This window comes from Gobio gobio, assembly GCF_949357685.1.
Source record: "Gobio gobio genome assembly, chromosome: 24".
Classification (NCBI taxonomy): domain Eukaryota; kingdom Metazoa; phylum Chordata; class Actinopteri; order Cypriniformes; family Gobionidae; genus Gobio; species Gobio gobio.
In genome coordinates, this window is record NC_137120.1 from 33569716 (window position 1) to 33641804 (window position 72089).

Sequence of the window (72089 nt, forward strand, 5' to 3'; positions counted from 1 at the left end):
TTATTTGACACCACTTTCAGCCAATCATTTGATTGACCAGAGATCTTACAGCATTATATGCTATAATGCTGCATCCCAATAAAGATTCTAGAGCGGGGTTTTTTAGGGCGATTCAGCGCAACTCCAAAAAGGAGGACAAATGAGTGTCCAGGCTTTTTTACAGGCTTAAAATCCGGACTGTCCGGCCAAAATCCGGACGTATGGCCACCCTATTCTCAATGGTAAGTGTCAATGTAGTTTATGGCACTTCAGGCCGAGTGAACATGCAGAATCGGAGTAAGAATGCCTGAGAAGTGATGTGCTGTAATCTGATTAATCTTGCTGTCTGTCGTCATTTGTTAGTTCAGTGTAACGCGTCACAGACAAATTAATTGGCAAATTTAGTTAGGTGCACACGTGGTAACTGTATCAAAATACCAAGTGAGGAAAAAGCAGGCAAAATGCTTTTTTTGCCTGAAAAAGCAGGCAAAATGCTAATGTTTCGTCTTGACGTCACAACGAAACGCCTTGTTTCAAAAGCGATTCGTTTAATTGAGTCGACACTTACTTTTGAGAGACAATAACTTAATACGGCGCACTTTCAGATTTAAAACTTTGCAGGATGTTTTACTTCACTTAGAACTATGTTTACGCTCTACATGAAAGGTCATTTTCAAAAATCCATAATAGGGGCACTTTAATTTACCTTATAGTTACCTTTACCATATTAGTACTAGTATATATCTTTTGAAAGAGTATCATCCTGGTCTCAGCTTTTGTACCCTTTTTATGAGAATGTATCCTAACCCTGTTTGCACAAATGTAACCCTGTTCAATGCCTCAAAACCATCCTTGATCTTGTGCATTCTCTTGAGATGTAGCAGATGCAATGGTTATCTCTTTGTCAAAGGTAAAAGATCTCAAGGAAGCACTTCAATTGTAAAAAGACTTCCATAGTCCATATATTCCACATTTCTGTACAATACAATATGAAATTATATGAGCTCTAGTACTTATGGACTGCTTTCAGACTGACTTGCGCCACACTTCCTTCACAAGAGTGCCATAAAACGAGGCTAGTTTCTTGTGTGGCGGCGTTAGAGCACTGAATACACTGCGTGGGAGAGAGTGGGTGAGTTTGAGAATTCTGTGTTAAGGCAAGAGGAGAGAGAGAAAGAGAAAAAAAAATGTGCTTATTTCTTTTTCAATCTGTGTTTCACAATGCATGTGTGCCTGGAGAATTGCAGCTAAAGTTCACATGGGGGAGGGAAGGTACCTGCCCCCCATCTCGCAAAACCCACTAGAGTTGGGGAGAGGAAGGGGGGCTCGAAAAAAGGACAGAATGAAAAAAGTGCCATTGAACTCTGACTTGAGATTGTGAAGGGAGAGAAAGAGAGAGGGTGTGAGTCTGAAGAGGGTTAGAGAGAGGGCTTTAGGTGGAGGAGAGGGGGGGGGTGGAGGAGAGAAAGAAGGGAATTAGGAAGGTGAAGGACTGAACCACCCTCATAGCCTTTCCACATGAGCACACCTTATATACACACACACACACTGCCGGGACTCCTGCAATATTTTAAAGGGATAAGGCTCCGAACAAAAGAATTAAAATATAGATCACACAAACGGCCTTCTCATCTCTTGTCCGGCAACAGTGTGGAAACAAATTGGATGAGAGAGAGTGAGTGAGTGAGTGAAGGAGTAAAGCGCTATACTGTCAAGATCGTAAAGATGAGCATCCCACTCGCTATGGTTCAAGACAGCGATAAAATAAAACACTGTGATCAAAGTAACATATCAATATTTAATTAGATCCTGAGCCACTGATTTAAACTTTAAGATGGTCTTGTATTAAGAATATTTGTAGTTCAATCAATTACATATAAATAAAATGTACATAATATAATATTTTTGTATTATAAATAAAAATAAACAATAATATTAAATAATACGGTTACACTTTATTTGAAGGTGTCATTGTTACAATGTAATTACATATTTAAGTACTGAGTAATATTAACAAACAACTAGGGTTTGGATGAGGGTCAGTTGCATGTAATTATGCATAATTTACTGCCATTATATGGTAAGTGTAACATATGTAACAAGGACACATGTGTCAAATAAAGTGTTCTCAATAATGCTATCAAACTGCACAAAATATTGGTCCTTGCTGGGAGAGAATGCGAAATACAGTGCATCCTATGCTAGAACAAGTATCCTTGTTCCTGGGTAAAACATAAACATAAATTTAAGCTTTGAAATGAACATGTAAGCCAATGCCTGGCAGGATACGGCTCTGACTAGAGTCATGTGACATAAGTCTGCTTTACTCCTTACCACCAATGAGCAAGGGCAAACACTGTTGCCATAGTAATCCCTCCTATGTTTGCCATCCAGCATTTTTTGGGGGGAAAAGAAACCCGTTTTGATGTCATGCGAAAGCCAGTTCACCACAATATCTCAACAAAAATGTTCCCTTGATATAAATACTGAATGTGTGGACAGAAAAACAATAATAACTTGACATATGAACAATAACCAGCATCATCTACTCCTAGTTTCTATAACATATGGTTAGTCATTATGAAGGTTTAATTATGAATTGCATATGCTTATGTATAAGCTAATGTTAATACTTGCCCATAAAGGACATAAACTAAGCTCCTATGTAGTGTGCAACAATGGTGGGAGAACCGGTTACATATTTTACTCTTAAACATGCAACCTCATGCAGAAGGGAAGTCAAGGTCAATGCCTCGTCACTCACCTGATCTACTTGATTTCTGTTTTATCACTGCTCTTCTTTTCCTGTAAAAACACAGAATTACACATCTTAGTGAATGTAGCATACAAGTCAAAATACCCCAAAATACAAGCTTGAATTGTGCTGATCTTTCATATTTGTAAGGCTCGTGTACTGATGATCATTCAAAGAGCTACTCAAGTGGACCTATAAATAGGTGAACTAATTTTCAAACACCTTTTTTTTTCACTAGGACATCTTAAAATGTCACCTGAATTCAGGTTCAACGTCACTTTCTTTGTCATACATGAGGATTTGGCATTTACTGCCATTATATGGTAAGTGTAACATATGTAACAAGGACACATGTGTCAAATAAAGTGTTCTCAATAATGCTATCAAACTGCACAAAATATTGGTCCTTGCTGGGAGAGAATGCGAAATACAGTGCATCCTATGCTAGAACAAGTATCCTTGTTCCTGGGTAAAACATAAACATAAATTTAAGCTTTGAAATGAACATGTAAGCCAATGCCTGGCAGGATACGGCTCTGACTAGAGTCATGTGACATAAGTCTGCTTTACTCCTTACCACCAATGAGCAAGGGCAAACACTGTTGCCATAGTAATCCCTCCTATGTTTGCCATCCAGCATTTTTTGGGGGGAAAAGAAACCCGTTTTGATGTCATGCGAAAGCCAGTTCACCACAATATCTCAACAAAAATGTTCCCTTGATATAAATACTGAATGTGTGGACAGAAAAACAATAATAACTTGACATATGAACAATAACCAGCATCATCTACTCCTAGTTTCTATAACATATGGTTAGTCATTATGAAGGTTTAATTATGAATTGCATATGCTTATGTATAAGCTAATGTTAATACTTGCCCATAAAGGACATAAACTAAGCTCCTATGTAGTGTGCAACAATGGTGGGAGAACCGGTTACATATTTTACTCTTAAACATGCAACCTCATGCAGAAGGGAAGTCAAGGTCAATGCCTCGTCACTCACCTGATCTACTTGATTTCTGTTTTATCACTGCTCTTCTTTTCCTGTAAAAACACAGAATTACACATCTTAGTGAATGTAGCATACAAGTCAAAATACCCCAAAATACAAGCTTGAATTGTGCTGATCTTTCATATTTGTAAGGCTCGTGTACTGATGATCATTCAAAGAGCTACTCAAGTGGACCTATAAATAGGTGAACTAATTTTCAAACACCTTTTTTTTTCACTAGGACATCTTAAAATGTCACCTGAATTCAGGTTCAACGTCACTTTCTTTGTCATACATGAGGATTTGGCAGGCAAATAATGCAGGACTCAAAAAATAACACGACATGCTTGAAAATAGATTTAAAAAAGCGTATTATGCAATAGATAAATCTTCTTACATAACCACTAAAAAGCAATGCGGATTTAAAAAATTGTCTGTGATGTCAGCTTTAATAATCTAGGTCCAGGGTTTTCAAGCAGGGGTCCACAGACCCTTGAGGGTCCCTGAAGGCACTCCAGGGCGTTCAGGGAAAGAATACAGCTTATATGATTATTTTTCTTAAATTTTCATTATGTTTCTAACTATTTGACTTAACGTTTACTAATGATCTATTTAGAATTATAATGTATAATCTGAGTGAAGGGTCACAATTTCCATAGCCTATTCATTTCCAAATAGTTCAAGTTTGGCATTAATGAGAAACGATGCGTGACTTATAGGCTATTCTAAGAAACAAAACTTTGTAAATGCTTCTAAAACAGAACGAAAATAATTTAGCACATTACCAGACTAATACACTTAGCCTAAGTAGCTATGTAGCCGTATACATAATAAAAAAAAATAGTTCCTCGCCTCAGTTCCTTCGGTTCAAGACAGTTATATCAAAGCTCGCGCGGAATTAATTTTAAACTGTCTTTTGACGGCTAACGGCTGAAGAGCGCGTGACTTAACTTTAGGGACACCTAAGTAACGTGAAAGAAGTACTTTAGGTCGGCTATTTCTAATCTATATTCATATATAACTTCTGTGAATAGATTAATATGTATTTTCAACATAGGTATAAACTACCTAATAAGAACAAAAAATCGATTCAGTCATCGTTCATTTCGGCTATTCTTTTGTGGCGTCTTAATCTAGTCAGTTGCTCATCTAAACAGGATTTTTGGGCGTCACAGAAGCGTCGCGAGTCACCTGAGGGGTTTTGGCGCGAGGCTGACAACAGTTTGGGCGCGTTCATGAACAAAAGTGCTGACTAGTTTATTTCGTTTTGAAACACAGACTTCGTGTTTTGTGTGAATTAATAAAATATTTCATCAAATACAATAAATAATTAAAATATTTATAAACGGAGGCTTTATTCCGTTATTTGGACATACAACAGTGTTAAAAAAAACAGCGAGTCTGTGATGTATGTACAATATTTTCATACATGCCTACTGTATTGGGCCCGTTTAAATCTGCCAAATGTAAGACTGCAAATAAAAGGATGATTTTCGTTCCCATTTCATTTCTAGGATCAGAGGCCGTTGCTAAGATACCAAACTCAGAATTCATAAGTTCAGCGGAGAAATGATTGACATTTGCTTTTTGAGGTAAAAATGAAAACGGAATAATAATAGATAAAACGTCCCGTTTTATTGTGAGCAACAGTACCTGTTTGAAACCTAATCTATTTGAATGAAATTCAGAGAGCGGGCTGGAAACAAAATGACAAAAATTACAAGGTATCTAGGCTACGTTAAATATAACGTGTTATGTGAGTTCAAAAAAAAATATAGGCTATACAACTTGTCACTAACACCAATTTTAATAATACAAACAGAACTCCTCCAGTACTGTCACTGAAGCTTCCACAAGCAATAGAGATTATACAATATTAAATACTTCAGTCCTAATGTTGGCTAGTTTGTCATGTCCATCTGGTATTTACAAGCTAGACCACAAAAGGATTTCACCCTAAAAAGGGCAGTTTTCCAGAAGAGAGTGGCAAACCAAATACATTTTATTACCACTTTCCAGGCTGTAAATTGGCCCAGATGCATGCATCTTACAAAACTGAGCCAAAACACATTCAAAAGGTTTAATTTATAGCCACATCCTCATACTCGCACCCAAAGAGAATTGAAACACCATTTTAAGGCCTTGTTGCAAAAGTGCATCATTCACATCTCATTCACAAATGCAGTCTCCAAGCATACAATTAATTATGCATATTGTTCATACTAAATCTGACTCTTTAAACATATTCAGAACAAAAACTGCCCCCCCCTCCCCCTCCCTGTTTGCAGCATCTATCCTCACATTTTTAATCTGCAGTAGTGAAACTGGGATGCAGAGTTGGTTACATTTAATTCAGATTAGTATTAGACGTAGACAATAGCAGTGCTGCGCATGCCAGGTGCTAAGACAAGACTCCATCTGCTGGGGCCCCTAACGCAGGACCAGACACATATTAATGTGGGAAAATGTCTGGGGCGCCTCTCAGACAGGCCCTCTCGCTGCACCTCAGACTCTATTTGTGTCATGCATCTATTACACGTCTCTTTCCACCCCCACAAATTTCGACATCTCATGATTTGTGCGAAAGAAAGAAAAAATGTTTATACCGGATCCATATAACAATCATACAAAACCTCTTTTATACTAAAAAAATAATACAACAATACAAGGTTGCTCTTATTAAGGAACTTAAAAGCATCCTTTTTGCACAAAAGAAAAACGGCTTTTACGTGTAAAGATCCATCTTTAGCTGTCATATCACTCACGAACATGCATTTTAGCCTCGCATTTATCATTATCACACCCTTGGATTAAAAATGGCTGTGTGTGAGATGTAGCACTAACCAGTCAGGGACATAAATTGCCAAAAACAACAGCTAGTATATGTACTACAACTGTCATATAGGCCTATAAATACCGGAGTGCATATCAGAGGCCTAGTAGTTTCATAAAAAAGTCTCAAGACACATTTGCGCACTGCAATGATGTCATGAGCAGCCTGTTTAAAATAGCCTTGACACTTATTTTACAGTGTGATTTCGTGAGTGATTTGAGCATTTTGGCACAGCAACCAAATTATGAAGAAAAAAGACTCCCACTCAGCACAATAACCCTCCTGTAAGTCAAATGTAAGGCTGATATCTTCCAAAAACGCATGTTTTCACAGGTGTACAGGTCAGTCTTTTACCTGGTTTTGTAGCCAAAATACTCTCATGGGAACATTGTGTAGTTTGTGTTTTATAATAAGCTACACATATGGATTATTTCCTAGTTAAGGCAGTACAATAAGACACAAAGAGTGTCAAACCACACACCTCTGAGGTTTGACTTTCCCATATTATATGAGGACCACGTGACCCAGAAGATCCGACCAATCGGTTGAAACACCTCGATGAACCGATTCCTGTCATCCCGAATTCATACATCAACATCATCATCTCGTCTATGATGGAATGTTGCCCAGCAGAAGCACACTTGAGAATGAACGCGAAGTCCGCATCCGCCTTATTACACCCAGCCCTTGCGTACTGTCCGCGTACTAACGCGTCCCTATGTAGCCGCGCAGGCAGATTCCACGTTAAATCCATGTCTTCCACATCAGCTTTAGGTATTCCAAGCCTTCCAGACCCACTGAAACGCATTAACGCAGCGCCAGCTTGCATGCCTACCGGATTCGATGCTCTTTGTAGCGGACATCGCCGTCTCCCTCATACCCCGACCATCCATCCACACATCCCTCCGGCTTCCCAGCCTCGTTCCCATCCAAAGCGCTCCGAAGTCTTTGGAATTAGTTTATACATTCGGTTCTCTAGCTTTATGATATCACATAAACTCATACAGCTAGATAACCAAAGAGAAAAACTAACCCATGTGTCTTAAAGGGACCGCCGCGTACGCCAGATGCAGCTTCTGTTGTGGTCACATGGAGCTATTGCATTCACTGCCGTGTGTGTGTGTGCAGCTCCGATACAGTCTCACTCTCTCTTTCACGCGCGCGCACACATACACGTGGGCTAAATACACTCATATTATGTGCATTTGATAGTCTGGGTGGCTAATGCGCACTTCACGCATTTGGACATCTACCACATTGCAATGGTTTGCAATGCGTGTGAAACACATTATTTTGTGCGTTTGGCCTGTAGCGAAGTCGGAGCCTAGGATGTTTATTAAATAAATAAATAAAACCCTCTAAAAAAAACTGTCAATGATGGGATAACTCGTTAGAATTTGTCTAAGCAATAGGCCTACGATCATACCTCAGTAAGTCCACGCGCGTTGACATTTACTCATGGCAGGCGCTGTGCAAATACGTACTATTTTTATTTCAAACAGTGAAAAATATAGCGTATTAATTATCGTTTGGATAGTTTACAGCATGATTACGTGTAGTGAAGGCTATCGATACTCTGCTGGATGCATTAGGATATTTAGACTGGCATTGACAGGCCTACATTGGGTACCCAGATCTGGCCTTTTAAATGGCTCATCTGGTCAAATGAAATATTAAAAGAATAGCTCAAAGAATGCTCTCTACAACCTGTCCTACCCCATTTGGTCTGAATTAAAACGCTATATCCAACAGGCATATGCATACCTCAAATGAAGCAAACAAATAAAGCTAAATTGCCTAAAAACAGCTATGGGGTCCTCAGCGAAGGACCCTAATCCCAACCCCTAAAAAAAAAAAAAAAAAAAAAAAAACTTGGCTGTTCTTCAGTTATATGTCTTCGTAAATTATATAGTTCACGAGGCTTAATGTTCTTCACATCAGTGTTTTGATTTCTGGGTTCTTTGAGGCACCAGAACACTAAAGAACTCGCGAATAGAACGTTCTTTTCATAACTTATAAAGGTTCTCATAATAAATTTTTGGTTCTTAGCGGAACATTCCTTTTTAGGGATGTTATGTACGTTTTAGTATGCTATATGTCATCTAAATCTAAATCTAAAGAGACTGCTTGACAGATAAATATGCTACAACTTCACATAAATGAACGAAACCACCTAGTTTTACACTAAGTTACGCTTAAGCTACACATTATACCTCTCAAAACAACGCAGGTTTAATGCCACAAAAAGATACGTACTCACAATTGAAATTCCCATCCAGCGTTTTCCAAAAACCGTCCAGAACATCCATTTAATGCAAAGGATAACACTCACAAAAAATCTCAAGGTTTACGTGGCTTACAGATGTCTGTTCGATGCCTCCGATTTATTCGCTGAAGTAAAGCCGGTAAAATGAAAATGAAATCTTTGTCGTGAAATCTTAGAGCTCAAACGCCACGCACGAGGAAGCGCAAGGCTCCGGCAGCAGCACTGAACGGCAGAAGATTGAACTGAGGGGCTCCTCTGGGCAGGGCCACGGGGGTCACACCGCCAACACAACTGTGATGTCACCAGCATTAACCATTGATGCTTATTGATACACATGGCTGAGCAGGGCTGAGACACACCGGGGACGCGCCCGTGACCGAGCACTATACTCTCAGCATCCGAGAGACTGATGCTTGAGCTAATATTGACCTCTTTAACCTGCAATCTAAGAAGTTATTCAAAATACATAAAATAATATAGTTCATACTCATAATGAGCAACGTGTGTTCTATGGTGAACATGTAGGCGATTTTAATTTTCTAATTGACTTTGAAGTCATTTTGATGTCGTGTGGGGCTCCAAAATGTCTAGGTGGTGTAACTGTTTCAAGACTGTAAAAAAGTCGAATTACAAGGCTGACATTCTTGATTTTTTTTTGTACATAAATATGCATATTCTAAGTATTTCTAAAAAAAAAAAAAAGCAGAGAATATTATTTTTTGAAAATTGTTTGTCCGCCAAATCAAAGTCAACGTGGTGTAACCAACATACAGGACGATTTTTTTTTGTCACATGAACCCTTAAGACTGAGTCATTATCAAAGTTTTTAAACACACACACACACACACACACACACACACACACACACACACACACACACACACACACACACACACACACACACACACACACACACACACACACACACACACACACACACACACACACACACACACACACACACACACACACACACACACACACACACACACACACACACAGCGCGCGCGCATTAAATCAACATGCAAAAAGTGTTTAGCTCTTTAGGTCACATCCATATAACCAACACTAAACTAAATAAAAAAAACGAATTCTATCACCTCGAACATATTTATTTATAACCACCGATAGGTTGCTTTTTATTTTCTGATATCTGTGTATTAATGTGTAGTGTATAAACGCAATATAATGCAACATGAGAAACATTTAAATACACTTTAAGTGGCGCGGGATATCACACTGCATTCTTTATGAGGTGCCACAATACAAGTGATTCTGCATTTGTGGCCAAATAAAACGTTTATTGGTGTTGCTTGCAAACGTTAAACACTATGAACTCGTATGGGTACATAATACTGTAGGTGTATAGGGCATGAGAGCAGATAGGCTGCACGGTACACTAGACGTTATACTATGGATTTAATGTGAAAGCAGGGCACACATATTATCCTTTAATGCAGATTTACGCACATTTAAATAAAACGACCATAAATAACCGAGAGGAAAGAAATGAAGAAATGAGTTCCCACTAAATACATAAAATAAATAAACATTCAAAATGTGCATGGATGCAGACAAGCAGATGGAGTCTCTCCCTCTTTGTCTCTCCATCTCTCTCTCTCTCTCTCTCTCTCTCTCTCTCTCTCTCTCTCTGACAGACAGACAGATACACACACACACACATTTGGCCTATCCTTATTTTCCATTAAAATATATTCCCCATGTTATTTAAAAATGAGATCTCCCGGTGGTTCCATTTAAAGCAGCATGGCCTGGTCCATTTAGCAAGAGGAAAGTAAAATATTTCGTGCATGTGCACTAAGGAAAGCAAAAGCAAAAAAAAAAAAAAAAAAATTATATAGGCCTATATATTTTTATATTTCGGCTGATGTAAAAACTCGAGTCTGTGCTTTTAAATCAAAGCCAAAAAAAAAAGTGACTTTTTTATTTACATAAAAGGTCTAAATGTAAGAAGTGAAAGCATTTATCAAAATAGATAATGATAAACTGTACAAATAAAGTAGGCTATTATCTTGCTACTGCAACACACAGGATAATTACAGTTAGTATTTAGAAGTTAAACGTGACATTTGAGAAATAAAGAATTACACATATAGCAAATACTTCGCTATTTAATTAAATTCGTGCTAAAACATCTGAGACAAAATGTCTCGGCTCTAGGAAAGCCTTCTTGCTTTTTTTACTTATTGAGAAAGGATAGCCTACAACGCAACGAAGAATGCCTCATTTTAAATATGATAACAAATATATGTCAATAACATGAACGTTATATAGTCTCAGCATGAGGATATTAAAGAAGATAATTAAATTGGCCTATTTTATACGAGCGTTTAACGATACTCTTCGATTTTGTTGTATTTAATTTGTTTTTTTAATTTCCAGGATGACTTTTAAACATTTGTTCATTGGCAACCATTTTATTTCTTATGAGGCTAAATCATCTGTAATTTTCAATCAAACTCTAACAATGATTTTAGGCTAAAATGTCGTTCATTTTAGTTTTAGTGTGTTGCAGTTGTGCAGTTATAAATGTAACAAACAAAAGAGCTCTTATACTTTTATTATAGTCAAAATCTATAAAGACACGATTTGTTTACAATATTTAATTCTAAATAATGGTTTAAACACTCCGAATGCATAAAATCTAGGATTTTAGAATATAGAATATAGGTCTTATTTAAAAAAAATATATGGCTTGTTCGTTTTGTGTTATTGTTTATAATGCTTATCATTAAACATAACTCATCACCACATATTATACATTCATGTAAATGCCACTGTGAGAGTCTCTCTCTGTCTTGCACCTTCTATCTCAACCCCCGCCCTCTGACACACACACACACACACACACACACACACACACACCTCCGCATGATTTAGACACTCCCGCTCTTTGCGTCATGTCCTGTTTCAAATATGCGCTTCCCACCATGCTCAAAAATAGACTGTAACCCCATAATACAGGCCTATACATTAACACAAATTTAAGCAATACATCGCATCTTTAATTCATAATTTTCTGTTCTTTTCTTGTTCTTTTATAGCCAAGGCTATAGCATATTTAAGCAAGGCTAATTCCATACTAACTTAAAAACAGCAATGAAATAATGATAAATAATGATGAAAATTAAACTAATAAGAAGTGCATTTTGCAACATGCCTTGCCGTTTGAGACGCTCAAAAGCCCATTCAGGTGAAGGGACCTGTCCTTGGTGCTGAAGTTCAGATTACAGAAAGCACCACTGGAGTTGCTTATATCTGTCATAAGTTTGTAGCTTTGACATATACCCTTTTTTCACAGATGATTAATTGTATTTCCCCTCTTAAACAGCTCACATTCGCTTCATTACAGGACTTCGTTAATAGTTAGTAACAGTTGGTTAATGCAAATTGTCATTGCTGCGTTATCCAACATCAAGATAAAAAAATATACAAATTCTAAAAATAAAAACGTGAAAGTACGAGAACATTTCGTTTTCAAAAAAAACAGTTAAAGATCATAGAAAATCAATTTAGCCTTACACGATGTATTTGAACTCATTATACATTGAGGCGTGTTGTTGTTAGCATCAACTCACAAATCGGTCTTATAAACCGTAATATAAATATCTAAAAAAATAGCTAAACACATTTTTTTAATCTGTTTATTTTAAAATTTTAAAGGTTGCGTTAGGTTATTAAGTGCAGCTAAACACTTCTACAGCAGGCAAATTAAGTTTCAACATTAACATTCATTCTTTTTACTCAATAATAATACTTAAGTCAACACAAATACATTGTTTTATATAAGCCCCTTTTTAATCCGTCAAATGTTTTTCATTCTTACCTTTTAGTAGACAGTGATGACCTCTCATCTCAGAGTGCCTGGAGAAACAGAAGTTGTAATGAGAATCAACGAACAAACAATGCTTCCCTGAGACCGTCTCCGTTTATTTACATTTCTGCACAAATATTAGTAACTATTGTGCAGCAATAATGTAAATATAATACGAGTAGAATGGACGCTGCCTCATAATAACACTGTGAAAATGTAATGTAAAATGTTTTGCTATTGAGCAGTGTGCGAGTTTACAAAGTCTGAAAACACACACACACACACACACACACACACACACACACACACACCTCATTATTTCCAAAAACCTGTCCAAGCAGCACGTTTTTTTTCTTCCAGGAACAGATAATACTATTTAAAACTATAATGTTATGTTTTATATATTAACTAATGATAATAATATAGCTTACAATGAAAATAAATCTCTTAAAACCTCTTAAACTACCAGTATCTTTCAATCTGTTGTGGCTGGGAAGAATACAGTTTGGGGGGGGGGGGGGGGGCGTTTGGGGCCTTTTGTGGGGTTCCAGGGATCCTCTTGGTTTCTATTGTTGGTCGCTCCAAAAGCCTGATTAATTAATTTCACACTGTAGCTCCGGAGAAAAATTTCCCACAAACAAGTGACCGAAAAAAATTCAGGCCTAAAGAAAGAAGTCAACATCAAGTTCAACAACGCGCGGGCTGCTCATTATCATGACAATAACGTCTGGGCGCACAGAAGTCCCCTTAACAAGAGGGTCTGGCGTCAATACACTCCACCTCCCGGACCCCGGAACATTTTCCCAGGCTCCTCTAACAATCGCACAACTGTTTGCTCCCCGGGCTCGCCTAATGATCACTTCATACAACGCTCAAAAGATGATTTAGTTAAAATACGCCACATTAACTCGGACGAATAGAAACTTTTTTTCCCCCTTAACAAAAACAGCATGGGAAATAGATTGTGTGCAAATAGTTACAAGTGAAATTTGCACACATTTATTTAGAAAAACTTGTTTTATGTTTAATTTACTGGCAGCTGCGTTTACATTAACTTTACTGTAAGAAATACAGTGATGATGACAAACATATCGGATGCCATTTTGTTCACGGTATATTTTAGTATCAAACTCTAACGGTATTCAAACTCTAACGGTATAGTTACAAACATATTTAATTTGTCAATTAATGTAAGGTTTTTTGATAAAAGCAGGTGAAACAGTGCACGTTTTAAAAGTATAAACACACACAAACAAAACAATCAGGATGCTAGACACTAAAGATGCTAGAAATGTAAACCAAATAGCATATAATGAAGGACAAAACACTCCAATATCTTGTGTAACCTGATACAAAAAAACGAGCTAAAAACAACTTTATTAAATTGGATAGTAATATATGTAGCCTATTTAATGTTCACTGTAAATTATAAGCTGCCCAATTAGCATGCTTTAGATTTTTTTTTTTTTTTTACATTCTTTGCGTTGAAATGTCTAACATTTTACAGTGAAGTTAAACAAACATTGACTGCTTACTATTGATAAGTCTACAAATGAGTATATTCACTTACCAAACTTGGGGTGATCCATTACACCACGATATCTCATCCACAAGCAGAAATGCATTTGTTGAAAACAAGAACAACCATGAACTATTCCCGAGAATCTCTGTCACTTTAATGGGCAACACGAAAAGTATTGATCGATTAGTTAGCCTACTAACAGCCATTGGCGTTGGCTTGAGTGATCCGACGCGCTTTTAGCTCAACTGCACAACTTGTTATCCAGATTCCTGCAAAGTATCCAGTGCTACTACTCCGAGGACCGGTGGGATCGGGTCTGGCGTTGGTCTCCATACGTGGACGTGTGTGGAAACTCAAGCAGCTCGCGCTTAAACGGCGTCCCGTTGTGAATTGATGAGTTATTGTTCCAAAGTCCGCGTGCATGATCCATTTAGAGTTACGCCCATCTTATTTCTCGCGCTGTTTTTGGGCTGGCATATGGGCAGACTAAAAAGAAAAAGCTCGTGGGGTTCGTTCTATCCGCGAATACGCTAAGAAATAAACGTAACGTTTCCATAGAATAAACTCAGATTTTAGGTAGACGCGTAGCCTATACGAAGCGAAATACATTGCACATCGTTAAAACCATGACAGAACCTGCAGTTGCACATGCTCACACCTTTAGATTCCTGTACTGACAGCACACACACACACACACACACACACACACACACACCCTAACTAGGAAGTGCGTGTGTGCAGTGCAGGCCAATAGACTTTCGTGTAATTTATTTATCAGTTTTCCAGTAGACATTGGCGCCTTGTTGCTTTGAAGCGTCACGTGTGGAGGCAGTTCCGTGAGCTATCAATCCATATTTCCTTCTACTGCATAGAGGATGTCAGTGAAATTTCGAAATGGAGGTGTGTGTGTGTGTTTGTGGGAGACTGACAGTCATCCATTCACCGAAGCCAAAAGAGATTCGGGTTTAAAAACGTGTATGGTTGCGTACTGACGTCATAGACCTGGAGAATTTGTACGTATATTGTCATCGCGTTTCGCTGGTGAAGACATTCTCTAATTCCTCATTTATTTTAGAAACACGGAATTAATGTGTGTAATATCAGATAACGATGAATACCCCCAACACACACACACACATTGGGTTTCATGGGGACTTGTTGGTTTTTATACTGTAGTAGGCTACAAACAGCATTCTAACCCTTAACCATAAACCTACCCATCACAGAAAACTTTCTCCATTGTACATTTTCAACAACAATAAAATAATAATAATAATAAAAAATTAGTATGATTTATAAGATGTTTTCCTCGTGGGGACCAAAACATGTCCTCACAAGGACAAGGATTTCGGATATTGCCATCTTTGTGAGGACATTTAGTCCCCATAATGTACTCTCTAAAAAATGCTGGGTTAAAAATAACCCAAGTTGGGTTGAAAATGGACTAACCCATCAATTGGGTTGTTTTAACCCAGCATTTGGGTTGTTTTAACCCAGCGGTAGGGTTAAATGTTTGCTTAAAACAACCCAATTGCTGGGTTAAAACAACCCAATCGCTGGGTTTTATCATTTTTTAGAGTGTAGGGTGTAGGCTACCAGGACCACACACACACAGGAGTCAAAATAAAAGGTGCATGGTGAGGCAAGTATGTAGGCTACCAGTAGGCTAATTCAGTAATCACAAAACTTAAATTAAATTAGCCAGAAATAGCAAAATATCCACTCACGAGAACAAGTCGCATTCGCTTGAGGTAACCATAGCAACAGTAGGCCGCTTGAGTGCCTTTAGACAGAAATCGAGTAGGCCTACATATTTTTACCTTAAAATATAGGCTACCACAAAAACAAGCATCTTTAACGTTTTCTTGAAGGATAGCTAACGGCGCCAAACGAATAGGATTTAAGTATAGGCCTATAGAGGAATCATAATTGATTGAAAACATCTTTTGAAACTCTGTCTGGTTTAAACTCGTATTTATGCTAGAATCAGAACATATAATCTTCATTAACTCTTTCTGTTCAACACCAGCAAATATGGAAAGAATGAGAACAAAAATAAGCACAATTAACATAACGTAGCCTACTTATCCTACTTCCATTTCCCATGTAGCGATCGTTTAAAAGCTTGGATTATTACATCCTAGAGTCTGTGACATGTAAACTATTTGTATAGTTTATGTAAATACAGGTAGCCTATTTTACCTTGCCAAATCACATTTTTAAAATGACACCACTCAAAGAGAAGCAACGAATGAAATTAATCGGATAAAACGATATAACTCACACAATTCAACATTTTTAATTCCTGAGAGAGAGAGAGAGAGAGAGAGAGAGAGAGAGAGAGAGAGAGAGAGAGAGAGAGAGAGAGAGAGAGAGAGAGAGAGAGAGAGAGAGAGAGAGAGAGAGAGAGAGCGAGCAAACTGGCGTTTCAATCAAATGTCTTCTCACAGACTAGCCTTCTGCAGCTTATTTCGTCCTTTTATTAACACGTCGTCACTGAAACAAATAGGAAACAGCGACACCCATCGGTGAACGCTGCAACTTGAAAGGACGGAGCTTTCCGTCATATAGGCCTATTAATAATCCATGTTTACATGTTAAGAGATAATCTGTGTGAATCACAACTCTCTCAAAATACCTATATTATATTTCAAATTGTTTTAAATTTATTCAAATAAAATAGGCTAATGTTAGGAGCTAAATAATTTGAAAAGATTTAAACCAAATTCTACGCCATTTTTTTCCAATTGCGTCCATCTAATTGCAAATATTACAATTTATAAATAAACAAATAATACTAATAAATTAACTGTAGCACCACCAAATCGTATATAGCAGGATTTCATAGATGAATCTGCGAACAAATGCTCATTGCGAAGCACCAAACTGTACAGCGTCATCATTTAGATGAACTAGAATTAAACTATTTTTTTATGTTATTAAAAACACAATGCTGACGGTTGCTTAACGAACTTAATTAAAGTCAGTAAGAAAACACCAGGTTAATCGCTTAGTAACGATGTCTTAAACACGTATTTCTTTTAAATTAATAGGCCTATAAATAATAATATCATGATCTTGCTGTGTGGTCCAACATTTTTCAAGGACAATAAAGGAAAAATTGGATACAAGTTACTAGTAGATTATTATTCCCGAAATACCATTTAGCCTATGGGTTTACTTGGAAGACTAATTTATAAAGACCTTTAAAAAAAAAAAAAAACCTGGTAAAGCGTAATGACATTTTTTTAAAATATAAAAACCTGACAAATGAAACCAAAAGTGGCATTACAAGATTTCCTTGAAAATGCACCTTAAAATAGCTCATATCGTTATGATAATTATAGTTGAGAAAAATATAGAGCTACGAAATGTCTGACAGCTTCAGAAATTTAATTTCGCCTGATAGGCCAAGTTTCTGGAGTGACATGGAAATGTGTTGATCATGCATTATTAAAAAATGTATTAGCTCCGAAATTAAAGAACAGACAGAAATGTTGTGGGCAGCATATCGTATAGCTTAAAATTAAAATTGAGGTCCAAAAATATTTGGCTATATGAACACAATTTGTGACAACACATTTGAGTTTCGTGGTAACACTGTAAAATGAGGCTGAGTTTCTATATAATAATCATTAGCGCTTTCTAATCTTTTTTTTTTTTTTTTTTTAATTATGACAATGCTATTATGGCATTGTGTGGGAACAAAATATGTTTAATGTAAGCCATTAAATCAAGATTTATAACCGAGTCCACGAGGGTTTACTGTATAAATCTTTCAATAAGAAATCAGTAATGCTAAATGAGCGTTGTTAAATCTCCTCTCATTAATAAACGTAAATATGTAATATAGCCTACGCTTTTGCTCATAATCTAGCAAGTACTAGGCCTATACAAATAAGGAGCATGCATCCCATCCCCGCAGGAATGTCTTCAGATTGCACTTGACCCTGCACAAATTATATTTCTATTTGACCCCAGGTCACAGGTCAAACACCAAATCTAAGCAAAACCTTTGAGTTGAATTGTTAACTTTCCAGCCACTGCAAAATATTGTGATCGTCAAAAGTATATGTGACCAATAAATTGCATCCCAAAGTCCACAAAATTGTTACAGGCCTATCAGTTGCACAATATTAGGATGGTAGTTTCATTTTAAAAGCAAAGCAATCGTGAAAAAACGTCGGGAAGAAAAAAATAACCTAAACATAATATATTTTAGCCAGTTTTTTTCGAGTATTCGATCCGATGAAAGTAAATAACGATTTTTTTATTGTTTTTTTGTAGCAAACACGTATTGTCCCAATTGGAGTAAACCGCGAATGTTTTTAATTACAAACACTCAGTATCCAAGTTCCCAAAAAAGTTTCCAGAACTACAGTAGTACATACCCGAAGTTGTTGTCGTTGTGGAGAGATGTTTCCACACTAGCTGTTCCGTGGGAAAAGACTCGCCTCGGAATGTCACAGTCCTTTAATTGGAGCCGGACTGGACTTATGGAAATGAGCATTGAACATCAGTCTTAACGACTGATTGGCACATATAAGAAGAGTGCAAGGGGCCATACTCATGTCTTTTGGCGACGCAATTCAGAAGGTCAAGTTCAAGCGCATATCTCAGCTCTCTCAATGCCTGTGACCAATTATCATGCAAGTCGCGTGAAAGCCATGTGCGTCTGCAGCCCTACAGGGCGCGTTTAGCTGAGAACAGTTCAACTGGTTGGATCCTTCATTAAAAAGCGTTTAGTAATTCAACATTAAAAAAGTTGAAAAGTGTAACAGCAATAAGAGATTATAACGTGGGTTCATTCAGATATAAATAAACACGAAAAAATATCGAAGTTCGATGACACGAGTTGAGTTGAGAGCAGATGCCTTTGTAATTATTCTTGTAAATATTATTTGGTTTAGACAGTATGGTTGGGTTTGCTTTTGCCAACAACAAAGACATTAAGCCATTTGCCAATTTCTTTGCAAATGTAGCCTATATTTGTTTTCGAAATATTTTGTTAAATGATTTTAATCTCAAAATGTAAACGACATGCAAAGACCTTATTCAATAAGTATTTAGGGATCTTTTTGCATAGCCCTTACGAAAATGAACCATTTTTACTACAGTTTTACTACAAAAAAAGAAAGAAAAATAAAAAAAGAAAACATGGTTATTATAGGCCTACCAACCACAAATTAACCATGCATGGTTTTGCAACTCTAACCATACACTCTAAAAAATGCTGGGTTAAAAACAACCCAAGTTGGGTTGAAAATGGACACAGCCAGAAATTTGGGTTGTTTTAACCCAGTAAATGGGTTGTTATAACCCAGCGTTTGGGTTAAATGTTTGCTTAAAACAACTCAATCACTGGGTTAAAACAACCCAATCACTGGCTTAAAACAACCCAATCGCTGGGTTAAAACAACCCAATTGCTGGGTTTGTCCATTTTCAACCCAACTTGGGTTGTTTTTAACCCAGCATTTCTTAGAGTGTAGTTTAACCATGTTATTTGTGGTAAAACTGTGGTTATATAAATGGTAATCAATTAGACAAAAAACATGGTTACTACGTTTTTACTACAATAAAACCATGGTAAATTTTATTAAGGGAGCTGTCAATGGAGGGATAGAAAGGTCTCAGATTTCATCAAAAAAATCTTCATTTGTGTTCCAAAGATGAGCGAAAGTCTTACAGGTTTGGAACGACATGAGGGTGAGTAAGGGATCTTAAGATCTTTGTATTGATGTTGTATTATAGCATCTTCAGATCAGTTTCTGGGTTCTTTAAAGCACCACATCACGGTTTCAAAATGGGGGTTTCACATGATGCCATAGAAGAACCATTTTGGGTTCCCAAAGAACCTTTCAGTCAATAAGAAAAATGGTTCTTTGTGAACTGGTGTAATTAGGAACATCTAAAGAACCCTTTTCCACTATAAAGAACCTTTTGTCCAATGGAAAGGTAAAGGTTAGATGTTAAAGGTTCTTCATGTAACCTTCGATAAGTGAACTAAAGAGAAAAAATGAGGAAGAAAAAAAAATGTCCATTGGAATATTTGTTTAAAGGCATCATAGGAGGAACATTTTCAGTTTCAAAAATACATTTTATTTTCTAGACTCTATAAAATGTATTTTTGAAACTGAAAATGCACTCTAAAAAATGCTGGGTTTAAAACAACCCAAGTTGGGTTGAAAATGGACTAACCCAGTGATTGGGTTGTTTTAAGCAAACATTTAACCCAACCGTTGGGTTAAAACGACCCATTCACTGAGTTAAAACAACCCATTCACTGGGTTAAAACAACCCATTCACTGGGTTAAAACAACCCAATTGCTGGGTTAGTCCATTTTCAACCCAACTTGGGTTGTTTTTAACCCAGCATTTTTCAGAGTGTATTATACTAGTATATGGTTTTAAGAAAACCACACGGTTTCTGGGTTCTTTAAAGCACCACATCACGGTTTCAAAATGGGGGTTTCACATGATGCCAGAAGAACCATTTTGGGTTCCCAATAAAGAACCTTTCAGTCAATAAGAAAAATGGTTCTTTGTGAACTGGTGGTATATCTAACATCTGGAACATATGGAACATCTAAAGAACCCTTTTCCACTATAAAGAACCTTTTGTCCAATGGAAAGGTAAAGGTTGGATGTTAAAGGTTCTTCATGTAACCTTCGATAAGTGAACTAAAGAGAAAAAATGAGGAAGAAAAAAATGTCCCTTGGAATATTTGTTTAAAAGCATCATACTATGAACATTTTCAGTTTCAAAAATACATTTTATTTTCTAGACTAGAGAATATAATGTATTTTTGCAACTGAAAATGTTCATACTACACTCTAAAAAATGCTGGGTTAAAAAAAAACACAAGTTGGGTTTAAAATAGACAAACCCATATATAACCCAGGGGTTAGGTTAATGTAAAAACAACCCAATCGCTGGGTTAAAACAACCTAATATCTGGGTTTGTCCATTTCCAAACCAACTTGGGTTGTTTTTTACCCAGCATTTTTCAGAGTGTATGATACTAGTACAGGGTTTTAAGAAAACCACACTGTTTCTGGGTTCTTTAAAGCACCACATCACTTAAAAAAATGAAGGTTCCAAATGGGGGTTTTCACATGATGCCATAGAAGAACCATTTTGGGTTCCCAAAGAACCTTTCGGTCAATAAGAAAAATGGTTCTTTGTGAACTGGTGGTATTAGGAACATCTAAAGAACCCTTTTCCACTATAAAGAACCTTTTGTCAAATGGAAAGGTAAAGGTTCCATGGGGTTCTTCATGTAACCTTCAATAAGTAAACTAGAGAAAAAATGAGGAAGAAAAATATGTCCCTGAATTGGAATATTTGTTTAAAAGCATCATACTATGAACATTTTCAGTTTCAAAAATGCATTTTATTTTCTAGACTCTGGAGAATAAAATGTATTTTTGAAACTGAAAATGTTCATACTACACTCTAAAAAATGCTGGGTTAAAAACAACCCAAGTTGGGTTGAAAATGGACAAACTCAGCGATTGGGTTGTTAACCCAGGGGCTGGATTAATGTAAAAACAACCCAATCGCTGGGTTAAAACAACCTAATATCTGGGTTTGTCCATTTTCAACCCAACTTGGGCTGTTTTTAACAGTTTTTTTTCAGAGTGTATGATACTAGTATAGGCTCTTAAGAAAACCACACTGTTTATTTTCCGTTTTAATCTGTTTGCTGATTAATGTTGACCTGGGCAACATTTCCCAAAAGCATATAGTCCTATAATATTGTCGAGACCAATGGGCTTACAATGCTTTAGGGCAGTGTTTCCCAACCCTGTTCCTGGAGGCACACCAACAATACACATTTTCCAACTCTTCCTAATCAAACTCACCTGATTTAACTCACTGTTAGTGGAGACTCCAACATCAGTAGAGACTCCAAGACCAGAAATATATAGGTCAGATAAGGGAGACATCCAAAATGTGCAGTGTTGGTGTGCCTCCAGGTTGGGAAACACTGCTAGGGAAACCCAGCCATGCATGTAGATCTTGTATTGTAACATCAAGAACTTTATCTAACAAAGAACAATACACCCAACTCGAGAACCCTAAACAGAACACACGATTCTTGACGATAAAGGGGTTACATTTAGCATGATTTATTAATTTAGCAGCAGTAAGTTACATATTGAATGGTTAAAAATAGCTGAGGCTTATCAGCTGCCCATCAAACCTGTAGCAAACATAAAACCAACAATGGTGCTATGGTATAAAAACCTTAAATATTGCTGCTAAAAATCACCATTCAATTTCATAAACATTTCTATTAACATATTGGCCGTTTATGTAAAAATTTGGGTTGGCAAGATTTGACTGCAGAAAGCTCACATTTCAGGGAAACCTTATACAAGATACAAACGTCTAAGTATTCAAGTCCACACAGTTCATTACAAATGAATTTGGCTATTAAAAATAAATACTGAGGCCTTAAAAACGGTCAGAAATGCCGTTTGAACGTTTGTGTTGCCACAACACATCTCTCCATTTGTCTTTGCACATCTAGGCCCTCCCAGTTTTATTTCTGTCCTTGACAAGAAAACTAACGACATTTACAGTTCCATCACGGGCACCAATCAAATTGTAAATGCGTTGTCAGTTCGACCAATAGAATTGCAGCTCGCATGCGGCTTCGACATGGCCCAATCAGAGCGAGAGATTGTAGCGTACGTCATCAAAAATACTCCTTCAGCTGTTCGAACCCTCAAGTGTCACCACGAGAAGCTGCTACATGGGACATAAACTCATTCATTAAACTCACCAAACGAAGATGGTTAGTATATTTACTTTTTCAACCGTTAAATTGACTTTGTAAATGTGCTCTTTTACACGACCGCTCCGGTTGGTTGTTGTTTGTATCTCCTGTATTGAAAACATGTTAGCACAGTGATAGCTTGCAGACTGGTTAGTGCTGGACTGGTTAGTGCTATTTAGTATCCAGTGTACTTGTCTTACTTGAGTAAGTGGTATTGCAATTGCACAGTTTTTGTGTTTCACATCTCAATACTAGCTCTGTGGTGTTATATGGGATGTTTAGCTGTAGCATGTTAGCTAACTACCCATGCCTCCCCATGTCTTGGGGGTTTGCAATGCCACCACCTGCTCGCTTTGACAGCTTGGCTCCAGTGCTCATCTTGAGTGACTGGCACAGGCCCACAGTCAAGTAGCTTTGGTAGTGCTGTTAATATACCAGAATCAGAGTTAAAATAATTGTTCAAAACAAGTAAGCTCCAGTGACCTGCTGCTTATTAGCATAGAAAGCCATTTCGACCAGTATTTTAGTTTGTAAAGTAAACAAAAGTCGCGTTGTAGTTATTTTACAATGGAACTCTATGGGGCAAGGCATGTCTCCCAGACAAACGTTAAAACACACTATTTTTGGAAGTAAAGTCACAAGACTTAAACATTATACATGTTTACGCGAGACTAGTGTGACACACATCACTTACTAACCTTGTCATTGTAAACTTCATTCATTCAAACTCCTCTAATGTGCAATAAAGTTGCACAAACACGGTAACTTTCCCGCGACGCGTGCAAGAACACCAAAGACTGTGTACATGGGATCAAATCCAACGCATGTTCATCCACCTATCAGTAGGCCCACCTCTACAAGTATGTTTTAGACCATGTTACAGCTTAAGTAACACACAGAACGCCTTGCCCCATAGACATCCACACACAACTTAAAGGGATAGTTCACCCAAAGATGAAAAGTTCTGTCATTTCCTCACACTCATGTGACTTTTGTTCATCTTCGAAACACAATGAAGATCTTTTTGGTGAAATCTGAGAGCTTTCTGTCCCTTCACTGACAGCTATCTGTCCCTACCACTTTGACGCTTCAAAAAATTCATAAAGAGATGGTAAAACTAATCAATATGAATCGAGTGGTTTACTCCAAATTTTCTGAAGAGACATGATCGCTTTACATAAGGAACATGTTGAATTTAGGCTTCTATTCACATAAACATTCATCAACTCGCACATCAGCTGTGGTAAACGGAAGCTCAAGCATGTTTGCTTGACGTTTGAGAACCAATGAGGTTCATTCTCGTGTTTACGCAGCACGTTTGAGCATTCACAAGAACCAATGAGGTTCATTCTCGTGTTTACGCAGCACGTTTGAGCATTCACAAGAACCAATGAGGTTCATTCTCGTGTTTACGCAGCACGTTTGAGCATTCACAAGAACCAATGAGGTTCATTCTCGTGTTACGCAGCACGTTTGAGCTTTCTCAAGAACCAATGAGGTTCATTCTCGTGTTACGCAGCACGTTTGAGCTTTCTCAAGAACCAATGAGGATCATTCTCGTGTTACGCAGCACGTTTGAGCTTCAGCAAGAACCAATGAGGTTCATTCTAGTGTTACGCAGCACGTTTGAGCTTTCTCAAGAACCAATGAGGTTCATTCTCGTGTTACGCAGCACGTTTGAGCTTTCTCAAGAACCAATGAGGATCATTCTCGTGTTGCGCAACACGTTTGAGCTTCCTCAAGAACCAATGAGGTTCATTCTCACGAAGAGACTCCACAAGTCTCTTCAAGAAATTTGGACTAAACCGCTCAATTCATATGGATTAGTTTTACGATCTCTTCATTAACTTTTTGAAGCGAGTGGTAGTTGCATAGCTGTCAATGGAGGGACAGAAAGCTCTCAGATTTCATCAAAAATATCTTCTTTTGTGTTCCGAAGATGAACGGAAGGCTTACAGGTTTGTAACGACATGAGGGTGAGTAATTAATGACAGAATTTTCACTTTTGGCTGAACTATCCCTTTAATATTCAGTAATATTTGACTGCACTGACACTATTGAATGAGAACAACTTGAACTTTATTGAGCTGGAAGATGACACCAGCTGCTTTATAGTTGTTTCAACTTTATTTCATAATTGACAAATCAAATTGAATCAACTTCAAACTGACTTCAGTTAAATAAAACTATTGTCTTTTTAGAGCAGCTTTACAGCAGAATTGGATTCTGTTTGGATCATTATATTCCTATTTATCACTGTGAAGCTACTTTGAACCAACTGTATTGTATAAAGCGCTATATAAATAAAAGTGACGCGAGTCGACATCCATTGTAAAATCAGTAATGAAAACGCAATTATAATTTGTTTTTATAAATTGTAAAGGCAACATTATTATTATTTTCTGTACCAATATACATTCTCTATATGTCTCGCTCTTTTAAGGCTCTGATGGGGGTTCAGTTGGTGGTGAGCTTGCTGGCGGTCAGCATAATGCAAAGAATGGCCCCACATCTCTCCTTCGCGCGCTGGCTCTTATGTAATGGCAGGTAAGTAATACACACCTTTTTCAAGTAGACATATATAAAATAACCTGTTCTTTCTAATACCCCAGCCTGTTGGTTTCCTCAGCCTTTTCAGATTCAAGCATCCATCTGAAGGAGAGTTGTGCGCCCTAGCAGGGAAGCAGATTCCTAAGAATAGCAGGCGAGACAGGTGTGAGCTTGATTCAGTGCAACTGTTGTCACTGTTACTTTTCTGTTAAGGAATTCAGTAACTTCCGCTTCAACCTCTTGCTATCTCCAGGAGACAAAATGGACATGGAGAATCCAAGCCGCTCACAGTCCCGAAAGACATTGATCTTCATTTGGAGAGCGCGCCTGTAAATGTCTTGGATGCACTTGGTAGGTCTTCATCTGGGTTCTTGAACGGCTGCGACTAAGTTTGATCTCAGAAAAGCTCAGTGAATGATCTTATCCTTCTCTGTTCCTCACAGTTTTGCGGTTCTTTGTGGAGTACCAGTGGCTGATTGACTTTGCCATCTACGCCACAGGGATCTACCTCTTCACCGAAGGCTACTATAGTGTAGTGGATGCCAGCAAGGAAGTCAATATTGCTTCCATCTGGTGTGTGCTGATGGTTTTCTTCTGCCTGTATCCTCCAACACTGCAGTCCTTTGGATTAACAGACCTGAAGCCACCTGAGAAATTCAGATCTGACTTGCCTCATGCTAAAAAAGAATTGTAGGTCTTGTCTTGTTTTCCTTGACTGTAGTTCTCAGGAGGACGCTGTATCTTCTCATGAGCCACTACTTCCGCTCTGAGGAGGGCGGCGAGCGCTCTGTGTGTCTTGCTTTCGGCTTCTTATCTCTGCTTATTGCGATGCTGGTTCTTGTAGTGAGAGAAGACTACCTGGAGTTTGGCCTTGAGCCCGGTATGTGGTTATCTGACCTGTATTTCTAGAAGTGAAAGGGCATTTTTACCACTTGTCGCAGTGAAATTTTTTCCTTTTTTTTGCAGGATTTACCAGTCTTTTTGACAATTTCGAGATCTTTGCCAAACAGCAAGGCTATGCTTGGACGTAAGTTATACATTAATGGTTAGACAATGTGGTCTGTATCAGGGCTGGGCGATAAAACGATAACGATATGTATCGCGATGGACATGTAATCGATATCAATAAAAAATGCGTTCGATAAAACATTCGATAATTATTATTTTTTTACTTTGTCGGAAGAAACCAGAGGTTGCGAAGCAAGTTTGGTTGCGTGAACAAAGGCACTCACTCTCTGGTAACCTAGCAACGTAGGGAGTGACACGCTAACAGCCAATCATGTAACAGTATCAAGTTTGGTTGCACCATATCGTTGTCTCGTGTTGGATTTTTCAGTTACAGAACCGGCATGGAGCGATAAGTGGAAAATGAGTGCCGCAGCGAGCAAGGAATTTGTTGATAAAACAGGAAGTCGGCTCGCCAGAATGGCAGTTTTTAGGATTGTATAAGTCTGATCGTAGTCGGACCAATGTCGTCAGCAAATTATGCAAAACCGTCGTGCCCCACCAAGACTGGTAATTCCACAAACTTGTTTTACCACCTTGGAGCCATATTCGCCAGCGACATCCAACAACATCTGCAGCTGCAACACAGCACATTGTGATTTTTAGACTTATGTTAACATTTTAATTATCTGAGTGTTTTCCATGGTTGTGTTGACATTTCTGTCTTTATAACTGAGGGGATTATATAATCAGAGGACGGTTAAGTTTAAAATAAAAATGGGTCATGAACTGACTTAAAAAAAAAAATTAAACTGTTGTCTGAGGTCAACTTATGATGTTCGCCTGGTTTTTACATTCAAAAACATCATAATGAATAAGTAATGGGCTATTTTCTGCCTTGGTTTTGAGGCTCGCTAAAGAAATGCTCTGTTTTGATGGGCGTGCCGCACTGAAGACTTGGAAGTAAACGGCCACGGCTAGGAATGGATAAGATTTACATATTTAATGAGCTTCAGCTCCCCTCAGTACATGTGGGGATTGTTATGAAAGCGTCTGGAGAAATGCTCACAGGACTCGTGAAATGTCTTTATCAAACAAACACAATGATTCATCTCTCATCCACCCGCGATTGATTGGAATGTTATTTTTTGTATTACTTGGTCGGCCCGATCAGTGAATATAACCACGAACCGTACACACACGCGTTATTTTACTATTTAAGATATCACCGGCCTGCCGACAGGCCATGTTTTGGTAGCCCGTCTGAAAAACACATAGCCCCGGGACGTTGGGGTTTGCGAGCCCTGGCCCATAACGTTACAAGTCTGAGTCTGATCACGAATGAACCAATAACACCTTCTCCAGCCTGTGACAGCGTGCTAAGATATGTAATCAATAGATATCAAACTATCTGTAACAATGCAATACTAACACATATAAAAAACATGTTTTACTCAAGTAAGTGTGTTGTACCGTTCCTGTCGGATCCAATATAGAAGGCAAAGCATTGTGTTTTAATCTCAATATGTCTGCAAATCCAGTCTCGACCTGTCTTGTTTGCAATCGATTCCACAGTGAAATGAAGCGAAAAAACGCGCAATGTCTTACGCACGTCACTGGAACCGGCAGGTTTATTGCTCAGTAGCACGATCCGTTGATCCACGAGTCGGTGGGCGGGCTTGAGGCAGCGCTTCTGTATTCTATGACGTCAGTGGTCGGCATATTCTGAGATCTCTCGTTTTCTGGGCCTGGTGTTTGAGAAAAGCTTTTCTTTGACTAACAAGGAAGTTTTCAGCTCCGAAACGTACAGGATATTCTTATATTACGATGAACTTTTATATATCAAAGGCTCAAAGGAAAGTTGATTTCTCAATACATCATCCCTTTGAATGCAATACATTTTCTCCTGGTCCTTATTTTAAATAGGTTATAAAAAATATAAATAATTATCGATATCGAGCGATATGAAACACTTATATCGTGATACAGTTTTCAGCCATTTCTCCCAGCCCTAGTCTGTATTCTTTTATCATGAAAACACTGACAATGTTTTAACATTTTAACAGAGTTCCCTTCACCAAACTATCAGTGAAGTTGGGGCTGGCTGTCATTTGTGCCTTCATTGGAGCTCTCCTTGCATTCCCTGGACTGCGATTGGCCCAAACTCACCTCGATGCCGTTCAGATGAACGCAGACCGTCCAATCATTCAGTAAGACACTCAATATAGCATTCTGTAAGAACAAGAAATATATTGAAAGTTTGATTTGATATGCCACAACAACTTTTGCTTTTTAGGATCCTTTTGCACATGAGTTTTCTATCGCCACTGGTCATTCTTGTAATGTGGATTAAACCCATTGCTCGAGACTTCCTAGAGAACGCCCCCATGGGAAAGACCTCAGTTACCTTGTAAGTTGAGTAAATTTCTTTTTTTTTTTTTTTAATCATTTATTTATGTATTTTAATGCTTTTTAGTTTAGTTAGAATTTATTTTATTCATTCTTCCCCCATTTTTTTAAAATACATTTTGTATTTAAATATTGCTTTTATTTTTCATTTCTATTTAAATAATTTTTTATATTTTAACATTTGTGTATAATTCCTTTTTTTTTCCAGAATATCTAGTTCTGCCTTTAACTCAGTACGTCTATGGACTATCGTGGTGCTGTGTGTTTTGCGGCTGCTGCTCACACGCTACCACCTGCAGGCCTACCTCAACCTCTCTCAGAAGTGGGTGGAGCAAATGAAGAAAGAGGCGGGGCGTATCGCTGCCATTGACATCCAGAGGAAGGTGGGGTTGAAGTGCGAAGTAGCATTGTTTTATGTATATAAAACATTATAAATCACAGAGTGGAAAGTATTCATGTTTACAATATATTCACTTTAATGATGTAATAAATACGATGATGTAATGTTTTCCAACCCGTTTATGTAGGTGACGCGAGTTTTCTGCTACCTGACTGTGGTCACTCTCCAGTACATTATACCCATTCTGCTTGTGCTTTTCTCAACTTTGGCGCTCAAATCTTTAGGTGGGTCACAACACTCTCACTGGCAGTTAAAGGTACATGTTTAAAAAAAAATGAAACCGCAAGCATTTTGTGGAAGAACATTGTTTTGTCACTACTTGACTGAATATGGTGATCTGCTCATAAATCATTCACTACTAGGCTTAAGATATATAACCAGTTTAGATGGAAAGGATCTCAGGTTAAAACATTACTGTAGCTACACCCGTTATTTGACACGGTACTTCCTTGAAAATAAATTCCAGCACAGCGCTACAACAACCATAAGGAAATGAGCCTTTATAATAGATAATACTTTACAATGAACTATATTTAGTAAAAAAACTAATATATATATTAGTTTTTTTACTAAATATTTTTAAATTATTGATTATTATATAATTATATGTTTATATTTATAATATTATATCATATAATACAATAATAATTTTTATATTTACTGTTATATGTATTTTATATTTTTATTTATTAATAGATTACTTCTTATTTATTATATATAATTATTTTTTTTAAATTAGAATATTTTTAACTTTATTGATTTGATTTTTTTTTTCTTCTCAATATATATATAAATATATATAAAAAAAAAAAAGTTGAATATATTCTAAAATGCTAACTCCCTCAGGTGACTTCTCATGGGGCTTTGGAGCAGAGACTCCAGGTGTAACCCCTGCTCCCATACTTCCCACCACCCCTCCACCAGCCCCAAGACTGGAAGACGACGAGGACATGGAAGACATGGAGGAGGACGTCCAGGCCACCGTAGCCCATGTGATCGAGCTGTTCACTGCCTTACGTGGAGTCCTCACGCCCCTTTTCTTCAGGGGCATCTTCGCCTTTCTAACATGGTGGGTCGCGGCCTGTCAACTCCTTAGCAGCCTGTTAGGCATCTATTTCCACCAGTATCTGATGCACAACTGAAAAGTGCCCTGAAATGAAGCTCTGTGCACTGAATCCAATCCTTCAAGGTACCGCAGTATCAACACCGACAGTCATGCAAACACATCTGACGCACCAGCGAGAGATGAAGGCTGGCCTTCGGAACAAACGCTCATGTTTGACCATCTGAACCCACTTTATTTTCCCGGTACCTTATGGAAAATGTTGTTAGGTACAATCAAAGCAAAGATGCTAGTTAACTGAGCTGTTTAGATTTTCATCAGCTCATCAACAATACGCCAAACACCATGCTTGTTTGTAAAAAAAAAAAAAAAAAAAAGTTCTCACTTTTTACCTCAGAAGTTTTCAGTCAAATCTCATGCGTCCCCCTTCATTGAGATGCAAATCTAAGGGCCTGGCAGCTCAGGGATGTGGTCCGAAATAGCATTTTTTTTCCACCAGCACAATATCGTCAAGTGCAAATGGAAAACCTGCAAAACAATTTAGCGCTGTAGTTAATGGACTTGAAAATAACATTTAATTTCATGCCTTGGATGAATTTTTTAACAGAATGTTATGGTGTATTTTAAATACTGTTTGCTAAATGGCTGATGACTGATGAACATACAGCAGTCCTGATCGTTTTGCCAATGTGCGTTAATAATCATCTATGAGTTTTTAATTTGTTCGCCTGTTATTCTGTTCACTCGGTTAGCTACCAATCTTCACTCGTAGGATCAGAGGAAGTCATCAGGGATTAATATCATTTTAGATGGTAGACTTAAAAACAATTTATTTATTCATTTTCTAATGTCACACAACTTTCATTTGATTCAAAACAATAAACTGATGATTAAAAAATGAAACATGACTGTTTGTTTTTCCATGACATTATTTTCCATGATTTATTGATAGTAAATAATTTTTTTTTGATGAACACTTAAAGGGAAATTGACCTAAAAATGAAAAGTTCTGTAATTTCCTCACCCTCATGTTGTTCCAAACCCGACTTCCGTTCATCTTCGGTACACAAAGAGCTTTCTGTCCCTCCATTGACACTTTGACGCTTTAAAAAGTTCATAAAGTGATCGTAAAACTAATCCATATGAATTGAGCAGTTTAGTCCAAATTTCTTGAAGAGACTTGATTGCTTTATAAGATGAACAGATAGAATTTAGGCTTTTATTCGCACAGAAACATTGATCAGTGAACACAAACAGAAGCTCAACCAAACCTGCTTGATGCGTGAGAACCAAGCAAGCGGCAACCTCCTGCCGCAGTTTCTCTTGAAGCCAATACAGAAGTGACTTAAACTGCAGTTCATTGACTGACCACTAGAGACAGGCTCCAGAAGGAGCAGAATCTCATTGAGCCTCATGTTAAAATACCCAACTTTACAGCAGAAAAACACATGTTTACAGCCTGGTGCAAATTATGGTTTTGGTCTATACGGCTAATTTTGCCCTTCATGACAACTGTGAGGAGGGTGAATTATTTTATAACTCATTCGTTTACATTATATAAAGCCTGAAAGTCCTGCATAATTAAGGGCGTGGCCACTTTGAGTGACAGGTGGATAGCCATTTATCTGCTGCCCGTTAGTCATCGCGTCACTTCAGCTCCGCCCACGTCCCGCCTTTTTGCCCATTTTCTGTTATCCGGGAGTATGGGCGTCAAGTGCGAGATATGTAGCTAAACTAAACGTTTCATATTTGACAGCTGCTTCTTTAAGTCAGAAATGTTAAACAAATGACAAAAATATTCAGGCAAATTAATACACTTTTGTCTAATTTTCGCTGTTTTGATTTGAAATAGGCCTATGTAATGTCATTTACAATTTAATTAACAAACAATAAATATTAACAAAGTAATATTAGTAATAAATGTGTGGATATGGTAAATTAATAATTCCATGTGTAGCTCGCAGTAAATAAAAAAGCTAAACTTTTTTCAGCCTGTATTGGGCATAAGATTAGTAATGAATGTGTGCATATTGTGAATTAATTTAATACATTTAGTTACCTAGTAAATTAACATGTCTACAAAAATTATTAATAAAACATATATCAGTTAAACATATGTTTACTTTCTTCACTGACGAAAATGGAAAACTTTATCAGTCATCTCCACACTGACATGGTTTTCAAGTTATTGTTATCTAATTTTTTGGCGTTCAGAACATCTTAAAATGCACATAGAGAAATCAAAATTTTCTCGAGGGGCCATGCCTAAACCCCCCTAACCTCACATTTGGGATCTCAGTGATTATAAACCAGCCTACAATGTATGATTAAGGGATGTACAATATGGTTATGCAGAATAAGGCATTAATATTTGCTTTATCCGTTGCCATCTTGACGCTGCCAAGATGGCAACGGCTAGCTCGACCCTACTTTACGCTTCAAAACTGCTCTTCAGAATCATATGGGTGGCGTCACGGACACTATGTCCATATTATTTTTACAGTCTATAGTGAGAACAAACCTCATTGGTTCTTGCACGTCATCTGAACATGCTTGAGCTTCCGTTTACCATATCTGACGAATGTTGATGAATGTTTATATGTGAATAAAAGCTCAAATTAAATCTGTTCATCATATAAAGCGATCAAGTCTTTACAGAAAATTTGGACTAAACCGCCCAATTCATATGGATTAGTTTTACAATCTCTTTATGAACTTTTTGATGCGTCAATGGAGGGACAAAAGTGTCACAGATTTGATTAAAAATGTGTTTTGAAGATGAACGAAAGTCTAACGGGTTTGGAACGACATAAAGGTGAATAATTAATGACGGAACTTTCATTTTTGGGTGAACTATCCCTTTAAATTAGTTACTCAAAAACAACATATTTTAGAATATGAATGTAGACTTCTGTTAAAGTGCTAATTTGTTACACGCATTATCCTGATAACCTCAAAACGGTCAAATATTGACCATATAGTTTGGTATATAACTACTAATTCTGCAACTAATACTACATTAATAGACAAACCAATGCATCATCACATTTTTCAGACACAATTGAATTTATGCATGCAAGTATGTTTATAAATTAAATATTAATGATCAATCTTAATGATAAACACACACACACACACACACACACACACACACACACACACACACACACACACACACACACACACACACACACACACACACACACGTATTGGTTTGATCAGGCTTGTAGTTTTGTGTCTGAAAGATGACATGATTAATGGCTGATAAAATGTGACTTCCACAGTCAGAACAGACAAAGTCCCATTCAAGATGGTCACATGTCTGACTGGCATGTAAGAATATGACTGGTTTAAGATGTTCATGACAATATGAACTAATAAAATTAATATTTCTGTTTTTAGTTCAAATCTATGGACTGATATTTCTTCAGTTTTTTATGGTACATCTAAAATCGACCCATATAAACCATCGCAAATTCTCATTTCTTTACATACATATTATGGGGGGGGGGATATTTGAGGCATAAATGCACCATTAACCGGCTGGTGCATTTGTGTCTGTATCCTCTGTCTCGCCACCAGCCCGGTGCTCTCCTAATAACGACTCATCTTGAACTCAGACGGATATTTTTTCCCACGTCGGGCTGGCTGATGACACGTCTGGAGGCCGTGTCTGGCTTAATGAAGTGGAGGGTGACGGGGTTGACATATCTATATAATCACATTAATTATGTGCATCTGTCAGGAGGCCCAGTCTGAGACCCACTGCAGCCCTGGCTGTTGCTATAGGGACTGGACCGAGGACCATTCAGACGTGCCCCACAGACTCGCCCCACCGGCCCCCCGAGACCTGCCCAGACGTGACCTATGTAGCCCTCTTTTCAAATGTGGTAGGGTAGGGTGTGTTGACGAGATGGAGAGATGGGTAATTTCAGCCAATTTTCTGTTTTTTAATAGCTCAAGGGGTTCAAGATGGTGTGGATGGGTGTCTGAGAAATGGGATTTGAATATAATTGTGTGTAGACATAGCGGAAGTGTTCGTATGATCGTTTTAATGCTGATTATAATCAGTATTGTACACAGAAGTGATCTGACAGACAGAGGAATATCTGATAGCACACTCGTTCTGTCTATTTTGAAGAGCTTCAGCGTTGTGAAGATGATGTTCATTTTTTTGCATTTCATTCATGTGTCAGTCCTAAACGGTCTTTCAACATTACGCTAAAAATGCCTTAGCGTAATACACATACTCTTTGGCTACCATTTTAAAGATTTATATTTGCCGTTTTTACCTTTATTATGACAGGACAGTAAGCTGGCAGTAAACTAAGTGGGAGAGATAGAGGGGGGCAGGATCGGTAAGGATCCGCGAGCCGGGACTCAAACTCGGGTTGCCCGAAGCACAATGGCGCTACACACTCACCTAAAGGATTATTAGGAACACCATACTAATACTGTGTTTGACCCCCTTTCGCCTTCAGAACTGCCTTAATTCTACATGGCATTGATTCAACAAGGTGCTGAAAGCATTCTTTAGAAATGTTGGCCCATATTGATAGGATAGCATCTTGCAGTTGATGGAGATTTGTGGGATGCACATCCAGGGCACGAAGCTCCCGTTCCACCACATCCCAAAGATGCTCTATTGGGTTGAGATCTGGTGACTGTGGGGGCCATTTTAGTACAGTGAACTCATTGTCATGTTCAAGAAACCAATTTGAAATGATTCGAGCTTTGTGACATGGTGCATTATCCTGCTGGAAGTAGCCATCAGAGGATGGGTACATGGTGGTCATAAAGGGATGGACATGGTCAGAAACAATGCTCAGGTATAGGCCGTGGCATTTAAACGATGCCCAATTGGCACTAAGGGGCCTAAAGTGTGCCAAGAAAACATCCCCCACACCATTACACCACCACCAGCAGCCTGCACAGTGGTAACAAGGCGTGATGGATCCATGTTCTCATTCTGTTTACGCCAAATTCTGACTCTACCATATGAATGTCTCAACAGAAATCGAGACTCATCAGACCAAAGCAACATTTTTCCAGTCTTCAACTGTCCTATTTTGGTGAGCTTGCGCAAATTGTAGCCTCTTTTTCCTATTTGTAGTGGAGATGATTGGTACCCGGTGGGGTCTTCTGCTGTTGTAGCCCATCCGCCTCAAGGTTGTGCATGTTGTGGCTTCACAAATGCTTTGCTGCATACCTCGGTTGTAACGAGTGGTTATTTCAGTCAAAGTTGCTCTTCTATCAGCTTGAATCAGTCGGCCCATTCTCCTCTGACCTCTAGCATCAACAAGGCATTTTCGCCCACAGGACTGCCGCATACTGGATGTTTTTCCCTTTTCACACCATTCTTTGTAAACCCTAGAAATGGTTGTGCGTGAAAATCCCAGTAACTGAGCAGATTGTGAAATACTCAGACCAGCCCGTCTGGCACCAACAACCATGCCACGCTCAAAATTGCTTAAATCACCTTTCTTTCCCATTCTGACATTCAGTTTGGAGTTTAAGCTACAGCTGGTCTGTTTGATCGGTCTGTTTTGCCCCGAAGCACAATGGCGCTATATGTCGCCACAATGACCATGATGGGTTTTTTAGACTGTTTTACACTTCCCGTCATTTGAAAACGAGGCTGCGAGGGATAAACATATGTTAATGGTCCATTCACTAGTAGACTGATTGTTATAAAATGAAGGAAGAAGAGCTTCCAATCATTGTGTTTTTCAGTTGGCAAGTGTTTCTTCCAAAGAAGACGTGCAGCCATCATTGCTTTGCATCAAAATGGCCTCATATGAAAGGAAATTTCTGCAATGAATACTGCACCTGAAAGAACCGTTTACCGGATCATCAAGAACTTCAAGAAGAGAGGTTCAACTGCAAATGAAGAAGGCTTCAGGGCATCCCAGAGTGTCCAGCAAGTGCCAGGACCGTCGTCTCCTGAGGAATCAGCAACAGAATCGTGTCACCACCAGTGCAGATCTTGATCAATATTGGCAGCAGGTGGGTGTGAGTGAATCTGCACAGTGGGGCAAAGAAGACCAGCAAAGAAGCCACTTATTCTAAGAATAAAAACATCAAGGATAGACTGAAATACAGCAGTAAGAACAATTATTGGACAGCAGAAGACTGGTGCAAAGTTATCTTCTCTGATGAAGCTCCCTTCAGACTGTTTGGGACATCTGGAAATTCGATTGTCCAGAGAGGAAAAGGTGAACACTACCATGAGTATTGTGCCAACAGTGAAGCATCTATGTGTGGGGTTGCTTTTCAATTATACCCCAAAACACTGCCATGAATAAATAATGGTATCAAAACTTCCAGGAACAATTTGGTGAAGTGGCTTGGAGATCATTACATTGAAATTTTGGATCTGTGGCCAGGAAACTCTTCGGATCTTAATCCCACAGAGAGCCTGTGGTCAATCCTCAAAAGGCGAGTGGCCAAGCAGGAGTTCACAAATTGTGATCAACTCCAAGCACTAATAAGGCAAGAATGGATCGTGATCAGTCATGATTTGGCCCAGAAGCTGATATCCAGCAATACCAGAGCAAATTGCAGAGGTTATGAAGAAGAAGAGTCAACACTGTAAATATTGACTGCATATTTTGAATGTTTTTGCCAATAAAAGCCTTCAAAACGTATGAAATTCGTATTGTTTTCCAGTAGTATACCTTAGAAACATTTGAACAAATGTTCACAGTGGCAAATTTTGTTTCCTGCTTCAGTATTTTTTATTGATTATTCACTTTAAAAAATACTGAAGCAGCCCTGCTGAAGCCTAAGCTGGTATTCACTGGTTTTAGACCCTTTAAAAAAAAAAAGCTGACCAGGCTGTACTGGTCAGCTAAAAGGCTAACTTTTACACAATCTTTACCAGCTTAAACCAACTAAGACCAGCCTAGGCTGGAAACACAATATGTCATTGCTTTTGGCCACGACTGTCCAGTACTATCAACAAGTGTACCTTGACTTCGTTAAACCAGTTAAGCATTAAAAATAAGCCTTTCCAATTTGTTGGATGTTTGCAAAAATGTGGTTTCACACGGGAAGACTTTACGCCATATAGGCCTAAATGTATAAACGAGGCCGTGAGAGATAAACGAAGGCTATATTGTGTTTAATAGTTTTACCTTGATTTTGTTGTGAAAGAAACATTAAAAATACGTATTTTAAACTTATTTTCAGTTGGCTAAACTCCGGAAATCATCGTTTTGTGAAAAGTAAAAGTGATTTAGCCTATGACCGTAAACAGACCGTCTCTCACAACCTCGTTTAATTGTGTCAAGGTTAATGTACTTCTACCCTTACCTGTACCCTGGCACTTCGATAAATACCACGACTGTGAAATATCAATATTCGTATTGACATGGTAGGCCATTTACTTGCAGTACTTTATGCTTGGAAATGCAAAAATGTACCTCATTATCATCGCCTCACTAGCTACATAAAACTAGCATAATTAAACAAATGCGTATTGGTTAATACAGTACAGTCGATATAACAGCATTTTGTGTGTGTAGTTTAGCATTATATTTACTTCATGATTCGTAATTTTTAATAAACAAAGTTCTGTGAGGACCTCTTGTGGCCCTCAAGTGCATGAACCACTGATTTAAGTATAGGTATAAGTGTTGGTAAATTCAGCCCTCATACTAATATGCGTTAAATATATGACATAGTACTCAAGATGTACAAATGAAATTCTTTAATTATTATAAAATAAAGGTTAGGCTACAAGGTGTCACGTCAACAAGAAGCATTCAGATGCCTGATATGGTTATGTGCCGTCCTCTTGTGGACATTGCAACGAACTTCAACTGGCAATACTTCAGGATGGTACATGGTGGTATTATGCAGCATTCACACAAGCACAAGTGAAAAAAACATAAGCAAATAAAACATTATGTAATATATAGGTAATGCCAGAAATAATGCAAATGAGCAAACAATTATCAAGACAACATCGTTTTCTCATACAAAAAGCAGTCCGTTCTGAGTGAAGATCATTTACATGAAAATCATTTTTTTGGCCAATATACACCATGTGAGGAAAAACAGAAATCACATTTCTAAACAGGGCCTGCGTTGATTTTTGAATGTTTTGGTTCTGATTTACTGCATGTATATTTAAACGATAAAAAAAAGCTGGAAAACAATGTGATGCATCGCCTGTTAAACAAATATAATGCACGTTTCTTTTTAATATGAAGATTGCATCTCCCAATTAAAAAAATAATAATAAAGAATTTCATTAAAACAGGATGGGGCAATTATCTGATCCATTCATTGCTGATGCCATGTTGTTTCAGAGGCTGGCTGCTTTTCCCCTCTCCGGAGTCTCTGTTTGGACCAGGCTGGCTGGAGTAAGTGCCCTTCTGTATCTCGTCCCTCTCCAGAGCTGTGTATTCCTCCGCTTTGCGCTCTTCCATTGGTGAGTGCTGCAGCATGTGATGGTTGGGGGGCGTGGCTGAGAGCATCTGATCAGGAGAGGCGCGCTCTGATTTGATGGTCAGGTTGAGGGAGGGGTGCGGCGGCGATGAAGGGGAAGAGCACTGGGAAGGGTACGAGCAGCTTCCTCCTGATGCCATCCTGTGGACAATGACGTGCAGTGTCAGAAATACTTGTAATAAATAATATCAATTAAATAACATAATAAATGTTGTATGTCATGTATGATTAATATGTAATATGGTTAAAAAAGTCTCACCCAGGGCTGATCATGGACTGGTGGGCGTCCTGGTGAGACAAGGGTTGCCAGGTATTCATAGAATTGCGCTGAAAACCTACAGTGTAACTCGGGTGGCTGTATTCTAAGACAGAAAGTGGTCGTTAATGCTTCCTCTTAACAGTATTAACAGTATTTTTGTTACTGTATTATAATTTTGCAGAATAAAGATTGGGGCCCCACCCGAGGGCCCGTAGTTGCCCAGGCTGTGCCCCAGTATGCCTGCCTTCCCCATTGCCATCATGTGACTCCCAGCATGCATACTCTGATAGAGTGCTCTCTAGATGATGGAAAGCAAAGAACAAAAAATATGTAAATAACCACAAGGTTATTATATTAATTATATTATGTTTTGCATTATAATGAATTAATAATACAATATAATAATTTATAAAATTGATATGACAAATATTAATATTATAATTAATACTACATCATGTTATATATGTAGCAAAACTTTAAATAATATTTTCATAAATACAATTATTTGTAAAAATTTATGAAAATATTAATATTATAAATGTATATTATATTATATAATGCATTTATAATACAATATAATATAATATAAAATGACACATATTAATATTCATTAATTAATACTACATTATGCTATTATGAAATGTCAATAAAACATGACATACACATGCACACACACACATATTTTCATAAATATAAATATAATATAATAAAATTAATATAATATAAAATTTAAATGAAAAATATTAATATTAATTAATTAATACTAGACTAGGCTATTATAAAATGTCAATAAAACATGACACACACACACACACACACACACACACACACACACACACACACACACACACACACACACACACACACACACACACACACACACACACACACACACACACACACACACACACACACACACACACACACACACACACACACACACACACACACACACACACACACACACACACACACACACACACACACACACACACACACACACACACACACACACACACACACACACACACACTTTCATAAACATAAATATAATATAATAAAATTAATATAATATAAAATTGAAATGACAAATATTAATATTAATTAATTAATACTAGATTAGGCTATTATAAAATGTCAATAAAACATGACAGACATACACACACACACACACACATTTTCATAAATATAAATATAATAAAATGAATATAATATAATATAAAATTGAAATGACAAATGTTAATATTAATTAATTAATACTAGATTAGGCTATTATGAAATGTCAATAAAACATGACACATACACATTTTCATAAATATAATATAATTTAAAAAACTGAAATGACAAATATTAAAATGACAAATTAATACTACATTATGCCATATTATGAAATGTATAATATAAAATAATATAATATTTTTTATTTTTTTCATAAACTATAAATGTCTATAATATATATTATTATATAATTTATATAAGTATATAATAATAATATATTATTAGTGTATATATTATATAATATTATAAGGGTATATGATATTATGTACTTTAATACATTTATAATATAATAAAATATAATTTTGTTGACAAATATTATGCTCAGTTTTGAAATGTCTATATTTAGAAATATCATACAACTTAAAATCATGTATTTTCACATATACACTGCATGCACTGCATATTATTAGGCACATTAATTTTCTGATCATGTTTTTTTCCAGGCACATTTTACCAATTCCAAACCACAGTAATCCAAATAACTACTAATAATTTTGTATTTAATCATTTATAAGTTATATATAATTGTTCACGAAGGCTAGAAATGAAAAACACAGACTGAAAATGATTAAATGCATATGAGAATAGACAATACTAATGCAATACTAGACATTGCAGTTAAGGCGTGACCACTGGACAGTGAAATGCTCATTGGGTCAGCAGGATCTGACAAAAACAGGTGGTGAAGAAAAGACACCTGTTAACTGCAAAAGAATTAAGAATTAAGGGTGAAACCATCAGGAACCCTTTAGTCTCCAGCGTCACCATTTTCCACAGCTGCAACCTACCTGGAGTCTCCAGAAGTGCAAGGTGTCAGGATCTCAGAGACTTCAGTTAGGTAAAGAATCCTAAAAAATGACCCCCACTAAATAAGAATCACAAGCTGAAGTGTTGTAAAATACATGAAGAAGTGTTTTTTATAGGCTTTATAGACAGATAGGTTGAGAGTGACTCATTCTCCTATTCTGAAGTCTGTTTTGCAGAGATGGACTAAAAATGAACTCCCAAAACTTACTGGCAGATTCTGGCAGATGAATTCTTCAAACAGTGGTACTAGAGGATGTGGTGTTGGTCCTTCAAGAGTCACTCTCAACTCTCAATCTGTCCATAAAGTCTATAAAAAATGTATTTGACAAAACTTCAACTTGTGATTCTTATTGAGTGGGTCCTTTTTTAGGATTCTTTACCTAACTTAAGTCTCTGAGATCCTGACACGTTGCACTTCTGGAGACTCCAGGTAGGTGCAGTTATGGAAAATGGTGGCGCTGGAGACTATCGGGTTCCTGATGGTTTCACATCTAATTCTTAATTATTTTTTTATTATTTCTTCGTCGCCTGTTTTTGTCTGACCCTGCTGACCCAATGAGCATTTCACTGTCCAGTGGTCATGCCTTAACTGCAATGTCTATAGACCCTTTTCACCGACTGTGATGACGCGTTTTAACAGTCATCAATATCCTGCAACGTAAATCCTGTCCGTTTTTTGTATTTTCATTTTTAAAAATATATATATGTACATTTATAACAATAATACTTTGTATTTTATTACTTTTGCATCAAATTACAATAAAAAAGTTACCGCTGCTGTAAGGGTGTTTAGTAATAGCGTCTATGGGAGTGATGGTAAAAATTAACATATTTCTCTCTTTTCACTGCCGTTATCAATCTCACTCTATTTTTTCCCTCTTTTTGAAAGTTGTGAAATCTCTACTGTGGCGTTTTTCTTTAGCTATGTGAGCAAATGGGCACACCAAAAATATTTAATGTATTCTCTTATTCACAGCTATAATATTTAACCCAACTATGACGACTTCCGCTCTGAGAAACCCGGAAATGAATTGTCAATTCGCTTATGCATTTAATCATTTCGATTTATAGTTATTTAGATTTAGAGAAATTTAGAGTTAAATCTCTTTTTTGGCTCATTTTATCTGTAAAAGAAACCGTGCCAAATAATTCTGCACACCTGAATATAAGGTGTTTTTAATTTTCAGCCTTCATGAACAATTATATATCACTTATAAATGATTAAAGGGGTGATGAATTGAGAAATAAACTTTTCATTCAGCTTTTGATATATAAAAGTTAATCGTGATATAAGAATATCCTGTAAGTTTCGGAGCTGAAAACTTCCTTGTTAGTCAAAGAAAAGCTTTTATAGACACCAGGCCCAGGAAACGAGATCTCAGAATATGCTGACCCTTGATGTCATAGAATACAGAAGCGCCGCGTCAAGCCCGCCCACCGACTCGTGGAGCTAAACTGATCGCGCTACCGAGCAATAAACATGCCGAAGATAGCAAGATATTGCGCTGTGCCTGGTTGTGGAAGAACACAGTCGCTGCAAAAGCTTCCTTCGGATTCTAATATTAGAAATGAGTGGTTGAACTTTATTTTTAATGAAGATCCAGCTCACGTGGGGAATAAATTGCGCTTTTGTTCACTTCATTTCACCGCGGATTCGTTCGTAAACAAGATAGAGGTCGAGATTGGATTTCCAGACATATTGAGATTAAAACACAATGCTGTGCCTTCTATATTGGATCCGACAGGAACGGTGCAACACACTTATGTGAGTAAAACATGTTTTTTATATATGATATTATTTCATTGTTACAGATTGTTTGATATCTACTGATTATGTTGAGGAAGTTTTGAACATGCGGATTTGTCTGCAGTGAAGTTTTGCTAATGCACGTACTTGGCTTGTGTGTGTGTGTGTGTGTGTTAGTGATGCGCAGTTCGTGGATATATCCTCCGATCGGGCGGGCCAAGTAATAATTCATATTAATCGCGGGTAGATGAGAAATAAATAATTGTGTTTGTTTGATAAAGACATTTTGCGAGTCGTGTGGGTGGATTCCGGTTGCCGTTTCTCCACATTGAAAGTTTTCAAAACAATTCCCCACATGTACTGACGGAGGAGCCAAAACTCATTATTATGCAAAACTGTTATCCAATCATAACAGTGGGCGTTTACTTCCAAGTCTCCAGTGCGGCACACCCATAAAAACAGAGCGTTCCAGGAGAGAGGCTCAAAACCAGGGCTGAAAATAGCCTATTACTTATTCATTATGATGTTTTTGAATGTAAAAACCATGCAAACGCAATAAGTTGACCTCAGATAACAGTATAAAAAAAAACAAAAAAGCCAGTTCATGATACTTTTAAATACTACATTTATAGTAGTTAATCAGATTAATGTGGTTTGGAATTGGTAAAATGTGCCTGTAAAAAAAAGATGATCAGAAAATCAACATGCCTAATAATTCTGCACGCATAATGTGTATTTACATTTGAATGTACATGAGCAACTGCTCTATTAAGCATTTTATCATGTTTGTTATTGATTTATTTACACAAAATTAATAAAAGGAGCTACCACGAAATGTCTCCTAGGATAAAGTTGCCTCTTCATCTGTAGTAAAGTTTTTACAGTGATATATATATAAAGTTAGGTTATGTATTATGACAAATACAGTCATTTCTTTGTATAAGTGAGTACTTTTGTAGACTCTCTCACTGCATTGGCCAAATTGCTGCGGGTTCCACACAGTCCGCTGTGAGCGTCAATGCGACGTCCGTCACTGGCCATATTCAGAGGGGGCGGAGTCTTCATCTCCAAGGCCTTGCTCAGGTTGCCATGGGAAAACATCGAGTAGCCCAGACCTTCAGAGTCATATGGGAAGTGAAAAACAAGATGTGGTTGAAATGATTTTTTCAGTTTCTCTCTCCCGTTCTCTCTGTCACTCTCTGAAAGGAGAAGTTTTCCTTCGCAGACAACGTTTATTCACTATCTGTGTTGCCACCTGTATTGAAACACATTTTGCTGATATGTGTGAACTTGTCTTGATGTTATTGAGGGCTCGGAATGTCTTTCTAAGGCTAATTTCATAGCATTTGTGTATCCTAAATACACATAATCAAGTGTTTCGCATAATTTGACAGAATAACAGGTTGATTGGAAATAATTTTTCTTGATTTCTCTGTTTTATTCATGATAAATCTGTTTCATCTCAAGTTTTAAGCATGTAAACTTACTTTTGAAAACATCTTTCTATGGACAGTCGAAAAGAAATCACTCAAATATTGAAATAAATGGTTTATTTCACTATTTATGTAGATTGTTATAGTTTTAAAATGTAATGATTTGATCATAGCTTCATTCATAAACAAACAAAAAAACAAATAAATAAAGAAATCTCATCACGAATCTCTTTGGAAAACAAGTACACTAACTTATATAATAATAATAATAATAAATTTTATTATTAATTTTATGGACAATATTGTCGCAACTGACAAAGTAATTTTTTACTCAATAAATATATTTAAATGAATTGTTTATTGTCACTCTTTATCTAGATTATCATATTAAAAAAAATAATAATATTGATAACACTTTACAATAAGGTTTCATTAGTTAAAATTAGTTACTTTTATTGCAAAAAAAATTATTGGTTTAACTTAAAAAAGTAAGTAAAATTTGAGTTTATTGAAATTAAAAATTTTAGTTAATACAATTAAGGAGATTGATTTAATGAACAGAAACTCAAAATGTTAAGCTATCTGAACCACATTAATTATATAAGTTGATTTGACGAAAGAAAAAAGTTCATAAAAACAAATCATAAAAATATATTTTTTTACAGTGAGAATGTACAATACTTCTACAGCATTTATTAATTTGAGTTCATGTTAATTTCAACATTTACTAATACATTATGGAAATCAAATGTTAACATTAGTTCATGCACTGTGAACTAACATGAGCAAACAATGAACAGATGGAAAAGATTAATAAATACTGTAACAAATGTATTGCTCATTGTTATTTGATGTCAGTCAATACATTAATGTTAACCAATAATATTTGTCATAATGAAGTTTCATTTTTGCCAGAATAAAAAAAAAGTTTAAATGTTTCATAAATAAGTAAATGGTATTATTGAAAAGTACACAAAATAAATGATGCATGGTAAAAAAAATATATATAATTCAAAGACCATTTTAATCTGACCTTTGACCACGAAAAATAAATCATGTTAATGTAAGAATCAAAAGGCACCCATGGTTCAAGAAAAATCCTCACACGTTAAAAAACCTGAACGTTTACCTCTACACCAAACTATTTCGTATTCCTTTTCAAGACCACCTTCACAATTAGAAGCTGCATTCTGATGCATGTGACACTCAGCTAGCTTTTTTTTGTTGGATTCTGACCACAGGTCGCTTCGAGTAGAATATTCCTATGCAGCATTACTAATATGGAGGCGCTGCATCAAAGTCCAGCAGGTGTGACATTCTGCTCAGAAACCACAGCTCTGTCTTCAGCTACTGTTTCATATGTCTGTCTGCATGTGAGCGTGGTTGAGATGGTGGGCTGTTTCATATATGAGAACTTCCTGTGCACAAGAACTAAAGTACTCGACCTGGGGAGCGTTCCCCACTGCCTTAGTGTAACACCATCCGATAATGACTATAATAAGTACAATACGGTAAACGGTTTCAGTGGTTCGTCTTTACAAAACATTTAGTGGAACACAAATATGGTTTATATACAGTTGTTCATGTAGTTAAACCACACTATGTAACTTTTTTTGGTTCGAAACAATCAAAATTTAATTCTGACTTTATATCTGCAATTCTGACTTTATATCTCGCAATTCTGACTTTATATCTCGCAATACTTACTTTATATCTATAATTCTGACTTTATATCTTCTGACTTTATAAAAAAGAGATACAAAGTCAGAATTGCAGATATAAAGTCAGAATTGCAGATATAAAGTCAGAATTGTGAGATATAGTCAGAATTGTGTGATATAAAGTCAGAATTGTGAGATATAGTCAGAATTGTGAGAAATAAAGTCAGAATTGTGAGTTATAAAGTCAGAATTGCGCGATATAAAGTCAGAATTGCAGATATAGTCAGAATTGTGAGATATAAAGTCAGAATTGTGAGATATAAAGTCAGAATTGCAGATATAGTCAGAATTGCAGATATAGTCAGAATTGCAGATATAGTCAGAATTGTGAGATATAAAGTCAGAATTGTGAGATATAAAGTCAGAATTGTGAGATATATAGTCAGAATTGCAGATATAGTCAGAATTGTGAGATATAAAGTCAGAATTGTGAGATATAAAGTCAGAATTGTGAGATATAAAGTCAGAATTGCAGATATAGTCAGAATTGCAGATATAGTCAGAATTGTGAGATATAAAGTCAGAATTGTGAGATATAAAGTCAGAATTGTGAGATATATAGTCAGAATTGCAGATATAGTCAGAATTGTGAGATATAAAGTCAGAATTGCAGATATAGTCAGAATTGCGCGATATAAAGTCAGAATTGCAGATATAGTCAGAATTGCAGATATAGTCAGAATTGCAGATATAGTCAGAATTGTGAGATATAAAGTCAGAATTGCAGATATAGTCAGAATTGCGAGATATAAAGTCAGAATTGCAGATATAAAGTCAGAATTGCAGATATAAAATCAGAATTGTGAGTTATAAAGTCAGAATTGCAGATATAAAGTCAGAATTGTGAGATATAAAGTCAGAATTGTGAGATATAAAGTCAGAATTGCAGATATAGTCAGAATTGCAGATATAGTCAGAATTGTGAGATATAAAGTCAGAATTGCAGATATAGTCAGAATTGTGTGATATAAAGTCAGAATTGTGAGATATAGTCAGAATTGTGAGAAATAAAGTCAGAATTGTGAGAAATAAAGTCAGAATTGTGTGATATAAAGTCAGAATTGTGAGATATAGTCAGAATTGCAGATATAGTCAGAATTGCAGATATAGTCAGAATTGTGAGATATAAAGTCAGAATTGTGAGATATAAAGTCAGAATTGCAGATATAGTCAGAATTGCAGATATAGTCAGAATTGTGAGATATAAAGTCAGAATTGTGAGATATAAAGTCAGAATTGCAGATATAGTCAGAATTGCAGATATAGTCAGAATTGTGAGATATAAAGTCAGAATTGCAGATATAGTCAGAATTGCGAGATATAAAGTCAGAATTGCAGATATAAAGTCAGAATTGCAGATATAAAATCAGAATTGTGAGTTATAAAGTCAGAATTGCAGATATAAAGTCAGAATTGTGAGATATAAAGTCAGAATTGCAGATATAGTCAGAATTGCAGATATAGTCAGAATTGTGAGATATAAAGTCAGAATTGCAGATATAGTCAGAATTGTGTGATATAAAGTCAGAATTGTGAGATATAGTCAGAATTGTGAGAAATAAAGTCAGAATTGTGAGAAATAAAGTCAGAATTGTGTGATATAAAGTCAGAATTGTGAGATATAGTCAGAATTGTGAGAAATAAAGTCAGAATTGTGTGATATAAAGTCAGAATTGTGAGATATAGTCAGAATTGTGAGAAATAAAGTCAGAATTGTGAGAAATAAAGTCAGAATTGTGTGATATAAAGTCAGAATTGTGTGATGTAAAGTTAGAATTGCAGATATAGTCAGAATTGCAGATATAGTCAGAATTGTGAGATATAAAGTCAGAATTGTGAGATATAAAGTCAGAATTGCAGATATAGTCAGATATAGTCAGAATTGTGAGATATAAAGTCAGAATTGTGAGATATAAAGTCAGAATTGTGAGATAAAAAGTCAGAAAGTCGCAATTTTGACTTTATATCTCACAATTCGGACTTTTTAACTCACAATTCTAAGAAAAAAAGTCAGAATTGCAAAATGTAAACTCACAATTGTGAGATAAAATGTTGCAATTATCTTTTTAAATGTTTTTTTTGTGTGTGTGGCAGAAACAAACTTCCATAAAAAAGCCATCGTCCAAACCATGTTTTGCCTTGCGCTGAACGATTATGGCGTTGTCTGGATGGATTTCTCGGGAATCCGCACGTGTTTAAGTCATACAAGTAAATAATGACAAGAAGGACAGGCTAAGGCTATATACAGAAGTCGCTAGATGCCACAACAACTCGAGAAAAGTTGCCCATTTGGGTGTTTGTAAACATCGATGACGTTTTGTGGGCGGAGCCTACCTGGTGGCAGCAAGTGACAGTTCTGTGGAAGCCACTAAATAAAAGTATAAAAAAAGTCATTTCGAGTTTATATCTCACAATTCTGCTTTTTTTCCTCGCAACTTCCGGCCAACGGTAAAACGTTTCTTGTCTCGTAGCAGTTACAAGACATTCAGGTCGTTGTCTCAAATGTTTCACTATATTTACATCTTACCGCTGGAATTCACGCTCTGCTTCAACCCCGCCTACTTTGATTTGATTGGCCATTAATAATTTTGACTTTGACGAGCACTGTTTTATCACTGAGGCAGATTAAAATGTAACCTTATATGTAACTTTTAAACCTTTTTGTCATCTAACATACAGAGCGTAGTGTAATGGAGTGCAGCAGAGCAGTGCAAGAATTTCATATATTGTAGTTACGGCCCAGGCCCAGTCCAGCCTGTTCGTTTAATGGCTTTCAACCATAAACGTCTGCGTTTCACTTCAAAGGGCATCTTTAATATCGGTATTCAGTAAAAATGAAGACTTCAGACTTACATTCAGATTCTGACATCTAAAGGCACAAGTAATTTTTTTTATTTCGTGAATCTCGCCCCTTTTCCTCCACTTGTTACCACTGTTTTTCTGCCACCACAATGCACGCGCAGCTCCCAAATGATCTATAGACTTCAGCTCTAACCCTTTTCAATGCTGCGCTTGTTGGGGTCTGTCTTCTAGTTTGTATTTCCAGAGCATGAAGGTAAGATCTTATGGATTTCTGAATGATCTGCTCGTTTTAAAATCTTCCCGGTCTAATGACATTTGTTATGACATCCGCTTCAAACATTACAATGCATGTGATAACTGTGTTAACTCTAAAATAAGTAAATCCAACTGATAATTCTTTGATAGTGACGCGACGCCATAGAAATATACAGAGTTAAGGCCTGTATACACCGGGACGAATATCGCGAGCGCTTATCGCGTTTTCTGTGACGTTTTTCGTGACGAAAATCACACCCAAGCGATTTTCACTGGCGATGCGCCGAGTGAACGTGCACATTCAGTAGATGATGGCGCTCCCGGTACACAAGGTGGTGCTGCGGCACTTAATGCTTCTGACACTCGCTTGTCACGCAGAAGAAGAAGAGAGACAGTATTTACGTGCTTGCCAAAACCATAGACATATTATGTCTATGGCCAAAACCATTCACACACTTTTTGCTAACTGGCAGGCAGCATTAGCAGCTCATCTTCTTCTTTGTCTACTTACTACTTCTTCGTCGTATCAATGTGTGCTCGGCAAGACCGTTGTGCTTGAGCGCCACCAAGTCGTGTTTTACTGTCACTTCAGCAGCTCCAGGCACGTGAACAAAAGGGCTGATCTCATTGGTCGGCCAGTTTTTAACGCGCCGTGTCAAAATAAAAAAACGAACCCGAGGCGTTTTTTTTTTTTATTACGCTTTTACGCCTGCCGTTTTGCGCGTCGGTGTGCACACTCACATTGGCGCCCTTTGTTTAGTCACGAGGCGTTAAATGTCGGCGATAAACGCGCACGAAAATCGTCCCGGTGTGAACAGGCCTTTACTGCAAAAATGGAAGTTCAAAGACACAATTCTAAAGGTGGCTGCACGCTTGTTTCTCTTCTATAGCAGGGGTGTCCAAACTCGGTCCTGGAGGGCCATTGTCCTGCAGAGTTTAGCTCCAACGCGTCCGGAAGTTTCTAGTATGCTTAATAAGGCCTTGATTGGACTAACAGTGGCCCTCCAGGAGCATGATTGGACACCCCTAGTCTATAGCTTGCAATCAAAACGGGAAAGCGTCAGTACCCGTAATAAAACACGAATCAACATTTGCATAGTGTTACTTTTGCTGTGCACTGACTAGGTTCAAAAAACAATAGGTGCGTTTACATGGAGCACTGTAATCGGTTTAAAAGTCCAATCCGAATGAAAATGCTCCATATAAACACCTCAATCGGAATAAAAATGGCCAAACCGAATGAAATCGTAATCGGTTTGAGAGGGGTGGGATAAACCTTTTCATGAACCGATCAAACGAAACATTCCACCATGTAAACGACCTGATCCGATTACTTTGAGTGTACGTCTTTCTGTGACGTGATATACAGCGTGCGCGCCGCGCTCACACCAGGCTAATGTTGACAAGAGAGGAAAGTTAATTTTTCTGAGGTATTAAACTTTTTTATTTCGTAACAAGTTATGAACATGATGTTGGAATAATGACACAGACATAGCTTGGCTACACAATCTCATCTTGACAGCGTTTGTCCTAGGCTTCAACTGCGCCTGACAGAAGAATTCATTTTTCTGAGGTGATTCTTACACTTAACAACAAACAATAAATAGCTTTTATAAAACTATAAGTCCTAGTGGCCGTCGAGAGTTGCCATATGCAATTGGGAACATTTAAGCTGCTGGAGAGGACGTGTTTCTCGTAGCCTAAGTTATATATAAAAAAGTTCAACAACTGCTTCAAATTGGTTAAGTAACATTACCCACGGTCTACTTTAATTACTTTTGTTAATATTTATAGCCTACCTCTGTGATTATGATATTTTTCCTTAATCATCTGAAATAACGTTATTTGTGAGTTTAGTATCTAGCCTACTAGTAATGATGCAGGCACGTCTTGGAGGCTTTCATTCATGTTTCACCATAGCCTATATCCTATGTTTTTATTAATAATTTGTGTGCATTTTATTGTTAATTTTGTGTATTTCAAAATAAATGAATTAAATTCATTTTGAGTCCGCATTCATCATTCACAGCTGTTGAAATAGCTATTGTATAGGACATAAATTAGGTTAAACTACTGCATGTCCGCCCACAGAAAAATAAATATAAAAATTACCAACACAGAACTATTGATCCACGAACGTCAAAGTTATTATAATTGGCAACGTTACGAATCCGATGCGGCAGACAAACTGTGTGCGCATGTCACAAAATGATTCCGACTGAAAGTCAGCACATGTAAACACCAAATCGGTTTAGATAACGTCTCATGTAAACAGTCCACCGAATCTTTCAATCGGAATAATTTTAATCGGAATGACAAAAAAGTGCCCATGTACACGTGGCTATTGTTTATGTTGGTAACAACACCAATCTCTAAACCAGTTACTACTCTACTTGCCAAGTTATAGTGTCCACCATTATCTGATATGAATAGCAATCGTTATGTCTACTGTCAGCATTGGCAAACTTTTGTAATGTTATTTAAAAAAATTATTGAAGATACATTGTGTAGCTTTAAATATAGCCATAAGTCAAATGTTTAGAAATGTCTTGGTTGTTTTAAATGACATGGACCTTACCTGCATGCGGCCCCATGAGGGCCGGATGAGAGTTGGAGCTGACAGAACCGGTTGAGCCCGGCCTGCTGCACAAAGGTTTGTAGGATGGAGCCCGATGGGCCCCTAAGTTTGGATTGGAGGAGTTGCTGTAGCCGTTTTCAGTACTTGCACCCATCACTTCTGAAGGGAGGAGTGATGGAGCCTAATGGATTCATAACATTACTTCAGAAGAACACATGCATTTGGGTCATTTCAGTTCAGAAATTATCATCTGAAAGATGCTACTAACATAATAGCGCTGCCGAGCGATGGAGAGGTCCATGCCGTCGTGATATTTCTCCGTTCCCATCGGCACGCTGTCTTCGTGTTCGAGCTCTGAACTATCCAGCCCCAATCCTTTCCTTCTCAATGTCTGGAGCACTCAGAGAGAAAGAGGGTGGAAGAGAAGGGAAAAGAGAGAATAGTATGAAATTGGGGTGAAGGAGCAGAAATTGGATCAGGACATGACAGGACAATTTCGAACCTCCATCTCCCATATGAGCACCACAGCTCTGATATATATATATATATACTTTTATGTTAGATGCGGTCAATTAATCGTTTCGACAGCAGGCTAATATGTAGGCTACATATATATATATATAAAATGATTAACTGATATATATACTAATAATATATATTATATTAATATAATATATATTAATATATATACACACACTACTGTTCAAAAATTTAGGGTCAGAATTTTTTTTTTTTTTAAGAAGATTCTTCTGCTGACCAAGGCTGCATTATTTGATAAAAAAAAATACAGTACAAACAGTAAAATTGTTAAATATTATTACAATTTTCAAAGAACACTTTTTCTATTTGAATATATTTTAAAATGTAATTTATTCCTGTGATGCAAAGCTGAATTTTACGCATCATTACTCCAGTCTTCAGTGTCACATGAATCATGATCCTTCAGAAATCATTCTAATATGCTGATTAATATTTTCGTGGAAATTTCTTTTCAGGAATCTTATTTAAAAAAAAAAGTTAAAAAGAAGAGCATTTATTTGAAATAGAAATCAAACTTTTGTAACATTATAAATATCTTTACTGTCACTTTTGACCCATTTAAAGTGTCCTTGCTGAATAAAAGTGTTCATTCTTAAAAAAAAAAAAATCTTACAAACTTTTGAATGGTATAGTGCATATATTTTTATGTATATATTTTATTATAATTAGAAAATTAGAAAACAATGCAAAATAAACCAGTTTCACTTAAGGTCTGGATTTTTTCCTCTAAATATACAGGCAATGTTCACGACAAAACATCTTCAGGTTCATATTAATAAAATTCTCATAGCACGTCTCTATTATGCCTGTTTAAAATTGGGACTTTTATTTGGTTATGTTACAGTTAAATTAAGCACAGGCAAACCATAGCGGTAGCCCATCTGATTTGATATATTAATAATGAAAAGGGGAGAGATTTGGCATGTACCTCCAGTATGTCAGTGTTTGTACGGCTCTCGTGAGGTTCACTGTATTCTGTGTACTTTAACAGAACTTTGTCCATATCAGTGCTGGCGTACTGGAAAAGACGGTTAGTGCTGTTGAAGATGATGAGAGCGATCTCGCAGTCGCACAACACGCTCAGCTCGTAGGCCTTTTTCATCAGACCAAATTTGCGCTTGGTAAATGTCACCTTGAAGAAGAGAACAAACCACAGGACTATTGTTACAGAAACATCTAATAGTTGCCACAAAGCTATGATGGTTTGACTTCTCACGCTGTGTCTTTCTGGAGTCTTTTTTTGGACACGTCTTCTTTGCCCCTTTAGCAAAAGCAGTGTTTCGCACCATGAGATAACTTTGACCTGGATTAAAATATCGCTTTCTGATGTAGAGTATCAAATTATCTTAATCGTTAAGCAGGTGTGAAAACGTCACAAATTCTAGTCCTGATGGACTAAAGAGAGAAAGAAAAGCACATGTTTGTGTGGATTTTTGGCCCATATATACGGAAAATAAAGATGTATAAACATGAAATCAAAAGAAACAAGAGTGGTTTTAGTTTGCACAACTGAACATTGCATTTCAATCTAATAGAAAAAAGTTTTATATTACAAAAAATTCTTAATTGAAATATATTTTCTTTGTCCCTTAAACTTTCCGGTTGCCAAAAACAAAGCTGTGTGGGTGATATCAAAAAAGTAATATTCACTGATAATACATCTAAGCCAACATCCGCCAATTAAATCACATTAAAAATCAAGCCCCACGCGTCATTATTTCACACTTCATATATTTAGTTTCACACAGAAAATATGTGTTGAATTTAAACAGCGTATGAAGTGAAAAGAGTACAGACCTGTCGATTTCGCTGGTCAAGAATCCGAGATATCTGTATTTTCTTCCGCCCCATGATGCTTTGTGTTCGGAGCGTGTTTTTCCTAAATCAGCAGGATGGAAATGTGAAAAATATATATATATATATTAGTAAAATATGTGGCATGTGTAGCAATTTTTTAATGTTTACATAATTTACAGAAAATACAAATAGAGCATAATAAAAACATATATGCACAACCATTTACAATATTCATATTTCTGCAGAAACATGTGTATTGCTTGTGTAAATATAAGGGGAACTGCTCATGCGTGATGTGTTAAACCAATACCAACTTCCTTCCCAACCAAAGATTACGGACGTTTGTGTACTTATACCCTCCAGAGGGTTAGTTGGGAGTAAAGTTAGCCCAGGGCGCGCAGGCTAACACCCCCGCAGTCTGGGTTATCCCAGCACAAACATGAACGTTTCCACAGGGCACGGGTTTAAAAATATGTCATCTCCATTTAAAGGTAGAGTAAAGTTAGCATTAGCGTTACAACCGCACTTAGAATAATAGTGTTTCGATGAAGGGAAAGTTCCTGTCCACCCCCTGTTCTCCCATGAGCGAAATGGACACCAGCAGTTGATTTTGGGGTCGGGTGGGTGAGGGGTTGTAAAGTGTCCTAGTTCAGGGTCATCATTCATCAGAAAATGAAAGGTTTTAACTGATTAGAGATCATTGGTGATGGTTTTCACAGACATTAGCCTGGGTGATTGCTAGTAGCTAAAGCTAACAACTAAAAGCTAAAAAACCCCATAAAAATTATGCACTCAATTGCTATTTTAAAGCACATTTGATAGTGAAGTTGCACTAGAATAACTATTTTTAAAGCTAAAATGCTAGTAGCTAACAATTTGGTGAGTTACAGTTTTGTAGCTAGAAAGCTGTTAGCCACATTTGACGACATTGAGATTCTAGTAGCTGACATAAAAAGCAAAAAAACATGAAAATATCTTCACTTTATTAACAAGAACAACCGTCATTTGATGTTGATAAGAAGCACAAAATCAAGATCTGTACGCTAGGCTAGTAGCTTCATATGACTTTGCAGCTTCACATTGGCAATGAAATACAATCATAAATTTGCCTTTGCTAATACATTAGCTATCAATCCCACTGGGAAGTGTCTTTCAGACCTACCCTTGCCGTTAGCATAGTGGCTAACCGCTAATGTAAAAGCCCCAAGACTTCAGCTATGCTTTTTCCCTCTCATATTAGACATGTGTAACCTCATCTATTTTTAAAATCTCAAAGCCAATGGTTTGCGGAGAGAGCGCCGCTGTTCCCACGATCCATGAGTGCCCGTTGCCCTCACACCCACCCCTTGGCACACAGGCAGACAAGTGGAAGAATCCTTATTTTGTGCCATTATAACCATATAAAGAGAATACTAGCATGATATTCCCCACACACACACCTAAAGGATTTGACAGGTGGCCTAGTGCATCAGGGTCGAGCAGTTGGTCATGAGATATAAATGTAATGCGAGGAAGTGAGCATTTGTGACAAGATTGCAATCACTAAACTATGTGTTGGGCTAAGTTTAAAGTTCCTCAAATTTGTCAATGCATTTGCTTTTGCATCTCGCAAACCAATGCGACTATAAGAGACATTGTTCATCTTTAACTCTGGTTTTCAATGACTGAAAAATGACAAACTGATTTGTGATGCTATAGTAGACATAACCACAGACAGAAATGTCACTCTCATAATTCATAAATAATTAAAGTTTTGCCGAATTTGTACGTTCTCATTCATATGTTTTCATGCGATCTGCTTAAGCCCCAAGGCCCCACCGATGGTTATACTAAGTAAAAATCATACATTTCCGTATGAATCAAATATTACGAACTCAACCAATTTACCAAAACGTAAAATTATCACCAAAAAAAAACACACTTAATTTGTACATTTTCTCAAATAGTACGAAATCATATGAATTTGCCACTAATTTGCCATAATGTGGTAGAAATCACCTTTGGTCGTCAAGCTTGATAATAAATCTATATATTAAATTGGTAACATTTTAGTTTATGGTCCAATTCACACTATTAACTATTTGCTTATTAGCATTCACATTACTAGGATATTGGGTGTTTATTAGTATTTATAAAGCACATATTAATGTCTTATTCTGCATGACCATATTCTACTACCTAATACCTAAACTTACTAACTATTAATAAGCAGTAATTCGGAGTTTATTGAGGCAAAAGTCATAGTTAACAGTTAATTAATAGCGACAAGTGGACCCTAATCTAAAGTGTGAACATTAATATATAAATTGCATATAAATATAGAAAATAATATAAATAAATATTTTCTTATTTACACATTTGTATATATAAAATGCAAAAAACCCAACAACATTCAAATGCCGGGAACTGGAAATCCACTATTCGGTTTTAACAATGCAACGGTAAAACAAATGCATTAAGAAAACGTAATTAAATATTGACAAAACATTTAAAAATTGTGTTGCCTAATTTACTCTGTTAAATTAGCTAATGCATCCAGCATTTTCTAGAGTCATTTACTGATTCAGCTGGGATGCACATGAAAAATATTAAAAGACGTAATAATGCAACCATTACACCTCTAGATCCTGTCTGCCCTCGTGTACATTCAGCTTCCTGCGCGATCCTCCCAGAGGCCAGACAGTGGAAAAGAATACACACAAACAGTTGGCAGTGTTATGCAGCTCTCGCTCTGGGGCCGGACTGCTGGGTCCCTCATGGGGACAACACCACCAGAGCTCCAACAACAAACACCTTTGTCGAGACTAGTCAAAGCTGTTGAAGCAGGGGAACGCAAATAAATGAGCTCTGGAACACAATTATTCACTAATGGACGTCAAAACTGTTTCAAAACCATATGCAACTGGCACCTGTAGCGTGCACTTCAGCTGTTGGTGGCTGAAGCTGATGGTTTGTATGCGCATGTATCGGTGGGATGAGAAACCTGCGTGAGCCAAAAATAGTAAGTAAGACTTATATTTGCATACCAAGAGCAAACGGTCTAAGAAGCTCACGTAGAAAAAGGAAGGCTTCATAGGCTTTCTTAATGGTTATGGCACAACGTTACAGTGTGTATTATTATTAAAACACTTAAACGATGCTGCATTAAATGCACATCAAGCCAGTTTTAAGATATGCCTTGAACATACGGTTTCTGTGTTTTGCAAAATGCAGCAAGGTCCCTTGGGTGTAAAATGACATCCAGGTGCAAGAACATCTATTAGATGACACAAATGTGTTTTGCACAGGATTTCACCTTTTGGTTGACCTTTGTAGGCTGTTCAGGTTCTAGGTTTGATTCCCAAGGAGTGCGCATACTACAAAATTTTACATTTTAGAATGCAATATGAGTTGATTTGTAAAATAAACAAATAAATAATCTGCAAAAGCAATACATATAATTGCATATCCATTGCATATATAATTGCAAGGAATAATCATCTTGAAATAACACTAAAACAGTAAATCTGCACTAAACCAGTGTTTTGAGGAAAAAAAGCGTTACTAACCTTTTATGTAGGCCTAATAAATAAAGCATCCTACGTTAGTTTATCACATTCTCAAGGTAACACATCGATGGTGGCTTGATTAGAACTACTGAGTGAACGAAAGGCCTTATTTTTGATCTAATCTTCTATGCTTCAGTTGTATATATTTATTTATTGAACTATATATATATATATATATATATATATATATATATATATATATATATATATATATATATACACACACATCAAATATTAATAGATATATAAATAGTTCAACCCGTCATTCCAATAACTCTCCTATTCCAGGGTCACTCATATGTAAGATATATCTCATACCTCATAACGCATAACTATAGCTAGCTGTTATGTACTTAAATATATCTATATTTAAAAATAACAATATATCTTACCTGGTTTAGACAATGAACCAGTCGGTTGAGTCGTTAAGAACAGCGTCACCAGTCAGCAAAAGAAGATGAATCAGTTGAATGAGTTGGTTGACTTCACATCACCTGATGATCGTCGAGCTCTTTTGACAACAACGCATCTCCAGCTGTTCATACTGTAGCAGCATCATACAGAGAAAACCACGCCCCCTCGGCGTTTCCATTGGCTGAAAGAGACGCTGATCATCTGCAGCTGTTCCAACAGCAGCGTCGTCGGACAGAAAATGCCACGCCCCTCCGGCGTTCCCATTGGCTAAAAGAGACGCCCATCATCTCCGCCTGTTCTGAATTTGGCACCGGCCTCTGTCGAGTTTTATTGGCTGCAAAAAACGCCATTACTTTATATTCTGTCATTCACTGAATAAAAACCTCATTCGATACTTTAAATAGACACTTAAATACTAAGCGTACAAGGGTTATAGTTTATTGATGTAGTTAAAGTGAAACGGCGAAAAGAAAGAGCTCTCTCTCTCTCTCCATACTATCACTCGTTTATGTGTAGGCTACCATATTCAATGCTATAAAACTATCGTGATGATGCCACTTTGAATCACCTAGCCTATTAAAATTAATAACGCAATAGACATAACCACATTAATCGAGGTGTGAACACAACTGAAAAAAAAACTAAGTTAAAAAAGGCAAACGTTTTCCTTTATATGGCAATATTGGTGCTCTAAAAAGGGTGTATAAGGTTCAAAGCTATATTTTCTGAGCAAGAATTTATAATAACGTTTATTAAGAAAAGATTGTTAGTTATGTATAGGCTATAGAAACTTGAGGAAAATGTTATGAAACTATGTTATACTTATTGTAGGCTATAATTATATTTTAATAATATATTGTTTTATTAATTTATAATTATGATATATAATTATATATTTTATTTTATATATTTATTTAAGCTATTTTATATATCTTATCCACTGAGACCTAAATAAATCAAATAAATAAATTTTATATATATATATATATATATATATATATATATATATATATATATATATATATATATATATATATATATATATATATATATATATATATATATATATATATATATATATATATATATATATATATATAAATAAATCAAATAAATACATTTTATATATATATATATATATATATATATATATATATATATATATATATATATATATATATATATATATATATATATATATATATATATATATATATATATATATATATATATATACACACTCACCTAAAGGATTATTAGGAACACCTGTTCAATTTCTCATTAATACAATTATCTAATCAACCAATCACATGGCAGTTGCTTCAATGCATTTAGGGGTGTGGTCCTGGTCAAGACAATCTCCTGAACTCCAAACTGAATGTCAGAATGGGAAAGAAAGGTGATTTAAGCAATTTTGAGCGTGGCATGGTTGTTGGTGCCAGACGGGCCGGTCTGAGTATTTCACAATCTGCTCAGTTACGCACAACCATTTCTAGGGTTTACAAAGAATGGTGTGAAAAGGGAAAAACATCCAGTATGCGGCAGTCCTGTGGGCGAAAATGCCTTGTTGATGCTAGAGGTCAGAGGAGAATGGGCCGACTGATTCAAGCTGATAGAAGAGCAACTTTGACTGAAATAACCACTCGTTACAACCGAGGTATGCAGCAAAGCATTTGTGAAGCCACAACACACACAACCTTGAGGCGGATGGGCTACAACAGCAGAAGACCCCATCGGGTACCGCTCATCTCCACTACAAATAGGAAAAAGAGGCTACAATTTGCACAAGCTCACCAAAATTGGACAGTTGAAGACTGGAAAAATGTTGCCTGGTCTGATGAGTCTCGATTTCTGTTGAGACATTCAGATGGTAGAGTCAGAATTTGGCGTAAACAGAATGAGAACATGGATCCATCATGCCTTGTTACCACTGTGCAGGCTGGTGGTGGTGGTGTAATGGTGTGGGGGATCTTTTCTTGGCACACTTTAGGCCCCTTAGTGCCAATTGGGCAACGTTTAAATGCCACGGCCTACCTGAGCATTGTTTCTGACCATGTCCATCCCTTTATGACCACCATGTACCCATCCTCTGATGGCTACTTCCAGCAGGATAATGCACCATGTCACAAAGCTCCAATCATTTCAAATTGGTTTCTTGAACATGACAATGAGTTCACTGTACTAAAATGGCCCCCACAGTCACCAGATCTCAACCCAATAGAGCATCTTTGGGATGTGGTGGAACGGGAGCTTCGTGCCCTGGATGTGCATCCCACAAATCTCCATCAACTGCAAGATACTATCCTATCAATATGGGCCAACATTTCTAAAGAATGCTTTCAGCACCTTGTTGAATCAATGCCATGTAGAATTAAGGCAGTTCTGAAGGCGAAAGGGGGTCAAACACAGTATTAGTATGGTGTTCCTAATAATCCTTTAGGTGAGTGTGTATATATATATATACTTTTGATTATATTTTTTTTGGTTAGAGGGTAACCACCTCTCTATATATTCACATTTGTCATGCCCAGGAGACAGAACTTCATTGCATGTATCATTTCATCTCAACATATAATGCAACTTTAGCTTGTTTCCATTTTTATAGTGTACAGTGTCTTAGCTGATTCACACATATACTTCCCATAAAAAGTGACAATGAGATGCACATAGCCTACTGTACATGCTGTGAAGAGGTATTTCTCAGTGGCTTTAGTTCCCCTCAGAGAGTATTAATCTGCATATGATCTGATGCAAGTATTAGCAAGCTCATGTCATGCTCATGAAAGTCCCCCGGCATCCCTCCTGCAGGAAGCTCGGTGTATTTGGATTCCCTCCAGTCTGGAGAGGATAGGCTACATAAACATTGATTTTAAAAGGCATACTGAATACGGCTTAAACATCTCTATGAAATGGACCAGATTTAATATAAATTAGAAAGAAAATATGTATTATTAATAAGCTCACTATTACAGTGCCCTCCGCTAATATTGGCACCCTTGGTGAATATATGAGCAAATGCGGCTGTGAAAATGCATTGTTTATACTTTTGATCTTTAATTAAAAAAAACTAAATTATTAAAAGCTAAATATTATTAAAGCTAATATATTAAACTAAAAACACAAAAAAGTATAAATACATTGGCCACAATTATTGGCACCCCAAGAAATTCTATTCTAAATATATTCCCATTCATATTTACATTTTTTAAAGCAAACCAGGGTGACTATAAGATCTTGAAATTGTCCAGCCATGACTTCCTGTTCCACAGAAGTATACAACACAAAGGCCATATTCCCTTAAGCATTCATCACAATGAGTAAAACCAAAGAATATAGTTTGCAGCAAAAGATTGTTGAGCTTCACAAAATAGAAAATGGCTGTAGCTAAAGCATTGAAAAATCCCCATTTCCACCATCAGGGCAATCTTTAAGAAGTTATGTTACGAATCTGCCTGGAAGAGGACGTGTGTCTATATCGTCCTAATGCATGGCGAGGAGGAGAGTTTGAGCGGAGATTGCAGAGATTAGTTGAGTCTTGGCGTCAGAAAGCCTAACAAGTTTTTTATCAAACAACCCCTACATCACCACAAGCTGTTTGGAAGGGTTTCAAGAAAAATCCTCCTCGCTTATCCAAAAACAAACTCCAGCACATTCAGTTGTTAGACACGACTGGAACTTCAAAAGGGACCTGGTTCTGTGGTCAGATGAAACTTAAAAAGAGCTTTTTGGCAACAAACCCAGCAGAAAATAATACCTCATGCCCACGGTGGATATTTAATGTTGTGGGCCTATTTTTCTAATGGAGGTCCTGGACTTCTTGTTCAGATACATGGTATCTTGGATTCTAGCATACACCAACAGATAAAAAAATCAAAACCTGCACGGCCTTTGCTAGAAATCTTTTAATGGCCCGATCCAAAACAAACATCAAAATCAACACAAACACTGAACACAAAATGAAGCTTTTGCCATGACCATCCCAGTCCCCTGATAGGAACCCTATAGAAAATGAGTGGGCTGAACTCAAGCGAAAAAGCACCAACATGGATCTGGGAATCTGAAGGATCTGGAGAGATTCTGTAAGAGGAATGGTCTCTGATCTCATGTCAGGTGTTCTCCAAACTCATCAGACATTATAGAAGAAGACTCAGAGCTGTTTTCTTGGGAAAAGGAGTTTGTAATAATTGTGGCCAACGTGAACTAGAGAAAAAACATTTATTTTTGAGTTTCCTCTCACTTTCAGTCTGAGCTATTTTGGGGCCCTTTAGAAGTTTTGACATGCTCTTACATTTGTGTTTTTTTCAGTTGCTTATAAACATATTAATGGCCAAAGTGTAATTACACTATATTCAGCACAAACTGGGCTACCATGATATCTAAGCAACATGTATGTACATGCTTGTATTTTTGAGAGAAAAATGTTTATGCATGATTTTTGAAAAAACAAAAAAAATTGTTTTAAAATTAAGGCCTCAAAACACACAATAGATATGTGTTCACAAGACTTTTGACTCCAGGGTGTATTTGCATTGAGTTTTTGCTTCAAACTGATGTGAGAATCAGAGCCCGATCTCACGAAAATGCGTATAAATAATACGAGTGTGCAATCTCATGGAATGTATACGGCAAAATGAGTTTTGGCGTGCATATGGTACGCCATTTTTCGCGTGCATATGATACGCACTTTATGGTGTATTATACGTACGAACCCCCCACCCCCTACCCTCACCCTACCCAAAAGCATGTCATATGCACATAAAGTGCGTGTCATATGCATGCGAAAAACTGCGTAGCATATGCATGCCAAAACTCATTTTGCCGTATACATTTCATGAGATTGCACACTTGTACTATTGATACGCATTGTCATGAGATCGTGTTGGAGAATCATTGAGCCTATACTCATTCATAGGGGTTTGACGAGATCTCGTGCCACAAGATCTCGCGAGATTAAACTGTGACGAGATTTCTCGTCGAGGTGAAAAGCTGTCTCGTGTCAATGTCATGACAGAGTGTGAGGGTGAAGTTAGGATAGAATAGGCCAACACTACATTTACATTACGCATCCACTCTAGTTTTGCTTTTAAATATAAATAAAAACTATTTAATTCAGACGGATAACAGTCGCTTCAATTCCATCAGCTCACCCAACAGAGCTGTTTGAGTCGTGCGCGCAGCACTGATTACGTGACGAGAAGACATTGAGCGTGTTATGAGTGTGCGTTACGTGTGTTAGTGAGGCGCTAGCATTGTACGAATGTGTGTTACATGTTAGTGGACTCGACCGTGGTGAGTTTATATTTTAAAATGCGCGTTCAGCACCACTGCTCCCTATTCCCAGAGTATGCACGATCACGAAATTGAAAGTGAAAGTAAACGCGAGCGCGCATTCAAACAAGATTTCAATACATTACCGCTGTTTGATAGTGGCTCCCTGAGGCACACGAATATCTCCCAATATAAAAGCTATCCCGTTGTAACCATCTCTTAGCTCTGATTGTATCATGCTTGAATATAAATTTGGTCTCTATTTGCGCTTTGAATATTGAGTACTTTGATTATGGTTATTGTTTGCACTTAATATCTATGATCAATTTGTGGGAAGGAGTTTAGTTAGGAGGTCAAAAGAAGCTCATGTGCAGTTCTAAGGTCTGAAGAGACAATCATACAGGAGAGAAGCCAGTCAGTTGAGTTTTTGCCAAAACCTTTACAGTGCTTGAGTTGTCTTTTACTGCATATGATAATTCATACTCAGAAAGTAGAACTGAAATGGCATTCATTACAAGATGATGAGTTAAATTATTTCAAATGCACCTGCAAACTATTTTTCTAGTCATGTATTTCATCATTGAGGATTTGTTAAAAATACTATGTAAAAATCTTGTCTCGTCTCATTCTCATGAACCCAATCTTGTATCTCGTCTCGTCTCGTGAGATAAGTGTCTCGTCACACCCTTACTCATTCACATAAAACAATACATTGATTTAAAATTTGTAAGACAGTTTTACTTCACAAAGCCAGTATGCGAGGAGGCGTGATATCAAATGAATAATGATGAGTATCACCTGAGAGGACAAAAGAACATAATAGCCCGCATAATGAGCTGCACAATGACCTGCAAAATGAATGAGCTTCATATCTGACTGAGAGCAAAAAAATTATCTTCTTATTTAGTTGAAATTGTACTTAATTGTAAATGCATCTTGAGTTAAGAATGTTTAAATATTTAGACTAGAAACAAGACAAAAATTAAAAAGAGCATTTTTTCTACATTTTTTGTTTTTGAAAGTAGTGTCATGCTAAAAAATTTAATAATAAATTATTACAATTAAGATACAATTTATACAAAACGAAATTCACTGTAAAGAAAGCAATTCACTTTCTACAAAACAAAAAAATTGCAGTCCGTAACTTTTTGGCCTCTAGCGGTTATTAAACAGAACTGCATGCGTCTCGCGGAAGAACATTGCAGCCGGAACTACTTCTCTCTGTTTATGTCTATGGCGAGTCACGCAGGGACTGTGCTCCTCCACAGCGGTTCCTACCAGACCGGTCTGAAATAGTCCCAATATAAACACTTATTATAAGTGTATAATGATTCATGGTAAGACAAAAACACGGTTTGGAAAATGGATTCATGTTGTACATTCTTATTAGATAATTTTTATAAATCTTGAACACAAAAAAAGTTACGGACAGCAGCTTTAAATGAAAGGTTAGAATTGTGTACTTTTTTAAATGAATGATCAAAAGGATAAACAATGCAAATGTATTTTCACAGTGCCAATATTAGTGGCGGGCAATGTATGTCTTAATTTTAAAACAAATGTATTTTATTTTTCTGTGTTTGGTTATTGTGCCTATACACTCTTAAAAATAAAAGATAAATTTTTTTTATATATATATATATATATATATATATATATATATATATATATATATATATATATATATATATATATATATATATATATATATATATATATATATATATTTATTTTTTTTATTTTTTTTTGCAGCGATGCAATATAACCATTTTTGGTTTCACAGAGAACCTTTCAGTGAACAATACCTTTTTCTCATTTTCTCTCAGTGTAAAGAACATTTTAATAATCTAAAAAGAACCTTTTACAACTATAAAGAACGTTTTGTGTGATGGAACGGTTCTAGACTCTTTAAAATAAAGGTTTTAAAAGGGGGTTTCCACAGTAAAGCCATATAATTTTTTTTTTTGGTTTCCAAAGATCCTTTCAGTGATCAGATCTTAAAAGAACCATTTTTTCTTAGTGTGAAGACTAAGAACATTTTAAAAATCTAACTTTAACATTTTGTATGATGGAAAGTTTCCATGGATGTTAAAGCTTCTTCGTGGAACCTTAGATGCCAATAGAACCTTTATTTATTGGTGCCCTAGAAGAACCATTCTGGATTCCCTAAGAACCTTTCACTGAACAGTTCTTAAAACAACCATTTTTTTTCTAAGTGCAAAGAAAATTTTAATCATCTAAAGATTTTTTGCAATGGAAATAAACGTTTTAAAAATGTTCGCAGTGATGCCATTGGTTCCTCAAAGAACTTTTCAGTAAAAAGTTGTTTTCCATGAAAAACCATGTTTTCTTTGAAAAACATTTTTAAAAATCTAAAGAACCCTTTGTCCAATGGAAAGGTTCCATGGTTGTTAAAGGTTCTTCTTGGAACCATGCCGACAAACCTTTATTTTTAAGAGTGTGTGTTAAGATTCTGTTATCAAACTCAAATGTCCAATAAAGCTCTTGCTGATTATGACATGCCATAAGTGAGAAAGTTAAATAATCATATGAGTCTTAAATAATTTTAAGACTCTCATATCACTATAGCCTGAAATCTGGATTCTTGAAAGCATCATTATATGCATCAAACTAGTTATTTACACTTTATGTAAAGGTGTATAATAAATGTATAGTGGTTATTAATGTAAATATACCCTACATAACTAGGTCTCAATCAAATAAAGGAAACTCTGGAAAGTGTCAAGTGTCAACTTGTTTTTTTTTTTCCCCTGAAACTTCTCACTTCTGCTTTTGACAACATCAGTGGCCTGAAGTTTTTGTACATGTGGTGAGTCTCTCGGATTCAGAAATAGTCTCTCTGGTCAGCGTTCATGTTTAGGCGATTCTTCAGGCAATGTTTTTTTAGTGTCACGCTTATCACGTTAAGCACAGCGGCAGACCTTAAGTTCCCATCAGTCCGTTCTGAGCAAAAAAAACCCCACCTGTGCATTCAGAGTTAAGGTAACAAACAACGTTTCACCTTTATGCAACTAAGCCAAATATGATATGACACTGAAGAAATATATGGCCATTTTAAATTATATTCAAAAAATAAAACATTCAGATTGTTTCTAATAAAGGCCTATAGAGAAGGATTTACCTTCTTCAGATCTTTAATAATGTGTTAAAACCTGTAACAATTTTTTAAAAATGTTTTCCGCTTTGTTCAGGATATTGCATGCGTATGTCACAATGCTCAGATCGATTTAAAATCATAGTTCTCAGAAATCAAAACATATGAATGACTGTGATGATGGGCTATTCTTCAAAAAGCTTTCCATTGCATTAACAATGCATTCTCTGGAGTGCAACACTCGTCTCTAAGGCAACCAAAACAAAGCTTTATCATATAATAATATAATATAATATACATGTTTTTGTGGATGTTGTGAATATGCATGGTCTTATGATGTTGAATGATGGTCTTGTCATGCAAATGGAAATATATATATATATATATATATATATATACACATTACAAATAATTATAATTTTTTTTATAATAAAATAATTTATTTTTTACAATAATAATATTCCCTCCTAAATTTTAAAAATTTATAAAAATATTTATAATAAAATAAATAAAAAAGAAATTATAACAATATTCTCCCCCTAAATTTAGCTTATGCTGATGTACGTACATTTTTTAAGTACAATCAACTTGGATTTTTAAGTAATTTCAACTTAAATTGCATTAAACTGACTTTAAAAACGAGTTAAAACTTGTATAACATAAAAATGTTGTCATAACTTATTGATCAATGTAGTGCTTTAGCCTACACCTGTTGCATGCACTTGATAGCAAAACTTGGTTGGAATAGGCAAGCGCATTCCTTCCTTGTGAGACGTTATAACTTTTCAAAGGCTAAATAAGTGTAGGACGAGTAAGGCGAGGTATGCTTAGGCGAATAAATCCAAATAAAAAGTCCATTGTTGCATGAAAAAGTATTTAATCTGGGGATTTAAAGTGGATCACATGCTCTGACTGAACAACAGCGGCACGAGAGCACGCGCATTCCACAGCAGCCTCTCGCGCATCGTTTGTTTTGCGCCTCAAGAAAACAGTGAGAAGATAGCGAGGAAAAGTGGAAAAACATCATTTTTGATGGACTATTGCGGGTTGTTTGTGTAGTAAATCGGACATCTGTTCACTGTCGGACATGACGCATTCCTACAGTCAGCGTTCTCTCGTGATGCTCGCGTTTTTAGGGATTTTATCTGCAATAATGTCCGTGTTATCCGTCATTTTGATTTGCCAGCTCCAGACGCAACAGGCTGTTATAAAAGATTCGCCTAGTTTCGTGTCGAGTGAGATCACAGCGGTGTTATTACCCGTTTCTACGGTCCTCTCCGCCTTGTCTCTGACACTCAACTTGAGCTCAGTTGTTGTGTGTTTACTTCACAGCTATTTCGCTACTGAAATATGCCGAGGAGAACCAGATACACAAAGGTAATGGAGAAAATTACATGTGTATATTACTTAATATACGACTTCCAGAATACCGAGCCAAGCGAGTGACATTTATTCGAAGGAACGAGAATAAGTTAGTGAAACAATAACCAAAGGAGTTTGTTTGTCTCAAATAATACAGTAATAGGCTACTCTTCAGATAAAAGGCATTTAGGAAACTCATTTGTGGGAACATTTAGTGCTGAATCACACCTGAGGTAAATTGACTTCATACATCCACTAAAAATCACCTTGAAAGTCATTGAAATGAAGTTAGTACAGCCTATTTGTGGCTCAAGTATCCAAATACTTTTGGGGCCATTGTATATCAAGCATAACTGACATGTATTGGACCTTTGAATTTCATATTGACCTCCAGAACCTTTTTTCTAAGATATAAACCTTTAACATTTTAAATGATTTCTCATTCAAAGAGCAGCATGACTTGTTTCTTTACGTATTCTATCAGGTCTTTTTATTTAGCAAATTGAACCCTGCTACTAGTCCACTCGACAGAAAGTGACTAACTTTTTTTCTTATATTCTAAGGGCCGATTGGTTTCTATCGGATAGCAGGGCTGTCCGGCATGTGAACATTGGGCTGTTTTGCCTGGGAGTTTCAGTTTACATAGCTGGTAAGTGCACATGAAAACCACAGGAATTTCAAGACATGAAATATACTTAAAAACTTTAATTATTAGATTCAGAATATACACATTTACAGAACTAGAACAAGTAGAATTATAGTGCAAAAATATGAACAAACTGTAACCAAAACACCTAAAGCAGCTTAGAAGTATTATATGCCGATCCTTACATCTTTTATACAAAAAGATGTCTTTTTATTTTCCGTCTCTTTAGTATGGAAGCCCATTTCCACCTAAGAGTAAATAAAATATTGGGAACTCTTTCAATTGTGACTTTATATCTCATAAACATGACTTCATATGTCGCAATGTGACATTAAATCTTGCAACTGATATTTTCTTCACAGTTGCAACTTGATATTTCACAAATGTGACTTTACATCTCATAATGACTTTATATGTTACAGTGTCAAATTATAGCTTGCAATAGCAATATTTTCCTTGCAGTTGCAACTTTATAGCTCTCAACAGCGACTTGTTACATCTCAGATTGTGCCATTTCATTTTTTTTCTTGCAGTTGCAGCATTATATTTCCTGTGAATTTACATCTCACAATGTGACTTGTTTCATATTTAAACTCAGAATGAACTTTATTTGTTAACTCTGAGGCAGAAATGGCATTCTATACTTTAAAGTAGACGTGGTGGCACCAAGTGAATATGGCATATGATTCATCAGTTTATATCCCAGAGTTGTGCTTTTCTCCCCCATCCTTATGCATGCTAGAATCCAAAGTTCTTTTCCTGTAAAACAAAAACAACACATTATTGTATATTCATCATTTAGAAGTCAAAGTATGGAGTGATTTGACATGAATATTTCTTTCCCCCCCTCACAGCCATGTGTATTTACATGATATTGGTGTTTGAAGTGGAGACCGGCATAGCCAGTGTGTGCGTGCTCTCCTCTGGTGTTCTCGTTCTGCTGCTTATCGTAATTCACTCCCTAATACGGGCCGCACATACAGCCAAAAACTTCCACGACGAACATACCCACACCATGTACCACAACGACCCTGAAAACAGCCCTGGATTCCATACGTCGAACCTAAGCATTACGGAAAAGCCAAGGAGGCAACACAGCTTAGCCAACCTGCATAGACATTTCATCAACCCCGCTCACATCGATCCTAAATCGATGTACTCGCCATCCAACGGGCCTCACGTTTACTCTAGCGATAAGGATGGCTACAGTGGCGGTGGGAGTGGACGGACACACCGGACCCTTTCGACAGAGTCTGGCCTGTTTCACACCCAGACCAAACCTTGGAACGGCGTCAACAGCGAGATGAGATCTGTACTAGCTCGCAAAGCCACAGTCAAGGATTCAACTTTAGTATGAATAGTGTCACGTGCACTGTTTATAAGATGTGCACCATATAATATGTGGCTATACATATATATTAGGGATGCAACAATACAGTTATAGTCCACGGTTCAATACATACCTCGGTTTTCGGGTCGGTTCGGATGGCTTGTCACATCAGTTTTTTGCTATTTTATTCTTAGGCGACAGGAACAGCAAGAGGTTAAGAAGTAAAAATGCTATTTTTATTTCAATTATCTTTCTTTTACTTAAAAGACTTGAAAAACCTTACTTTAACTTAAAACTGTACTTAAAAATACACATTCCTAGTGTACTGTATAATATAAAATAAATATAAAGATTTACACACAGCAGCATTTAAGTTTGAAATTGAATGAATAAATGTAAAAAATAAAACACTACATAGACTTCACTATAAAATATACATTGATTCTTATTAAAGCTGTATTAATGTTTCAGTCAAGAGCAGCGAGTGATTTTCTCTTTGTCTTTTGTTGTTTTATTAACATTAAAGGGATATTTCAGTCAAAAATTTAATTTCTGTCATCAATTATTCGCGCTCAAGTTGTTTTAAACCTGAATAAAAAGGTTTCTTTCTTCTGTTGGACATAATATATTTTGAGGAATGTTGGAAACCAAACAGTTGCTGGTCCCCATTAAAGGAAATAATAATATTGAAGTCAATGGCTACCATCAACTGTCTGTGTTCAACAGAAGAAATGAATATAGGTTTGGAACAACATTAGAGTGAGGAAATAATGACTGTCCCTTTAAGGACTAGTGGCAGCGTGTTCACTAGGCCAGTGTTTCCCAACATTTTTTCATTCATGGCACCCTTTGAACATTTTCTCCATTTTGTGGCACCCCCTCGCATACGTTACGCTAGGGGTGTAATGGTAAAGATTGCTCATGGTTCGGTTTGTATCACGGTTTCGGTACGGTTATGTATTTGCTATGTTCAGGGAAAAACGGACTACTGTCAAATAAAAATAAAGAAAATAATAAGAACAAATAATTTAAATACAAGCAGCAGCACAAATAAATACTATTGAGCTAAGATATTAATAAAATAAACAATGCTTTTCAGGTTTTCAGGTACAGAAATTGATCGAATGTAAAATAACATTGCATATTTGAGTGTATAAATTAAAGATTAATCCTATTAAACTTACAAAAGCTATTCAATTCAAAGGCTACTGCCCCTTTAAGACCAAATGCACGGATATGCATCGTCTTTCTCGACTGTATAGTTTACTTAAGGCATATACAGACTATGTCTGCTAGAATACTCATCAAGATGGACATGTTGACATACTTTTTGTGTGAGTTTGTCCGTTCAAAAACAAGACTTGAAAGAGAACTCAATATTTCCGTACTGTGAGACGTGTGCGCGCTTTCGGATGAGTGCACAGAAAAATTATCTTACAGCGTGCGTGACCTCTCATATCGAGTCTTCTGGCACTCGCATGCATTGAACAAAGTTTACTTGAATTATTTGAAAAATTTGAAGGAAAAAAAAAATTATTTGAAGGACTTTTACACGGCACCCCGGTTGGGAAACACTGCAGTCAATTTAAGCCCTGCACGCATCTAATATACAGACACACGCGATTTTACTTTCTCTTTAGACATAACCGACTGTGTTTATGTTAACATTGTGTATTTGACAGTATTAGCGCAGTAAGATGACTACTTAGTCCAGTAATCACGTGTTTGACAGGCGTTTAGTGCGCACGCTCGGAAAAGCGCATGTTAAAACCGTGCATAAGCACGCGAATGAAATGTTTAACCGGCAAGGCTTTACAACGAATAAAGCAAATAATGAACTTTAGTGATTGTGAATAACTATAGTGTTCCGTGAGTATAACTCTGCCACTAATGTGTGATGTGAATGTATGTGGCGTTGTATATTGAATACACTAGTATGCACTCAAACAGAGCCAATTCGGAGAAATAAAAATCATAAATTAAATATTGAACCGTGAAAGCCGTACCGAACGGTTCTTTATATTGAGAATTGTGGCATCCCTAATATATACATACTTACATATATATACATAGTCAAACCAAAAATTATTCAGACACCAGATATATTTTTTACTAGTGGGTGCAGGACACTATAGTTCATTTATGTAAGTGAGGCTAGCAAAATAAAGTAAACTGTGACATATTACACCCAAAACCTCTTCCTACAGTGGACTACCAGTAAAACTGATCAAAAATCTGGGACCAAAACTATTCAGACACTTTGACCTGACCATGTTTTGCTTAAATTGCAAATGCGACCTTTTACACCACAGACTGAACAAAATGAAGCATTGCTTGGTAAATGGTTGATCTAAATTGGTATATCTAATTTTGTTCTTAAATTGAACAGCTGATTG

The 72089-nt window shown here is 36.7% G+C and overlaps 4 protein-coding genes across 10 annotated transcripts in view; 2 read left to right on the forward strand and 2 right to left on the reverse strand.

Moving 5' to 3' along the window:
* The first annotated feature begins 22851 nt into the window (after positions 1-22851).
* tmem161a (transmembrane protein 161A) lies at positions 22852-31231 on the forward strand. The gene is made up of 12 exons (XM_079808154.1): positions 22852-22990; positions 25416-25519; positions 25602-25685; positions 25776-25873; positions 25966-26122; positions 26251-26402; positions 26489-26549; positions 28534-28677; positions 28764-28877; positions 29085-29259; positions 29404-29500; positions 30123-31231. The coding sequence occupies exons 1-12, from the start codon at positions 22988-22990 to the stop codon at positions 30416-30418; spliced, it is 1485 nt and encodes a 494-aa protein (XP_079664280.1). The 5' UTR covers positions 22852-22987; the 3' UTR covers positions 30419-31231.
* A 6805-nt stretch (positions 31232-38036) lies between these two features.
* On the reverse strand, positions 38037-58137 carry mef2b (myocyte enhancer factor 2b). Of its 4 annotated transcripts, none has more exons than XM_079808155.1 (9): positions 57951-58137; positions 54011-54092; positions 53142-53345; positions 51942-52064; positions 51674-51854; positions 43836-43999; positions 39254-39350; positions 39053-39155; positions 38037-38934 (listed from the first exon to the last, which is right to left on the reverse strand). In XM_079808155.1, exons 2-9 carry the CDS (start codon positions 54062-54064, stop codon positions 38616-38618), a joined length of 1245 nt encoding a protein of 414 aa, XP_079664281.1. In that variant the 5' UTR covers positions 54065-54092; positions 57951-58137; the 3' UTR covers positions 38037-38615. The 4 variants fall into 4 exon arrangements, with proteins under 4 accessions (XP_079664281.1, XP_079664283.1, XP_079664284.1 ...); XM_079808157.1 differs by having other exon boundaries at positions 43854-43999; positions 57951-58112; XM_079808158.1 differs by lacking the exon at positions 57951-58137 and adding an exon at positions 55173-55351 and having other exon boundaries at positions 43854-43999.
* A 9121-nt stretch (positions 58138-67258) lies between these two features.
* tmem221 (transmembrane protein 221) overlaps positions 67259-72089 on the forward strand; it is a 5474-nt gene continuing 643 nt past the window's right edge. Inside the window, exons 1-3 of the mRNA XM_079808159.1 lie at positions 67259-67732; positions 68281-68366; positions 69218-72089. The exon at positions 69218-72089 is cut by the window's right edge and continues 643 nt beyond it. Of these exons, the coding sequence (XP_079664285.1) occupies positions 67443-67732; positions 68281-68366; positions 69218-69720 (879 nt within the window). The 5' untranslated portion in view covers positions 67259-67442 and the 3' untranslated portion in view covers positions 69721-72089. The remainder of the gene's footprint in view (positions 67733-68280; positions 68367-69217) is intronic.
* Positions 68399-72089, reverse strand: part of borcs8 (BLOC-1 related complex subunit 8) — a 7281-nt gene continuing 3590 nt past the window's right edge. For 2 of the 4 annotated variants that reach the window (XM_079808160.1, XM_079808161.1), the window contains one exon: positions 68399-69122. Coding sequence is in view for 2 of the 4 variants with exons in the window: in XM_079808161.1 (XP_079664287.1) it covers positions 69059-69122 (64 nt within the window). In the remaining 2 variants the exon portion in view is untranslated. The remainder of the gene's footprint in view (positions 69123-72089) is intronic. The other 2 variants (XM_079808162.1, XR_013815893.1) reach the window with 2 other exon arrangements.

Excerpts from the sequence above, each read along its gene's own strand:
- tmem161a (XM_079808154.1), top strand. Across the intron at positions 26,123-26,250 it reads CTGATGGTTTTCTTCTGCCT|GAGGACGCTGTATCTTCTCA; the intron begins GTATCCTCCAAC and ends TGTAGTTCTCAG. Across the intron at positions 29,260-29,403 it reads CCATTGACATCCAGAGGAAG|GTGACGCGAGTTTTCTGCTA; the intron begins GTGGGGTTGAAG and ends CCGTTTATGTAG.
- mef2b (XM_079808155.1), bottom strand. The coding sequence starts at position 54,064 with ATGGGGCGGAAGAAAATACAGATATCTCGGATTCTTGACCAGCGAAAT. Across the intron at positions 39,351-43,835 it reads CAGTGAGAGAGTCTACAAAA|AGAGCACTCTATCAGAGTAT; the intron begins GTACTCACTTAT and ends TCCATCATCTAG. Across the intron at positions 38,935-39,052 it reads CAGTCCATGATCAGCCCTGG|GATGGCATCAGGAGGAAGCT; the intron begins GTGAGACTTTTT and ends CATTGTCCACAG.